This window comes from Pinus tabuliformis, chromosome J (genome assembly GCF_031772625.1).
Source record: "Pinus tabuliformis cultivar Carrire ecotype Pingquan chromosome J, CPIR1, whole genome shotgun sequence".
Classification (NCBI taxonomy): domain Eukaryota; kingdom Viridiplantae; phylum Streptophyta; class Pinopsida; order Pinales; family Pinaceae; genus Pinus; species Pinus tabuliformis.
The window spans coordinates 211739694-211811782 of record NC_142295.1 but is presented as its reverse complement, the minus strand read 5'-3'; the positions used below and the strand labels follow the sequence as shown (position 1 = coordinate 211811782).

General features: G+C 40.1%; 1 protein-coding gene across 1 annotated transcript; it reads right to left on the bottom strand.

The window, feature by feature from the left end:
* Positions 1-21277: 21277 nt before the first annotated feature.
* On the bottom strand, positions 21278-62203 carry LOC149226448 (uncharacterized). The gene is made up of 2 exons (XM_089377491.1): positions 61870-62203; positions 21278-22619 (listed from the first exon to the last, which is right to left on the bottom strand). Exons 1-2 carry the CDS (start codon positions 61946-61948, stop codon positions 21394-21396), a joined length of 1305 nt encoding a protein of 434 aa, XP_089233617.1. The 5' UTR covers positions 61949-62203; the 3' UTR covers positions 21278-21393.
* Between the last annotated feature and the right edge of the window lie 9886 nt (positions 62204-72089).

Sequence of the window (72089 nt, the reverse complement as noted above, 5' to 3'; positions counted from 1 at the left end):
GCACTATGTCAGGACTAGGTGAGACTGCAAGCACTGGAGGAACTCTTGCCTCCGAAGGAGCAGCTCCAGAATTTGTGAGCATGGAGGCTTTGACTCCTATGCCTACAGCGCCGAGGTCACCTAGGCCGAATCCTACACCAGTGCACGAGACCCACAAGCCAAAGAAAGACAGGCAGAAAAGGTCAATTCTAGTGCGTGAGTCACCTAGAAAGCGCTCTACTACCCAGACACAAAAGAAGGACAATCAACCTGAGAAGGTTGTAGATTTGGAGGTCGAAGAGGGTAATGAAGATATAGATGTTGAGGGCGCGGAGCCCATCACTAAGTTGCTAGACTATATCCCTCCATGAAAAGGGAAAACAAAGGTCACTAAGGACCCAGACGCATAGAAATTCGTCATTCACACGCCCCTGTTACCGGAAAATATCACCTTCGAAGGTTCACTCCTGACGTAGGCTCCCCTTTTACAGATGGAGGATTGGGACCTAGTTGACCATGAAAGGTTCCCCCACCTCGTGATGGCAAACTATATGAAGTGAGTATATTACAAATACTTCGGTGTCACTGTGTTGGAGCCAGTTCAGTGGATCCGCGGAGTAGAGAAATCCAGGTAATTGAACCTGTTGTGGGTGCCCCACTACCACCGCTCTAACATAAATACCACCTGTATACAGAAGTTACTGACTCTGGTGCACGATGGGTGCTTATGTCTTGGCGCACATATCCCCATCATAGACATGCTCATCCACAGGATCACACTCCTGCCACATGAACGCTTGAATCCAGCCAAGGAGTTTGGCGAAAAGACAAGAGAGCGGGACTTCATAGAGAAGATGAAGAAGAAATTTGAGCTTCTCAAGAAGCCGCGTGGATACTCCATAACATCCATCAACAACCCCGCTGTCAAAATTTCCACCCAGATATTAGCTGGCAAGGTCATGAGGAAGTGTTGCGTGGACAAGGTTCTGACACCCGTGATCTCATTAGCTACACAATGTGCCGAGGGCGTGCAATTTAACTAGTCGTGCTATTTATGTAGCTAGTTCCTTGAAAATTGTCATGAGGCTCAAGATGAGAGCAAGACCTTCCACTATGCGTGGTTGTTTCTATCCATTGTGTTGGTTGCTTGGCAGCTGCCAGAGGACAGTCAGTTTCCTCCATTAGAGCCAGGTTTGCCGAAGGCAGCACATTTTGCCTCCCTTTGGGCCGCGAAGGACCCCGCGCAGGTCACATAAACGAAGATTTTCTGGGTTTTTTATGGAGGTTAGCATTCGCATCGCCATCAACCAGCACCCACGGTTGTCCCCAGCCATGTATGAACAGTTGTCAGAGTATCCGGAATTCAAGGCAGACTTCTAGCACGTTTATATCCAGGTACAAAAGGATCCATAGCAAAAGTGGTTTGATCTTCCATATCTCGCCACGAATGATACGATTCAGGAAGTAATCAAGCATTGGCCAGCAGATTGGCATAATCCATCTGACTTGGCCACAGGTACCAGTAAAGGTGCGAGGAGCTCAGCAGAGAAAAAGAGAAAGGATGCAACGAAGCAGGCAGCACAAAAGGTGGTCGTGCAACGAAAGAAGGAGGCCGAGGAAAAGGCCCGAATGGAAAAGGAGTGTGCTACAAAGCAGCACGCTGAACAGGAGCAGCGCAACTCCGAGCAAAGTGGTAAATCCCCTTTGCCTGAAACTGAGGAGGAAGAGGATTTGGCGCAGGGTAGTGGAGGTGACGAGGGACAGAGCACTCCATTCTAGGTAAAAAGGTACAGGGAACAGCAGCAAGAGGGGTCCCGGAAGAATACAAAAGTGACTAAGCCACAGCTGGATCCCATTACGCTGATAGAGGGCGATCTCGATGAGGTGAGGGACAAAGTGCGCAACACTACCTCTTAACTGTTGCAGCAATTCGAGCAACAATTCACGTAGTTCTTGGGTAGTTTTCAGAAGGATCTACCCGAACTATAGATCCAGACCAGCAGGATACAGGTGGGCACAAGTTAGAGCGCCGTGCAGACGAGCTTGCCACCAGGGACAAGTCAGGCTGCCGAGATGGTCAGGATAGTGGACCTCAGGACAGTTGCGCTGCCAGAAGGGTCCCTAAGCGCGGAGATGGCTGATGACAAGACCATCATCAGCACCTTGAAGAACATCAGCCTCAATATTGCAACACTCTCGAACGAATATATTCATGCGCTGCAAACAGGAATAACAGCGGAATTGAGAGCACGAGAGTAGTGTGCTCTCAGCTTAATAAGTGAGTATCAGGGGAACAATAAACAAATGTTCGCCGAGAAGATGCAGGCCCTGAAGGAAAGAGATACCATCCAAGAGAGGAGTTCCCAGATTGGCATACTCCATCTGACTTGGCCACGGGTACCAGTAAAGGTGCGAGGAGCTCAGCAGAGAAAAAGAGGAAGGATGCAGCGAAGCAGGCGGCACAAAAGGTGGTCATGCAGCGAAAGAAGGAGGCCGAGGAAAAGGCCCGAATGGAAAAGGAGTGTGCTACAAAGCAGCACGCTGAACAGGAGTAGCGCGACTCCGAGCAAAGTGGTAAATCCCCTTCGCCCGAAACTGAGGAGGAAGAGGATTCGGCGCAGGGTAGTGGAGGTGACAAGGGACAGAGCACTCCATTCTGGGTAAAAATGTACAGGGAACAGTAGCAAGAGGAGTCCCGGAAGAATACAAAAGCAACTAAGCCACAGCTGGATCCCATTACGCTGATAGAGGGCGATCTCGATGAGATCAGGGACAAAGTGCGCGACACTACCTCTTAACTGTTGCAGCAATTCGAGCAACAATTCATGTAGTTCTTGGGTAGTTTTCAGAAGGATCTACCCGAACTATAGATCCAGACCAGCAGGATACAGGTGGGCACAAGTCAGAGCGCCGCGCAGACGAGCTTGCCACCAGGGATAAGTCAGGCTGCCAAGATGGTCAGGATAGTGGACCTCAAGACAGTTGCGCTGCCAGAAGGGTCCCTGAGCGCGGAGATGGCTGATGACAAGACCATCGTCAGCACCTTGAAGAACATCATCCTCAGTATTGCAGCGCTCTCGAACGAATATCTTCATGCGCTGCGAACAAGAATAACAACGGAATTGAGAGCACGGGAGTAGCGTGCTCTCAGCTTAATAAGTGAGTATCAAGTGAACAATGAACAAATGTTCGCCGAGAAGATGCAGGCCCTGAAGGAAAGAAATACCATCCAAGAGCGGAGTTCCCAGTTGGCGGCAGCAATTGCAGAGGCGTGCTGAACAGTGCTAGAATTGCACATCCAACAAATTACAGATATAAACATAAATATAGAGATGCAGCAGAAATAACACTTCCTTTGATTAATATCAAATAATGAAATATGCTTACAAATAGTATGGAAATGAGACTATCTCGGCGATGGTAGCTTATCTCTAAGAAGAGATGTGGTGGCTACATGCCTCTGAACTGCGTTACAATGAGGCTCAAGGGAATTTTTATTATTGAACAATAAGAGCAAACCCTAAACAACCAAAATCGTAACCCGAGGAGATGTAACACCAAGAGTTTATGGGCCCTGTTGAGGTTAGTCGGGCATCCAACTTCCCGGGGTCATGACTTGGTCATATTATCTCTGTTTGACGTGCATGATACCCCGTTGGGAAGATCTCTCCGAGGACTACGACAAAAAAAATGAATTATTATAAGTCATTAGCAATAGATTGCCAAAAAAACGTCGTTTAGGGCCTCAAAACGGCTCCAAAAGTTTAGGACCCGAATAACTGCTAAAAATAGTAAATTGTGCTACAATTAAGGAAACTAAAAAAATGAAAGAAACAATGGTGGTGGTCCAAGTGGAATTGGTGGGTGGCCACCAATATCCACCTGGATCACTTGGGATACTTCTTGGAGCTATGAGCGACCATAAGGTGAGTGGTTCACCTTCCCCTAGTGATGTGTTGGATACAGGGTGAGTGGTTCACCTTCCCTTTTTATACCCAATTATGGTTGACATGTGTGTAGGGTTAGTGGTTCACCTTCCCCTACCCGGACACATGCATGTAGGGTGAATGGTTCACCTTCCCCTACGATTGACATATGCATAGGATGAGAGGTCCACCTTCTCCTATGGCATATGAGCAGGATGAGTGGTTCACATTCTCCTGTTGATGCCCCAGCACATCCTACCCATAGAGTCTGGGACTCATGGGAAGTGCCTCTCATCTTGCCAACGAGTTGGGAAAAGATGGTTAGGGACCATAACACTATTGATGGACGCATCGTGTACTATTGTACTCCCAATGACTAGGATGCATGGTGTTCAACAACTTGATCTGGGATGAGGGACTGACTTTAGTCAGTGGAGAGTGGTATGATCTTATGACTCATTCTCAATCACTTCTTCTTCATTATTAATTCATGATTCAGTAGAGAAGAGCAGGGCAGTGATGATAGGGATGGTACAGGATGACAGGATGGCATGATGACAGTTGGATTGGCAGATGGAATTCTCCCTAGTTGAGAGGGAGTGTTAAAATTAGCAACTAGGGCCAAATTCCACCTTAGGACAGCTCATATGATGGAGATGATTATTACATTGGATTCATCTTCTCGAGAGGTCCAATTTTGATATAAAAATCATCTCATTATGACAAGCAGAAATGGAATTTTTAATTTATTCTCTCTCATGCACAAATTGTCAAGGTCAGCCTCATTCAAATGTAGGCTCATTAGCCCAATGGATGTGTCTCCTCGCCCTCAACAAAGTGTATAAATAGGAGTGACCTCTCTCTCATTTGGACATCACTCATCTCATCACATATCTCTCTCTCTCCTTTCTTAATTGCTTCGTACAGCTTGGAGGCTTCCCTACTTCGCATGTGAAAGGAGGACAGATTTTAGGATTGTTTTAGAGGTTGAAAATTTTAGGAAACAAGACAGTGTTGACCAGCATTGACTTGGGTGACTTTGACTTGGGTTGACTTCATTCTTGTGCGTAGAATTTTTTTTCTGAAGGCCGCATTGATTGGAATGGTTTTCAAGGTTATTGGGAGAGTCTGACTGGTTTGACTTCAGCCTTTGACGGCAAAAATTACAATAGCATTTCACTGGGTTGACCAAGTTGTTTTTGGGCTGCTTTGACCCTCTTGGAAGGCCGAATTATTTTTTTGTTGAGTGAGATGCTTGGAGGACATTTTGGAGATGCTTTGACCACCGTTGACTTTCTAGTTAGGGTTGCAGTTGACTTCTGATTTGACAGGACTGTTTTTTGGCAAGTTAATTTGATATTTGTACTCTCTCTTTGTTGAACTATTGAAGAATAATAAGAAGATTTTATCAAAGGGTTTCCCCACTTTGGGGTCCCTGTCATCTGTCATATTTTGTGTTCTCTTGTCTTGGCTTGTCTGCTAAACATGTTTTTTATGTCCTATTTGCATTTACTACTAATGTGTTTTAAGTTAATGTGATTGATACTAGATATAATTGGAAATTGTCATTGGACTGCTAAAGGAGCATTGAAGTAAAGTGTGCTAAAACATAGAACATACCATTGTTATCTAAAATTAACAATAACCAATAATGTTATTGTCATGGACAGGCAATTAACAAAACTCGAAATTGGGTTGATCTTAATTTCACCACAAACAAAATTATGGATAAATATAATTAAGTATTTTTCTCAAACTTTTACCTAGAGGTCACACTGGATTGAAAACCACTCTAATACCATATGTAAAAACTCAAAATTAAAATATACAACTAGTTTTATCAATTTATGTGATTAATAATCAACACACAGTTGTTCAACTAAATGGCATAGAATTTTAAAAAAACCACAAGCAAAGAAGATTTACCTATAGCAATGATATATCTTACTTGTGATTATGGAGTTATAACACTATTCAAATCCTACTGACCACAACAAAGTTTGGGGGCGAATCTCCACCCAAACGTAGACTCAACTGCACATAATCTTTCTACAGTTGATCACCGCGAGCCCTCAATCAACTACTACTCCTAGAGAATCATTTGTCTCACGACATTATCCTTCCAAAAGAATGAACGAATAATCCTCTCATCTCCCTTTTCATCCATTAAATAGAACAAACGGTTCAAAAATTAGAAAGGGATTGGAAAGGGATCCACATGCACACATTCCATGTGTCAACATCCCAACTTTCATTTCTTTGTTTTAAGTTTTACTTAATTCAACTTTTTTCTTGAATTTAACTTTTTCTTATTTTATTCCTTTTTTCTTTGGTTAACGTACTTATTCCTACTAGTTTTATATATATTTATTTAGAACTTCAGTTTATGATTATTATCATTTTTACTTATTTTATATTGTATTATTTATTTATTATTTATCATTTTATTTATTATTATTATTATTATGGCACATTACAGGCTATGGTGTGATTTTTAAGGTTAGGAATTGTCAAATCAACTCTACATGCACTAGAGAAGTCATAATTGAAGTTGTGAGAACAAATAGCAATGTATATGTCATGAAAGAGAAAATAGAGAGGTGTTGCTTGTCAAATATTTATGAGAATTGGTTGTGGCATAAGAGACTTGGACATCTGAATTTTGATCAGATAGTCAAATTGGGAAAGAAAAATGTTATCAAAAATATGCCAAAGCTTTCAAAGCCTAATAATACTACTTGTAAGTCTTGTTAGTTGGGTAAGCAAGCTCATTCAAGTCCAAGGAGAGCTCATCAACTAAGCCATTACAGTTAGTACATATGGACTTGTGTGGACCATCAAGAATGCAGTCACCCACAAGTAAATTGCATTTCATGCTTATCATTGATGATTTCAGCAGAATGATGTGGGTTACATTTCTCAAAAAAACATTTGAAACCTTTGAGAAGTTTAAAGACTTTAAAGTCATGGCTGAAAACGAGACATATTGTAAAATCAAGAGTATAAGGTTTGAAATAGAGGTGAATTTACTTCAAAAGAGTTGGATGACTTTTGCAAGAATCATGGCATCAAAAGGAAGTTCACCATAGCAGAGACTCCATAGCAGAATGGTGTAGTAGAAAAAGCCAATAAATCAATTCAACAGTTAGTCAGATCCATGAAGGGAGAAAGAAATGTTTAGCAGAGATTTTGGGTTGAAGCTATTCACACAACAATAGTGATTCTCAACAAAGTTCACTTCAGACCAAACGGTGATAAGACTCCCTCTGAGCTTTGGAATGGGAGACCTACAACAGTCAAACATTTCTGAATTTTTGGAATCAAGTGCTATATCAAGAAGAACGATGAAAATCTTGGTAGATTGATGCAAGGGATGATGAAGGTATCTTTCTTGGATATTCTCATAATAACAAGGGCTATAAATGCTACAACAAGAATACAAAGAAGATTTTTTATTGTATTGATGTCAAAGTGGATGAGTATACTGAATCTGAAGACAGCCAACCGGTAAATAACAGCTCCATTGATCCAATAAACAATGATGATAAGAATGATGAGTCACCTTCAGATAAAAACAATGAAGATCCCCCATGTCCTCAAGCCAAAGATCCTTCAAGGTATGTGCAAAAACATTACCCAACAAATCAAATTATTGGTGATTTAAACACAAGTGTACAGACAAGAAAGAAGTTGTTACACCCCCCTACTCAAGTGCTTGTAGCTATGTTATCTATGGAGGATCCAAAGGATGTTACACAAGCAAGCCAGGATGGAAATTGGTTAAAAGCAATGCATGAAGAATTGGACCAGATAAAGAAAAATCAAACTTGGGAGCTTGTTCCTAGACTAGCAAACAAGAATGTCATTTGGCATGAAGTGGATCTTCATAAATAAGCTAAATGAGAATGGTGAAGTGGTAAGGAACAAGGCAAGATTGGTGTGTGAGGTCTAGAGTTTGATGAAACTTTTTCTCCTATTGCTCAATTAGAGACAATTATAATGTTTATGACATTTGCTTGTTTCAAGAAATTCAAGATATATCAGATGGATGTCAAATATGTTTTTCTAAATGGAGATTTACAGGAAGAAGTTTACATAGAGCATCCAAATGGTTTTCAGATGTCAAAACATCAAGATTATGTTTGCAAGCTAAAGAATTCCTTGTATGGTCTTAAGCAAGCACCACGGGCTTGGTATTCTAAGTTGGTCAGTCACTCAAGTGAGGTTTCAAAAGATACGCAATCGATAGTAATTTAATGTTAAATCCAATGATGGAAAATTAATAGCGGTGGTTGTTTATGTTGATGATATTATATTTGTCAGTGATTCAAATCAACTAACATGCCAATTTGCAACTGATATAAAAGCAAAATTTGAGATGTCTATGCTTGGAGAGCTTTCTTATTTTCTGGGATTACAAATTGCACAAACTTCCAAAGGAATTTTTATCTCACAAAGCAAGTATATCAAGGAAGTATTGAAGAAATTTGGAATGGAAGAGTGTTCCTTGGTGAGCACACCAATGGTTATAGGTTGCAAACTTAGCAAAATTGATGAATCACCAGTAGTGGACCAAACTAAAAACAAATATATTATTGGAAGTCTCTTATATTTGAGAGCCGCAATACCAAACATTATGTAGGCAGTTGGTATTGCTGGAAGATTTCAAGCAGCCCCCAGACAAAGACATCATCTTCTAGCAGCCAAGATGATTCTCAGGTATCTCATATCCATGATGGACTATGGACTTTGGTACCCAAGAGGTAAATATTTTTCACTAATTGTTTACACTGATGTTGATTGGGTAGGTGATGTAGATGATCGAAATAGCACTGGTGGTGGTGGTTTCTTTCTTGGCGAATATCTAGTCTCATGGTTGAGCAAGAAGAAAGCTTCAATCTCTCTATCTACCTCTGAAGCAGAATATATAGCAGCAGCTTCTTGTTGCACTCAGCACTTTTGGATGAAGCAGACTTTGCAAAGATGTACAAGTGTTTTATGATCAGCCTATTCCTATTATATGTGACAATGCAAGCGCCATCAACGTGTCAAATAATCATGTTTTTCACTCAAAGACAAAGCATATTACAATCAAGTACCACTTCTTGAGAGAGAAAGTTTCCAATCACACTGTCAAGTTGAAGCATGTATCCACAAAAGAACAAGTAGCTAATATTTTCACAAAACCTCTCCCAAGAGATTAGTTTGAGCATTTAAGGCAGAGATTGGGAGTTTTTCCTCTTGCCTCTCTCCACTAGCTCTTCCTTCAAGAGGAAAAAAGGCAGCCATCAATCCTTCAGCATATCAAAGATTGATTAGTTGTTTGGTCCACAGGATCCACGTGACAAGGGAAAATTGTTGACAGGGGGAACATGTTGGTGTCTTTGTCATTGATGTCAAAGGGGGAGTAGTATTGGGAGTAGTATTGGTGATCAAACAATAGAAGAACTTCAAACAAAGGGGGGGATATATTGGTGATCATATAAGGGAAGCTTTCTATAGAAAGGAGAAATACACCACAGTCGTACTACAGCAGAAGAGTGCATTTCAGGGGGAGTAGCATCCAGAGGAGAAAATAAAAGAGAAGGAAAAATAAGAAGCACACTTTGTTTATGGTGATGATTATGTTTGATCACGGTGTTTTCATCAATACCAAAAGGGTAGAATGTTAGAAATGTCTTTTCACTGATGGAAAAAATGATGAGAATGAAGGCAGAAGAAGATCATATTGCAAGAAGAATGAAGATTAGCTCAAGCTGTGTAAGCGACAAAGGTGTAAATGGTGCAGGATCTTTGAATCCATTTCTAGCTCATAAGATCTCTTCAAACATAGTTGCAACCCACTTATATGGAAAAAAAACTCTAAATGAGCTTTCCAGTGGTATATGGAAGTTTCAAAATGGCCTCCTGGATCACAAATAATTGCCAGTCAAAGTTCAGTAATCCTAAAGTCAATGTTGCAGAGTTAACTTGATGCAAGTTTATTTGGAGCATGTTTTAGTTTGGCATTTTTCCAAACATGGTGAAGCTTTTTAGCGGAGCAGCTAAAGGAGGACTGGGTAAACGTGGAGCAAAGAACATTGCGGTGGAAAGCGTTTTGATTGGCCTGTGGTGGAGCCCCACATAGCACATCATCCTAGCGGGAGTACCTCAGAAGGATTCAAAATGTGTGTGCATAAGGGAAGCCCGGGATGATGTACCTTCGGGTGAGTCAGCAGGTGTTAGGCACGTTTTATTGGCAGATACTCTACAGTGGCGAGCCATATGGACAGTTCATCCCAGAGGGACCTTCCCAAAAGAAATCAAATTTGCACAATAGAGGAGAAGTCGGGATGACACAAGCCCGGGATGATGTAACCTCGAGGGGCAAAGACTACCGCAGTTGATTGGCGGAGTTTTAAACCGGGAGGTCCCCACCAGACAGCTAAGCCTGGGAAGGCTTGCCGAGAAGAATTTTAATGAGTGCAATAGAGAAGGTGCCAAGTTGATTAGGTGTCAAGAATATGTGGCATTGAAAGATAGCCTAGCCTATTCATTGATTGGATCTTGTATGTAGTGGGTGGACCCACCAAGACACATCAGCCCAGTTCCCTGATCCCAAAAGGTTTCAAGCAAGTGCAAAGGAGGAACTGCTAGGTTTACAGTGCTTCAAGACATGGCGATAGTATAGTTGGGCAGCACACGACCAATGAGAACAGAGTGCAATGGCGAACGCTCTGGACACGTGATCCTAGAAGGGAGCTAAAATCTTATGGACAAGGTCAAGGTTTTTGATCCAAAATGGATCTTCGATAAAAATTTGTCTAAAAGACTTCATATAAGAGGTAAAAGGTGCTAAATGGCACAAATCCTTTGTAAATCAAAGGAAAATGAAAGTCAAAGGATGCTCTTGGAAATAGTCCCATTGCATGGATCTCTTCAATCTGAATCTAATGCAATTTGAATGGGCTAAAATGGACTTCGGATGAAGAAGTTATTGTAAAAAGAAGATTGCCCATTATCCTTAGAAAAGGAAACAATTTCTTATAAATTGGACTTAAGGGAAAATGTGTTTTTAAACATAAAATCCCTTAGAGTTCATTGCATCGCATTCCTTCATCGCATCGCAAATATATATATATGGAGCATTGATATCACATATATATATATATATATATATATATATATATATATATATATATATATATATATATATATTATAAAGGGAACATTTCATATCGCATCGCAATACATCCAAAGGGAAGGACTTAGCCAAAGGCATAAAGGTTTTGCGATAAGCGATGAACGATTGCACGTGGACCGCTGGATCAGGTGCGCAGATCAATGGTCAGGATATGATAGCTGATCGGCGATCGAAGGAGATAGCGCTAAGAGCCATGCGACATGCAATACGCCAATGTGATATGCAATGTGCGATATCAACGATCGGGCGATAAGGTGATCGAAGGAGCAGAGATACAGTCCATCGGGCAATAGGGTGATCGAAGGAGCAGAGATACAGTCCATTGGGCCGATGTGATATGCGGATGCTAAGGGCCGATAGCGATAGCGTCGATAGAGCAATCGACGATCGACGAATTCCTGATACAAGGGCCATTGCGACATGCGATTGCGATATGCCGATAAAAGGTGGATCCGATAGAGTTTATAAACGCAATTTCATAACTTTTGAAATCCGGATTTACGGGATTTCTGTGTATTTCCCGTGTATTGGGTTTTTTGGCCATACGCCTATGCGATTGCAATTTGCGATAGAATGGCGGACCCAATGGGTTTATAGATGTGATTGCATATATTTGAAGTCCGATTAAACACTCCATGATGCATTTTCCTGTGTATTTCCGTTATTTGGCTATTTCGGTCAAGAGGAAGGCCAAACGACCAGGGTTCCCGCACCGACGGTTCCTTTCCAATTGTAAACTACTTCTTGTAAAGAAACAGTGGGGCTTCCATGTGTTAGGGTGATTGTAGCTGTTGTGTGTTGAAAACACAGAGAACACAATTGAGAGGGATTCACGCAGAGGCCGAGAGATAACATAGAAAGGCAAAGTTATGCTCAGGAGAAGCCCAGAGATGCTTGAAATCTGAGGAATCCAAAGGGAAAGCTCAGTATATGCCAGGAGGGCAGTCTGCAAAGTCGGGGTGACTCAGAAGTAGAGGATCGCTTGGAGGTCGAGCGAAACCAGAGAGTCAGAGCCAGAGCCAGAGCCAAAGCCAAAGCCAAAGCCGAGAGCCAGAGCCAGAGCTAAAGCCGAGAGCCATAGCAAGAGCCAGAGCCAGAGCCAAGAGCCAGAGAGCCAAATGGCCAGGGATAAAAATGGTATTCTAAATCCATAGGTTCAGTTGTAAACCAATGGATTCGAGTGTGGAACTTGTAAAAGAAGTTTACCATAATCCCAGAGAGCCTAGTCGAGTTGACTAGAGCTCACGGAGACATAGCCCAAGATATCAGGATGAACTCCTAATTAAATTTGCTGTCATATGTGATTGCTTATTGCTACATTGCATTTACTGTTATATGCTACATATCAGTTTAAGCAAATAAACTTAAAACACATAAACAGTCAAAAAACAAACATAGGCATACACCTATTTCAAGTCCTTTAATTCCACAAATAATCAATCATAAGCTAGATCTTGGGAATATATAAGCTTTGGAGTGGGAGAGGTTCTTGTAAGCTTGACAAGAAGCCTTTTAGGTCCCCATTTCAGGTCAGGTGGTATCAGAGCCAAAGGTTGATTAACCCCACCTTCAAGAAGGTTATATCAGAACAATTTATACCAGAGCATGTGGTATCAGAGAAGGATGCTTGATTGACAGAACAATCTATATGCTTGGTTGACTTGAAAAGTGTTCAAACAGTAACAAGGATTTTGTTGTTTGATTGTTTGTAAACTGACTGTTGTTTGAGTTTGCAAAGGTTCAGGGAAAGTTGTTGTTAGCTAAGTCCAGGATAGGACAAGAAGGAAGAAGGGTTGAAGGCATTCTTCTTATCCCAAAGGACCTCAAAGCAATCCTTGAAGCACAAGAGGTTTGTTGCAAAAGGTTGTTTGAATAAGCTCTTCGTTAATCTTGTTTGAAGTTCTTTTGTTCATTTTGATAATGACAACTTCTACAAGTGAGTCCTCAAAATCTCCTTTCTTCACAAGAGTCTTTGATAAAGACATGAAGCAAGAATTGTTCACCATGATGGATATGGTGAGAGAAATGTATGAGGATGGAAGGAAGAGCATCATACTTAGAGAGCAGTTGAATTCCATGAAGGAAGAGAATCAGTGGTTTTCTAACAAATTGCAGGAAATGGAGAGGCAACTTCATATTGCAAATATGAACCTGGAAATGATGCATGAGTTGGAGACACGACTCTTTGTTGCAAAAAAAGCCTTAGTCAAGTATCAGCTTGAAGAAGAGGTAAATAATTCCAGTTTGTCTTCAATTTCCTCTAAGAATGTTTATATTGGTTCTTTTGGAAAACGTACCAGAGGCATAGGTTCCAAGTTAATGTCCAAGATGGGCTATGAAGGAAAAGGCTTGGGCAAACATGCACAGGGTATTGTTGAGCCAATAATGATTGAGGAAAGGCCTAAGTATTTGGGTCTTGGCTATGGACAGTCTTATGGAGAAAGTTCCAAAGTTGCCATGAAAACAATTGAAACAGTTCCAAGAAGGAGTTTCATTTCAAGTCTTCTACCTCAAGAGTGTAAAGATTGTATTCTTAGGGAATGCAATAGAGTGAAGCATACTTTGCAGAAAGAAGGTGTATATCAGCATACACTCGAACCAGAGAGTTGTGAAAACTCTGAAACCATTGAAGAGGTTGATGGTGTTCCAAAAGGAGCTACTTCTTCATTCAATTCACCTCCTCATGAAGGCAATAAAGGTGAAAGAGAAAGGTATAAATCTGGTTCTAATCATATTCCTTTTGATTATGTAAAGCATGATAAATTTCCATATAAGTATGGGAAAAGAATTGAATGTTCCTTTTGTGGTTTGGTTAACCATAATGTTTCTAGATGTTGGAAGAGAATGGTCACATACAGGAAACTTTTGAAGGAAAGGAAGTAAAAAGCCAAAGGTCCATTGGACAAGGCAAATCACGATGTCAAGAGGATGCACATGTGTTGCACTTACTGCCATAAGCAAGGACACATTGCTGAAAAGTGTTGGACTCTGAATCCAACAATGCTTCCACGAAACTTGAAGAAGGTGGAAAGAGAAAATGGCAGGAATGGAAAGAAAGATTCCATAAATGATGTGTTTCAAGATGATTCACATGTTGATGCTGATGTGCAGACAAAGGAAGGACCTTTGAAATGGTAAGAAATGGTTAGAGTTCTTATCTAATTAAGGTTGCATGTCTTTTGAAGATGCATTATATCAAGTCACATCTATTTGCATTTCTTTGTTAATGGAATGCAAGTTGCAATTTTACCAAGAAGGTGAATGGAAACGCTGAGTATGCAGACTCACTTTATTGTTGCAACATTATGTTCATTTCAACTTCGAAAGAATGTGCTTAAGTGAAAGTTGAAAGATGACATGCATACATAAGCATGATATGCATGAACATAGGGATGTTGATGATTTCCTTGTATCTAAATATGTATGTGTGATTAACTTGAAGGGTTGATTGCTTTGTTTTTAAGCATGCATGTAACAATATTGACTTGAGAAAAGTTGATTTGGTCTCCAAGATGGAGATAATGATGAAGTGTTTCACCTTGGAAAAGGAACTTTAGAATTCTTTTTCTACATGCGTGACTTGAAGGGTCAATTGTTTTAAAGGCATGTTTTCTTGGCTTGTTATCTAGTCAATCATTTGTATGCAAATGTACAGACATGGAGGTGTTCACAAGATGTGAAATCTGTTTCTTTTGTTGAAGCAGGAGTTTAGGCCATCCAGTTGTTGTCTATAATCCTGTTGTTGTTAAAAGTTGTTGTTGACAGTATGTCAAATAGGTACAAATGTAAATTTTGTGAAGCAGATGTAACTTCATATTGGTTTGAACCACCTTGGATCAATGATCAAGGCAGAGAAGTTCAAACTACCTTCTGTGACCTTCCCAGCAGGAGTTCTACAGAAAGTCAAGGAGGAAGATAGTTCTTCTCAGGAGGACAAGCACATCCAGAAAGGGAGTGTTCAAAGGATTTGGTTCAGAGGCACTATGCAAGGCAAGTGTATGGAGGTTGAAAGAAGAGGGTGATGTACTCTCATTTACTGTTCAGATCAGTGTATCAATCTTTTGGAGTCCAAAAGTTTTTTAGTGGGAAGGCGTGATCCAAAATGGATCTTGGATAAACCTCTAAGTTTAAAAGACTTCATATAAGAAATAAAAGGTGTTAAATGGCACAAATCCTTTGTAAATCAGAGGAAAATTAAATTCAAAGTATGCTCTTGGAAATAGTCCCATTGCATAGATCTATTCAATCTGAATCTAATGCAATTTGAATGGGCTAAAATGGACTTCGGATGAAAAAGTTATTGTAAAAAGAAGATTGCCCATTATCCTTAGAAAATGAGACAATTTCTTATAAATGGGACTTAAGGGAAAATGTTTTTTTCAACATAAAATACCTTAGAGTTCATCGCATCACATTCCTTCATCGCATCGCAAATATATATATATGGAACATTGATATCACATATATATATTATAAAGGGAACATTTCATATCGCATCACAATACATCCAAAGGGAAGGACTTAGCCAAAGGCATAAAGGTTTTGCGATAAGCGATCAATGATTGCACGTGGACCATTGGATCGGGTGTGCAGATCAACAACCAAGATATGATATCTGATGGGATACTTGACCTTATTATCTCGTCTAGCGCCACCCTCGCTCAATCGCTATGCTTGTCTGGTAACAACTTGGACTCCCTCTCTTCATCTGGGGGGTGGGTGCCTATCCTTCACCCCCATTACAATATTGGGGATCAAGCAACTGCTAACACCCTATAAGCACCTTGTCTTGTCGCCTCACTTGCTAACAACCCTCTAAGCTAGGTGACCTCCCTCCCTCACGAAAATAGAAGGACCGGCAAGGTGCGTAAGCACACTCGACTAATAAGGAGAGGGGCTCGACTGTTAAGGAGATAGCGCTAAGAGCCATGCGACATGCGATACGCCGATGCGATATGCGATGTGCGATATCGGCAATCGGGCGATCTGAGGAGCAGAGACACTGTCCATTGGGTTGATGCGATACGCCGATGTGATGGGCCAATAGCGATAGCGCCGATAGAGCGATCGGTGATCGGCGAATTCCCGATACAAGGGCCGTTGCGACATGCGATTGCGATATGCCGATAAAAGGCGGATCCGATAGAGTTTATAAGCGCAATTTCATAACTTTTGAAATCCGGATTTACAGAATTTTTGTGTATTTCCCATGTATTGGGTTTTTTGGCCATATGCCTACACGATTGCGATTTGTGATAGAATGGCGGACCCGATGGGTTTATAGATGCGATTGCATATATTTCAAGTTCGATTAAACGCCCCATGATGCGTTTTCCTGTGTATTTCTGTTATTTGGCTATTTCAGTCAGGAGGAAGGCCAAACGCCCAGGCTTCCCGCACTGATGGTTCCTTTCCAATTGTAAACTGCTTCTTGTAAAGAAACAGTCGGGCTTCCACGCGTTAGGGCAACTGTAGCTGTTGTGTATTAAAAACACAGAGAACACAATTGAGAGGGATTCGCGCAGAGGCCGAGAGATAACACAGAAAGGCAGAGTTATGCTCAGGAGAAGCCTAGAGATGCTTGAACGCTGAGGAATCCAAAGGGAAAGCTCAGTATATGCCAGGAGGGCAGTCTGCGGAGTCGGGGTGACTCAAAAGCAGAGGATCGCTTGGAGGTCAAGCGAAACCAGAGAGCCAGAGCCAGAGCCAGAGCCGAGAGCCAGAGCTAGAGCCAAGAGCTAGACCCAGACCTAGACTCAGACCCAGAGCCGAGAGCCAAACGGCCAGGGATAAAAATGGTATTCTAAACCCATAGGTTTGGTTGTAAACCAATGGAGTTGAGTTTGGAACTTGTAAAAGAAGTTTACCATAATCCCAGAGAGCCTAGTCGAGTTGACTAGAGCTCACGGAGACGTAGCCCAAGATATCAGGGTGAACTCCTAATTAAATTTGTTGTCATATGTGATTGCTTATTGCTGCATTGCATTTACTGTTATATGCTACATATCAGTTTAAGCAAATAAACTTAAAGCACATAAATAGTCAAAAAACAAACACAAGCATACACCTATTTCAAGTCCTTTAATTCCACAAATTATCAATCATAAGCTAGATCTTGAGAATATATAAGCTTTGGAGTGGGAGAGGTTCTTGTAAGCTTGACAAGAAGCCTTTTAGGTCTCCATTTCAGATCAGTGTTATTGCAATGTAAAAACCATGGGCGTGAAGTTTTGCAGTGTTAAATTAGCCATCGGGGCTTAAAGCGTAATGGGCCCAATGAAGTTGTATTTGGCATTATTTTAATATATAAAGTGGCCTAGCCCAAAGCAAATATATAGTATTGATTATAGGTGTTTTAGGCTATGTTTAAGACCTTCAGACACATGCAACGAGTTGGCAACTAATTTTGGTGTTATACGCCATATTCGCATGGATGTGTCGAAAGCTTTGAATTTTATCGTTTCTTCCATATACAACGAAGCACTAAAAATAATGAAAAAATAAAGGCATGAACGAGTTGGCAGCTCCAATGGCGACATGGATATGTTTGGAGGCAAATTTGGCAAAAAAGTTAAATTTGGGGATGCACCAAATTTAAAAAGTCTCAACTAAATCCTAATAACGATTCTAGAATAGAAAAATTAAGCAGTTCAGCTGAGTTTTTTAGGTAGAAACTGGTAAAGAGAGTTTGAAGGCTTGGAGAGCAGATTAAGATGACTCAACAAAAGCAAGACAAAGGCAAAAATAAAATATTCATGTAGGAACAAAAGTTTCAATTCATAAAATATCAGTCCAAATTTCTTTATAAGCATAATCAAATTTGCAAGGCGAATGTGTGTGCAATAGTGCAATTGTGGTGAGTATGGTGAATTGTCCAACAATCAAAGATTGTTGAAGGTGTTTGTATGGTGGTTTTGGTGAGTAATTGAGGAGTTAAATTTATTTGTGTTGTAAAAGGGAGTGGCTTCATGATTTGAGTATGAAAATTGTATTAAAGATGAATCATTGAGGTCATGCAAGTTGTAGCTTGCAAATCTAGGGTTGTAGCTCATTTCCCGAGGTTGCTAGTAAATGTTTAAGGGTTGAAGCTCATTTCAATAGAAGTTGAAAAGATTAGGGGTTGTAGCTCCTTACAGTTGTAGCTGATAAATCAGCGAGTAGTTGCTTCACGCTAGTTGTAACTAGAGAATTTGTAACTGCAAGTTGTAGCTTACCTTGTGAAAATATTGAAAGAAAGATTTGAAGAATTTGTGTGTTCTCATTGCGATACTTATTTCCTTCCATGTTCATATGAATTAATTACTGGAAAGTTTATCTATCCTAGTATTATTGCAAGTGAAATAAAGTTCTAAAATTCCTACAATACTAATTCACCCCCCTCTTAGTATTGTCCCGATTTCTAACATCCCCTTGCACCCATTTTCATTCAAAGAAAGAGAGACTAAAGCAACCTCACATTCCAACTGGGCTTTCTCTCAAAAAGGTTTCCTAGGTCATATCTTGTGTTATTGTGGTTTGTGAATGGTTGTTATATTTGTTCTTTATTTTTTGCATAATTGTAATTTGTATGCATACACAATAAACAATAATTAATCTTAAAATCTAAGGTGAAATTAACCCTCATAGTGTAGATTTTAGATTTTCAAATATATTTTAGTAGATTTGTGGTGACAAATTGTCTAGTGGAATATCTACAACAGTTTATGAATCATTTCCCTTCGCTTGAAAAGTATCACTTGCTTTCATAAATGGCTATGTAGAGCACCCAAATTCTCGAGGAGTACATTTGAGCTCTTAGGAGAGATGCTCACCATGATGGCCATATTTTTAAACTCAATGGTGTAGTCTTGTACACTCTACCTCTATCTAAAGTAGTGTCATCAAATCCGTTGGTCCTCTACTTACGCAAGAAGGTAAAATTGGGACTTAATGAGGGTTTTTGAAATCCTCCCACTTAATTATTAATAGATCACCCTCCAACCTAGGTGTTTTCGTATGGATTTTCCACCAAGTTAGAGCATGACCCTCTAATTACATCTACTGAATAATATAGTCTAGTCTTCATGCATATGGTGAACGTTAAAATAAACTCCTAATTATTGCTGGAATGATTCAGTTTTCATGCATTGATCTCACCTTCATATGGCCTTCTGTCCATGTTCACTTCCATCTTGAATAGGAACTATGAATGGTTAACAACACTCAAATTTGGTTTTCTTTCTCAAGCTCTTTCCTCATATGCTTTTCTAGGTATTCATGATCTCGGGATGTCCCCTCCAATTTGACCTCTAAGTTAGAACCTCCAACTTCTTTGAGAAATCCGAGCTTGCTTAATAGCGCTACCATGAGGGGGTTCATATTATGATTGATGTCAGCAAAAATTGCAAACAGACTCATCAGCTATGGATAGGGTTCTGCAACTTTCTCCTTAAATTGATCCCTGGATCCCCTTCACCTTTCCACAAAATACCCCAAACAACCTTACTCTGATACCAATATGCTTTATACATTATCATGTATATTCCAATGTTGCAGTTAGTCACAACAACTTGGATAAAAATCACTAAAATATTTACTATGAATGTTTATTCCTTTTAAATCTCATATTCTTTATTTAATGTTTTTTTATGCTTAAATAAATTAGCTGAAATGCAAGAAATATAAAACAGAAAGAAATACACACACCATCCACAATAGACACATGTTTTTCATTGAAAAACCCTTACGGGAGAAAACCTAGCCAAAAGGTGAGGCTGCTCTAACCTCTTTTTTTGTGGTATGCCGATATGCAAGTACAAAGGAAGGGATATTCTCTATGGAGCTACTCAAGACCTGTAGATTGTAAGGTTGCTACATAACTTTAACCCCCTCTATTTTGCTCTCTAATTTATCACTCTCAATTTCTCTACTCAATTATGGAATAAATAAAATATCATAAAATAGAACCCCTACTCCTCTTAAAGACCCGGTAACTAGCATAGCTCAATAACCATCTAGGGTTAAGGTTTGACAGCCTCAACCCTCAAATAGAGTTACAAGTTTGAACCATTTAGAGACTTCTTCAAAGTCTACACACAACTAGCTCCATATGCATAAGTAACAGGGATTGATGTAGCATCCAATCATACCATGGTGGTTAACATGGTAGGTCAACTTGCGAGAGGCATATATTTTGCATACGACTAACACGATTATTGCACTGTTGAAAAGCTTTTGAGTATTGATCAACGTCTCGGAGTTTCACGCTAAAGCGAGAACATTTTGACCCAAAAATATCCATTTGATGCCTCAAAAGGGCTCTAGAAGGTTATAGACCTCAATTCTCCAAATTGGCACCCGTTGTTAAAAATGACCCTGCACATTGATTCCTCCAATTTTTCCACATTGAAAACATTCAAATAGATGAAAAATGATATAATGATCCAATCCAAATCAATATCTCTAAAATTGTGCTAAGATTTTAAAACACCAAATATAAACTAAAACTATCATTTAACATACGCCTCCAATTTTTCCACTTTAAAAACATTCAGATAAATGAAAAATGATATAATTATCCAATCCAAATCAATATCTCTATATTTGTGCTACGATTTAAAAAACCAAATATAAACTAAAACTATCATTTAACACATGCCCAAATCTATGTTGGTTGAAAATGTGAAAAGCTCAAGTTCGATCACATCAACTTATTGCCCGGCAAGCTTCATATGTTAATTTGACATAGTTAGATGGTTTGACTTTGGTCTTTTTTTTCAAAGTAGCATCTACGTTCCTAAAGGATGGCTGTAATATGGCTGTAATATTTCCTTGGACTATATTTGGCTATCACATGTACATGGAGTTCTACTAAAATAAGTACTTTATTCCGTATGAATGCTTGCCATTTTATTAAAAAGGAGGTATTTCATGTTGGTTGATAAAAAAGTCAGTTTTCGTTTTCTTCCCATCCAGAAAGAGAGGTCCACAAGCAATGGTTAACAATTTTGCAAATTTGACCAATGTTGATCATGCATCTAAACCACGACTTTCGTGAAACTTTAAATGTTGTTGACTCCTATTCAAAGGAAATCTGAAAAGATTCCACATAGCTTGACTATCAACATTCGATGGGAAGCCTATGACAAAATACATCGAATTGCAGTTTCATGTAAATATAGCAAACAAAAACAAATTTCAGACACATGAATGAGAATAGAGAATTTCATTAGTGCAGAATAAACCTTATATATAAGCAGCTCTAGATCTTAGATAATGTTCTGTAAGTTGTAACATTTAATAAGCAAAATATTGCATTAATATCAATCAATTTGAGTTTTTCTTTAATAGTTCTAACAGTTCACCCTTCTTAAGTTTCGAATAACCTTTCAACCCACGTGATTTTGCAATTATCCTCATTTCCGGTATTCTTAGAGTGCTTAAATCCATATGCTCAATAAGTGACGAGGCAAGTTCATCTGGCATGCTCTTGCTTGTGTTCATGGAAGTCATACGTGATGTATCTAGCATATGTGGAGTGGTAGATTGCAAACTTGATTCCAATTGTTCTTTGTTTGCTTGTGCCAGATTGACGTAATCATCCACAAGGCCCCCGCTTCCAGGCTGACAACCTGCAGAAACCCGTTGATCGTGTTGCCCTACCACCAAAATCTCCTTGATTGAACTTGGAGAAATCTCCACGGACTCTGTGTGTACTTCCTTGGGCAATGAGTTACTTTTTAATGATTGTATAGTTAAAGTTCGCTGTCTCGTAGGAGCTTCAAAGTGTAAAGCTTTGTTTTCTTGTACATCTTTTTGGGTCAAGTATTTTTTCACTGCTTCCAAAAGAGTAAACCCAACTGTTGCTGTAGGCTTCGCTTCTGACATTTTAACTCCCTGACCTTTATCTTTCACATGACTGTCATCTTTAGGCTGAGTTAAAGTTTGCTGCCCCATAGAAGCTTCAAAGTGTAGAGCTTTGTTTTTTTGTACATCTTCTTGGGGTAAGTACTTTTTCAATACTTTCAAAAAAGTAGATTCAACTGTCCCTGTAGGCTTTGCTTCTGACATTTTAACTCCCTGACCTTTATCTTTCGCATGACTGTCATCTTTAGGATGAGATTTTACTTTCATGAACAAAGCAACAATCTCACTTGCACTAGATGCAACAGTTGAACTAGACTTGACATCATGATCATATGAATCTGCTGAAAATTCGCAGACCAAATCTTGCTTAGGATACTCATCATTATCTTCAAAGTCACTTAATTCATCAGATTTAGCACTCATATTCTCATGATTCCTTTTATCTCGTGGCTTTGCAAGCTTTCTATAATAATTTCCACTCTGTCCTTTTGTAGCTTTTGTTGCAAAAGCTGGAAAAGAGCGTTTCATGTCACAATTGTAGAGTGGTTGTTTGCGCATTAACATAGGACCATTTGGAAGCATGTACACGGCATGCAATGATAATAAGGAAGCTGTTGTTTTTGATAATTCTGAGACTGAAGGGGGTGAAAAGGATGAAACACGGATTCCATCTGATATCCGAAAAGCTGCATGAAAATGATGTCAGTCACAAAAATTAGGATATCAATAGTAATAATCCTTGGTATACAGAGTTTATGAGATTATTAGGCAGCCAAGACATACAACTTAATGATATAGTAAGAGAGTTAAAGTGACATAATTATACGTGATCATCAACAGGACTGCAATTCAATCTTTACGTAGCAATTGCAAACCGAAGCTAGCAAGATTAATAATACCAAACATACTAAAAATGAAGGTGAACTTCCGAAGAAAGAAAATGGAGCTCCACAAAGGAGGTAATACCTTCGTCTCAGAAGCCTATAAAATGCTCCTCTAATGACTCTGCCTTCTTAGGGTGTACCTTCCCAAGAGCTGGCATTGACTTGTCACTTTCAAGGTAAATAAAAACGAGTGCTCTCTTCTGGATGCAACCCTTTCAAACAGGCAAAGTAGACCTCGCAATAACTTGAAAAAACATTTTCATTTCTGAGTTGTGTGTTTTACTTCTGCATATAGCTTCGTCACCTGCCTATGTCTATGTCCTCGCTGAAGGATGTTGTGGATCAACCCTAAGGTTTTTTTTGAGTAAAGTGTTGCATACTCGATCCTTTTTAGTGAAGCATAAACTTTACCATGTCCATTATCAGTGCATATTGAGACCATTCGGAGACATTTAAATTTTACATCATTTAGCTTTTGTATCAAATTGAAGGGTAAACTGGCAACCTTACGGTTGCTAGTTTGTTTACCCAACCCAACCTGCATGAAATTTCTATGGGAAGTCAGATCTATAGTATGCACAGGAACTGTCTAAGTGTGGACATCCAGAAAGATAAAACCAATGTTACTTGGGAGCAGGAGCGAAAGCGGGGAGCGGGAGCGAAAACGGGAGCGGGAGCGACATTTTCAAAAGCTCCTGGTTTGGGAGCGAATCCCGGAGCGATTTTTTAAAAATATATATATTTTTTATATTTTTTAATTTTTGATACATATATGTCAACAAAAACATGTAGAATGATGAATTAGATATAAAAAACATAAAAAAACATAGATTGATCATTGAACCATATCACATCAATCATCTAGAAGTTATAATCTTCATCAACCATGTCCACAAGTTAGTAAAATACATATTACAACTGCAACATATTGAGTCTCGTGAATCCATAGTTTTAAAAACCGGTGGAGAAAACCGGTTACCGGCCTAACCGGCCGGTTGGAAGCCTGGCCGGTCCGAACCAGCCCTCCTAACCCGGTTTAGACCCCCACTTGCCCAAAAATAGGCCCTAACCGGTAAAAACCGGCCGGTTTAGGGCGGAACCGGCCGGTTTATAGCAAACCGGCCGGTTCCGTCCTAAACCGGCCGGTTTATGGACAGGCCGCCGGTAAACCCAAAAAAGCGCAGCGGTTTAGCAAATGAGGGCGGTTTAGGGGTTTTGGGGGTGAGGGAAAGGTATTTTCCCTCCAAAAACACCCTCACACTTGCTATAAGACACCCCTCTCACTCTCATTTGTCTCACACAACTGATTTGGAGTGTTTGTGAGTGTTTGTGAGTTTGTTTGTGAGCTTGGAGAGTGTGGAGTTTTTGCTGAAGTAGTCATCTTGGAGTTGGAGTTGGAGCTATTTTGGAGATAGTGTGTAGCTGTCAGTGGAGTTTCCATCATCAAGAGGAGGCTAAGGGAGCTACTTTGCATTTCCAGGTAAGGATTTGCACTTGATAATTCCTCATTTGAGTCTGCTGTCCATGAATTATTTTTTTTGTGCTATAAACTTCTCACTTCAATGATCTATCATCTATGCTAAGCCTATGAACTCTCTAGCTCTATGCTATCAAATTTTGTAGCTTGCATGTGCATTTTTTTCCTACATTTATCATTGGTTTTCCATGTTCCTTAGCTGCAATTTTTTTTTTTAAATGGCAGATTTATTTGCAAATTGTTATTATTTCAAGCAAACATGGCTCCAAAAGGAAAGGACAGTGCATGGGTTCATTGTGATGTAATTGAGGGAAAAATGATATGCAAATTATGCCATAAATCTATTGGAGGTGGGGGTATTCTTAGGTTGAAACAACACTTGGCTGGGGTAAGAGGCCAAGTAAAGCCATGTGATGCACCAAAAGAACTGTTAGGTCCTATTAGGGCAGAATACATTGCCAAGCTTGAAAAATTTTATGAGGATAAGGCTAGGGAGAAGGCCATCCAAGATGAAATTGCAAGGAAGAGGGAATTAATGGAAACCATGAATCTTATGAAACAGAGTGGGTATGATGATTATGAGATTCAAGACTCCACTTCTATCCCTTCCACCAATGACCCCTTTCACTATGTTCATCCTTCCGTTGGAGTTGGCCAACCATCAAAAGGAACAAAGAGACCAAACATCCAAAGTTATTTCTCATCTTCTGCCACCATTGCCTCTTCTAAATCTAATCCCACTTCCTCCCAGCCAAGTTCTCAACCCACTTTGGATCAGCATTGGAAAAAACAATGCAAAGAAACTTCTCACCAATACATTGCTAGATGGTGGTATGATTCAGATATCCCATTTAATGCTGCTCACTCACCTTATTACCAAGCTATGTGGGACTCTGTTATAGCTGCAGGAAAGGGCTTCAAAGGCCCTAGTATGCATGACTTGAGGGGAGCTCTTTTGCAAAAAGAGATATCTTCCATTGATGAGTATTTGGTTGAGTTTAAAGAGTCATGGGTCAAAACAGGTTGTTCCATTATGTCAGATGGATGGACCGATGGAAAGAACCGCACTATCATTAATTTCCTTGTTTCTTGCCCTCAAGGAACCATGTTTTTGAAATCAGTTGATGCATCTGATAGGGTAAAGGATGCAAGCCTTCTATTTGAGCTTTTGGATAACATTATTCAGGAAGTTGGGGAGCAGCATGTTGTGCAGGTCATCACTGATAATGCCTCAAACTATGTTCTTGCTGGAAAGATGCTTGAGGCCAAATATAAGACCATATTTTGGACTCCATGTGCTGCACATTGCATAGACCTCATGCTTGAGGATATAGGCAAGGTGGAGTGGGTAAAAAACACTGTAGAGCATGCCAAGTGCATTACAAAATACATTTACAACCACTCATGGGTATTGAGCCTAATGAGGAAACACACTGGAGGCAAAGAGCTTGTTAGGCCTGCAATTACGAGATTTGCAACTCACTTCCTCACGTTGCAATGTCTCAATGGTCAACATAGAAACTTGCAGAAAATGTTTTCCTCTGATGAATGGTCTGAATCTCGGTGGGCTCGTAGACCAGATGGAAAAGACACCAAAAAGAAAGTGTTAGACACTTATTTTTGGAAAAGGTCTGTAGAGCTTGTGAAAATTACCGAGCCCCTTGTTAAGGTGCTAAGGTTGGTGGATGGGGAAAGATTGGCCATGGGCTACATTTATGAAGTTATGGATCAGGCAAAGGAGCAGATACGGGCAGCTTACAATGACAGGTTAGCTAAATATGGCCGTATATGGGAGATCATTGATAACAGATGGAACAATCAACTCCATCGTCCTATACATGCAGCCGGGTATTTTTTGAACCCAAGGTATCACTATAAAAATCGGCTAGGAGATCAGCATGATGGGGAGGTCAGAGCTGGATTGATTGATTGCTTGGAGCGCATGGTCCCTAACCATGTAGACCAGTTGGACATACATAGACAGCTTACTATTTTCAATCAAGCAAGTGGTACTTTTGGCAAAAACTTGGCAAAGATGGCAAGAGATGTGGACCAACCAGGTAAGCAATTCCAATTTCCATTTTGTTTTTCATTTCAAGTTAAAATTGTTTACGTTCTTTACAATTCAAATTATAAACTAAGTTACTAATTATTGTCTTTTTCTTTGCAGCACATTGGTGGGAGTCATTTGGTGGCCAGTGTCCTCAATTGCAAAGGTTTGCAATTAGAGTCCTTAGTCAAACTTGCAGTGCTTCAGGTTGTGAGCGCAATTGCTCTGTTTTTGAGCGCATACACACGAAGAAGAGAAACCGTTTGGAACAAAAACGGTTAAATGATCTTGTTTTTGTGCAATACAACCTTCGACTGAGGAGGAACCAAATGATGAGCAAATCACCTGATCTAGATCCCATTGTGTTGGACGATATTGATCCAACATCAGAATGGGTGGAGGAGACTGAAGATCCTGTGTTTGAGGCTGATTTTGATATCGACATGGCTTTAGCGGAGGATGAGGCAGATTATGTGGCGGCATCAGAACCAGGATCAGTAGCGGCATCAAGGAAAGGCAAGGAACCAATGGAAGGCACTAGTCGTGCAGGTCGAAAAACTCGTGCTTCCATTAGGTCCACTTCTATTGCCATTGGTGGCATTGATACTGATGTTGCAGATGAGGCAGAGGCATCCTCAGACTCTGAACCAGATGATGTCTATGTAGCTCCTGATGATGATCCTGTGTCTAGTAGTGGTGATGGACTTGATGATTGATCATGTGTACACTGTAGACTTGTAGTAGGCCAATGGCCTCATAGCTTGCAGCATTGTTTTTGGACTTTATAGGCCATTTAGAGCCTCATTTCTTATGTATTTTGCTATTTTGTCGATGATATGTATTGCACTCGGTGCCATTTTGATATATTCACCTTTGCATGGTATATAAATGGGCAAACTTTGCATATTTTGTCTCTATTGGCTTGGAATCATGGTTTTACATCTTAAAAATAGTTTTGTTTCATTAAAAATTAATTATTTAATGTATTTTTTAAAAACCGGTTCGTTTAGACCAAACCAGTCCCGGTTAGACCGGTTCCGGTCGGTAAACCGGTTCATTAGGTGGACCGGTCCGGTCACCGGTTCCGGTTTTAAAAACACTGTTAGTGACCATAGGGTGAGTGGTTCACCTTCCCCTAGTGGTGCGCTATGTACAAGGTGAGTGGTTCACCTTCCCCTGTGATACCCCATGATGGTTGATATATGCATAGGATGAGTGATTCACCTTCTACTATGGCATATGAGCAAGATGAGTGGTTCACCTTCTCCTGCTGATACATCCTACCCATGCAGTCTGGGACTCATGGGAATTACCTCTCATCTGGTCAATGAGTTGGGAAATGAGGATAGGGACCATAGCACTACCAATGGACGCATCGTGTACTATTGTACTCCCTATGCTAGGATGTTTGATATTAATCTGGGATCACTTGAGACTGACTTCGGGTCAGTGGAGAGTGGCAAGGTCTTGTGAATCACTCTCGATCATTTCTTCTTCATTATTTCTTCATGGTTCAGCAGAGCAGAGATGACAGGGATGGTACAGATTGACAGATGGTTAGGCAGGTGGATTTCTCCCTAGTTGAGAGCGAGTGTTAAAATTGGCAACTAGGGCCAAACTCCACCTTGGACAACTCATATGATGGAGATGATATTTTTATTGGATTCCTCTTTCCAAGAGGTGCACGATTGATCTAAAGATCATCTCATTCTGAGACGCAGAAATGGAATTATGAATTTATTTCTTCTATGGACAAATTGTTAAGGTCGGCTCCAGTCAAATGCAGGCTCATAAAGCCCAACCGTTGTGTCTCTTCACCCTCAACGTTGTGTGTAAATAGAAGAGGCCTTTTCCTCATTTGGACACACCATCAACACATCTTTCTCTCTCATCTTCTCATTGGTTCGTACAACAAACAGTAGCATCTCTCTTGTTCATGCGTTGACTTGGGTTGACTGGAATTAGAGGCAGAAAATCGCAGATCTATTTGGGTCAATTGCAGGGACGTTGACCAGCACTGACCGAGGGTCAAACCTTCTCGTTTGACTGCGCTTTTCAGGCAGAAAATCCGATCTCTTAAGGCCGCATCTCTTGGCACAAAAATCGAAGAAATTGCAACAGTTTGATTTGAGTTGACCAAGTTTGACCGAATAATTTAGGACTGTTTTGGGTTGCTTCTGTTTGTCTTTCGAGGCCGAGTTGATTGGGTTTGACCGAGCTCATTTGGAGGACTTTTTCTGCTGGTTTGACCAACATTGACTTTCTGGTTAGAGCATCATGTTAACTGTCGTTTGACTAGACTGTTTTGACAGTGATTGGGCAAGTAAATTTTGTATGATCTACTCTCTCTCTGCTGAACTTTTGAAGAATAATAAAAAGATTTGATCAAAGGGTTTTCCCCACATTGGGGTTTTTCCCTGGCATCCACCAAATATTATGTCCTCTTGTCTTGGCTTGTATTTTGCTTATTGTTTATGTTCTATCTACATTTACTATCAATGTTTATGTGATTGCTTTATGAAATTGATGTCTAATAAGAAAAATTGAAGTAAATTGCTCTAAAGCATAGAACATACCATTGTTATCTAAAATTAACAAAGTTGTTGTTGCAACCCCACTTCCAATAAAGGGAACACTTGCAAACCTTGATGAAATTAGAACATGAGGGGCATCTCCAATGGGGACATTCTCCCCCTCCCTTTGCCCCTTCCTTGTTGCCCTTGATTGAGCTATGAATGTTATAAAAAAATAAAGAAAAAATGCACAAATTTGTAAAAAAAATGCATATGCAAACTGCTGTAATAAAAAGACAAAAAAAATAGTAACAAAATGCACTTACCTATTGCTTGAATCGCCTCCAAAATGCTCCCACACCCTTTGCTCTTTGCTCTCACACACCCACAACAAGAGAAAATGAGAAATGTGATGTTAGAATAGCCCAAATCCGTCTTTTATGGCCACACGACAATCCAAAAATCGAGACACGTGTCCCAGAATCGGGACACAATCGGACACGATCCATAGGACATGTGTCCCACCAAATCGTGTCCGATTCGCCCGATTCGAGACACAAGGGGGCCTAGGCGCGAATCTAGTTTCTTAGCTCAATAGGGACTAGAAAGAAGAATCCCTGATAATGAATAGACTGAATCCTTGTTCAAGTCATTTGCTTGTACCCCTTAAGATTCTAGCATTTTATTCAAATGCCAGTAGCTAAGTTACAGGATACAGCCCCAAGGGATGCCATGTCCATATCCTGCAAGTCACACATGTGACATGTGCCAAACATATGTCTGACACATGCCCTAGATATGTCTCACCTGTTTGACTCTAAAAAACATTTTTCATTGATTTTTGGTCACTTTCAGCTGTATGAAAAGAGTTCTTATGGTCTTTCATTGTGCAGGTGAAAGGTAAAATCGAGATTGGAAGGAATTCCTAGTGTTTTGTAAATGTTCTATTTTCAAGAAAAAATGGATCTTTATGTCTATATTTTATTTTTGTACTTGCGATTTGCATTTCCTTTAATAGATATAATTCTTTTGAACACACACACATATATAAAACATGTTCTTTGTGTCTTGTTTCCAGGGTTGATGTGTCTTGTGTTGGATACTCATATTTCTGTGTCCTTTGTGTCACATGTCCTCATGTCATGTGACTTATGCCAGTTTTAGTTATTGATATGTCAATATTATGCTGATAAATTGCAGAATCTACACTTCAGGGTATAAGACACTATTTGATCCATTTCTTGTGATAAAGATGGTCAATTCTGTGATTTAAAGAAATTTGGGAGTAGTGGTTGTTACAAATCATGAGGTGTAGTGCTATGAATTCTCCAACAAACCCTATTCCAATAAATAAAATTATAAACAAGCCGAAATATAACAGCACCTTAATGGTGAACAGTTAAAATTTCAAGAGAAGTGTGCAACACAAGCTGAGAAAAATAATTTAGGTGCCCTTCCACAAAAGAATAAGTAAACTAAATTGAATGAGAAGATGTTACAAATGAGGGAGGTCATTATTTATACAATTCCACTTATGGAAAAGGTGCTAGCTTCAGGGAGGATGAGCTGTCTACCATCTTGGAGCCACATGTGCCACGCCTGCCACCTTGGACATCATGTTTGCTTGGCCATTTCACTTTTTGAGGGGACATCCACACTTGAGGGAAGTTTGTTAGACCTCATTCCTTGTTTGGAGGCTAGACATTGAAGCTTTGAGTAAACCTCATCTTCTTTTTATGGAGTACCTCCATGGAGATTGTTGTATATGTGACATAACCATTTCACACTTTTTTATGTATTATGGACCTCATCCTCCTTATATAAATCAGTGTTGCGAAAATCATGATATTATCGCGATAATATCGGAAAATCGCAATTTTTTGAGTTTGGCGATATTATTGCCCAATTTTTACGTTAATTTTTGCGCAAAAAATCGCGAAAAAAAATCACGATAACTTGAAAAATCTTGAAAAAAAAATATAAGATTTTTTTTTTTTTTTGATGAGGAGGAACAACAGAAGGGGGAGATGACACAACCTACCCAGGCTACCCCTGTCACCAGTAGAGGACGTGGTCTACCTCCTGTAGCTCCTAGTTCTTCAGCTTCTAGAGCACAGCAGAGTCCACTGCCAACTCCACTGGCATCTACATCTAGAGGGAAAGGGAAAGCTATTGCATTTTCTCGCAAGAGGGGCAGAGGAAATCAATAGTATCAGACTTTAGTTATTTGGTTCATTTCATTGTATATGACATTATGACTCATGATATGAAATACATTATTATATTTTTTGTTGATATTTTGAAGTTGAGTTGGGACTCAGGAGTCAGGACTTACTATTTAGGACATGATTCACTGTTATGTATGATGTAGCACTAGAAATGATATTACACATCTTATATATTAGTTCTTTTATCATATTTATGTGTCAATGTATTTATTTTATGTTGTAGATGCTTTAGATATTAAAAAAATTGGAAAAAAATGAATATTTTTGTATTTTACGATCTTTTCCTGATTATTTCCCAATTTTTGCGATTTTTTCCGATTTTTTCCCAATTTTTTCCTGATTATTTCCCGATTTTTTTCCTATTTTTTCCCGATTTTTCCCTTGCCGATAATATCCCGATAACGATAACTGCAACATTGATATAAATAGAGGATAATGGTTGTTTATGTTCTCCTATGCTAGTTCTAGGGTTTTAACCAACGATACTATTATTTTATTGAGAGGGTTGTTGAACCTAAAATATACAAGGCTCCCCTCCTTGGTTATTTTGGTTGTTGTCAGAGTACTTGATGGGCATTTCCTGAAAATTCAGGTATTAAGACTTTCTGGGTTTTTCATTGAAGACTCCCTCCCTTTTCATGTATGGCTAATGTTTTGGTGCTTCAAGCTTGGACATGATGTGGATTTCTTCACATGAAAAGGCTAGTGACTTGATCCAATGAAATAGTACACCTACTACTTTGAAGTTTGGAAGGATTTTAGTGTGGTATCACCCTCCACTCTCCTTTTCTATTTTTGTCTTGGGATTAATAATTTGCATGATATATCGTAAGAATACTTGCAAACTTCTTGTTTCCAGTTCTAGGGTAAAATCAAAGAGCACCCTTTACGAACCTGCCATTATGAAATTTCTGTGTTATTTTCCACCAATATTAGGGTGGATCTAGTGAGCTTTATGTCTCATTTCCATCCCTAATTACTCAAGAAGATAGCCCTCTTGATAGTGTTCTTGACTCCATAAGCCCAAGGGTTTATTCGGCACTAGTTTCACCCTTCAACCATCATATAAAAAATTGAAAAATGTTTTATTTTCTTTGTTTATTGAAATCTGTTATAAATATCTGAATATCTTAGTCTAATCATTTTGCATGCATAAAAATCATTTCCTGGACTTGCTTTTATTTAGTCACAATTCTGGAACATATTCAAGGTTCTTTAATCAATCCATAATTGTGATTAGTTCTAAGTTGTGTTTCAATTTCATATCATTTACTTAGGCTGCTATCTCATTAAGCAAACCTGGAATTTTCATTTCTGTATTAAAAAAATTTGCAAAAAAAAAAAATTGAGGTCTATTTCTTATCAATTACATAGGTTCAACAAGAGGTTTTTGTTCAAATCTGGAAATTGCCCTAAAAAGTTAAAACCATATTTGATTCATACATCCACATACTTATAATTAGGTCTATCTGTTAAATCTCCTAATACCAGCCCAGATTTATTTTCTCATGTAAATCATTTATTCCCAGCAATTTATTTAATTAACCAAATAAATTCTGAATTACCGAAACAATAAAATCACTGGCATTTTAACATCTAGAAATATATGTAGTGGAAAATAAAAATTCGGAGAGATCAATCACATTACAATAGATAAATACCCATAACAATTCTCCATCAATTATTAATTTGGAAAATTAGGGTTTTCGACCCACAAAGTACTACAAGGAAAAATATAGTTGCTGGAACCTATGACTTGGCCCCCACTGGATAAATTCAACCTCCTGGAAACCGGCCTCTGAAGGAATTCGGCCTGGAGAAATTCAGCGTAACAATCTATTGACAAATCAACCCTACTGCTTCCATATGAGCTTCCATTGTGCCTCAGGAAATTTAGCCTCCAACAAATCAGCTTCTCCAATTAAATCAACCTCCCTCTCTTCAGCAACTTCACCCTGCAATTTCCAACAACTCAGCCTCTTGGATACGCCCTTGAATCCTCCTGTAGTCTTCCTCTTCTGCGCTTCAGTCTACTAAGCCACTCGCACTAGAGAAAATTGCTTTCTCTTGTTGTGTCTCCTCTCTTGTGTCTTCACCTCTTCCTTAGGTTTCTTTTTATAATCTTCATTAAGCCCAAATCCCTAACCCTAATATCCCTTCTAAAAGATCTTGGAGATCAATGGTTGAGATCATTTCTAAGACACATAATTAAATTTTTGAATGGAGTTCGGATTTTCCACAGTGTTCATGTTTTTCAGTCGACGTTTCGACTGAAAAACATGAACACTGTGGAAAATCCGAACTCCATTCAAAAATCACAACACAGTAATCTGCAAACAAAAACATAATTAAATTGTTTATCCTTAGAAAATGACTTAATAGTCCACAATAATTAATTAACTTTAATTATTGTACTTTTCCTAAGTTAGACTTGTGAAAGAAGACATAAATCACTTACTCCACCAAGCAAACACCTAAAGAGGCAATAAATCATCTTCCACATGTTAAGACACCAAGCCTATGCAGAAGACCTTCCAAAGCTACTATAAGCTTCAACATTCCCTCCTAGCAAGGAAGGGATTCTCTATCACCCCCAGCTTATCTCAGTACTTCACTAACTTCCCTTTCACTAGAGGCTTAGTGAGAATATCTGCCACCTACTCCTCTGTAAAAATGTATTGCAATCTCATAACATCTCTTTGGACCCTGTCTCTAATGAAGTGATATCTAATCTCGATATGCTTGGACCTGTCATGAAACACATTCTCAAAGATCTTAATGCAACTCTGATTGTCACAGTGAATCACTATTGGCCCCATCTTCAGATCAAATAATCTTGCAAGCATCATGTGAAGCCACACTACCTCACAACTCGCCATACTCACTGTCATGTACTCTACCTCTACCGAACTAAGTGCCACTGGTTGTTGCTTCCTTTTGTACCACGAGATCATCGTTGATCCCAAGCTGAAACAACATCCAGATGTGGATTTTCGGTCCACATCACTCCCAGTCCAATCAGAATTTGTATACCCCTATAGCTCCACTTCACCAACTCTGACATATCTCAATCCAAAGTCCATTGTACCTCGCAAGTACCTCAACACATGCTTCGCTGCCACCAAAGGAAACTGTCTTGGCTCCACCATGAACTAGTTGAGTGTGTTCATAGTAAAACATATATTTGGCCTAGTGTTGACCAAATACATCAAGGACCCTATCAACTCCCTATACAGTATGGGATCCACCAACTTGCCTTCAAAAGCACTCAGTTTCTTCAGGTTAGTGATCATCGATGTAGACATAGGCTTGCAATCCTCCATCCTAAACCTCCTCAAGATCTTAATTGCATACTTTCCCTACCCAAGGAAAATCTCTCTTGGCTACTGCCACACCTCCAATCCCAAAATGTAGTGCATCAAGCCAATATCCTTCATTTCGAACACCGAAGCAAGGTCCTCCTTGCATATCCATATGAGATTCTCCAATCCTGTCAAGAAGAGATCGCCCACATAAAGTATCAAGATGAGCAGCTCACCCTCAACAAGTACATAGAACAGGTTAGAGTCTTCCTCACTCTTGGTGAAGCCCAAACCAAGAAGATATCCATCAATCTTGGCATACCATGCACGCAGAGCCTACTTTAGTCCATAAAGGGCCTTCTTCAATCTACATATATGAGACTCCCTTCCATGCACCTCAAAGCCCTAAAGTTGCTCAATATAAAACTCTTCCTCAATCACCCCGTTGAGGAACACAGTCTTCACACCCATCTGATGTATCCTGCACCCCATTTCTGAAGCAATGGACATAACTACTCTAATGGATGCATATCTGGCAACAGGTGTGAATGTCTCCTCATAATCCACTCCCTCGTGCTAGGAGAACCCTCTCGCCAGGAACCTCGTTGTGTACTTCTCGAGTTACCATCAGTTGCATGTTTGATCTTACAAATCCATCTAGAAGTGACCACAGACTTTCCCTCCGATCTCGGCACTATTTCCCATACATCATTCCTTGTGATGGAGCTATACTCCACCATGGCATCCCTCCAGACCTGCTCATCTGCAGCCTCCTCAAAAGTGGAAGGCTCAGACTCACTGATGTTGCTCAACAAGGCCAAATAACTAAAAAATCGCATTGGTGGTCTACTCTATCTGAAAGTGCTACTAGGAGCCTTCACATGCTCCTCAGCGTCCTTCAAAGTATGCTCAGCCCATCTTAACCTCCTCATGTTAGGAGCTCCAAGGAATATCTAGCTCCTCCTCCAAATCTACAAGCTTTGTCCCTGCTACAAGTCCCTACTTAGCCTTAAGAGCCTCTCGCTCCCGATCCTCTAACCCTGCTAGCTCTCTCTCATGAGACCTCCTAAAGGTCCTACCCTCATCAAATCTGACATCCCAACTGACTATCACTTTCCTCTATACTGGAATGTAGACTCAATGGCTTTGAGACCTCACAATAGCCTACAAATACGCTCCTTTCTAACAAGGGCTCCAGCTTAGTCCCCTTCTCCGTGGGAACATGGACATACACTGGACTACCAAAGATACGCAAGTGAGTCACATCCTGTTTCACTCCTGTAAATGTCTCCTTAGGAATCTCGTCCTCCAATATCCTGTGAGGACTCCTGATTTGCACATATACAGTTGTATTGCAAGCCTCTGCCCACAAAAGCATAGGCAATTCCTTATCATAGATCATTGCCCTCACTGCCTCCATTATGGTCATGTTCTTCCTCTTGGCAACCCCATTCTACTGAGGGTTGTAAGATATTGTGAGCTCCTTCTTAATCCCTGTTGCCCTACAAAAATCCTGGAACTCATTGGAAGTATACTCGCCCCCATTATCTGGTCTCACCACCTTAATATTCTTCCCACTCTAGTTCTCCACGAGAGCTTTGAACTCTTGAAACCGACCAAAGACCTCACCCTTGGTCATCAGGAAGTAGATCCAAATCTTCCTAGAAATATCATCTATGAATGTCGTAAAGTACAAAGACCCTGTGATCGACTCCACAGACATGGGACCACAAATTTATGAGTGCACCAAGTCTACCATTCCCTTAGACCTGGTCTTGTTGTGAGGAAACGCGGCCTCGGCCTACTTTCCAAGCACACACCCTTTGCACACTCCATCCTGCTCCACCCTTAGCTCCAAAAAACCTGTGACCATTCTCCATAGCATAGGAAGAGCCCTAGATGTCCCATCCTCCCGTGCCAAATCTCATGCTAGTTGTCACTCTCATGTATGAGAGCGTTCACTGGCTATCCTCTCAAAGATAGAGATTTTTCTCCCTTCTCCCAATTACACACTTCTCGTTGGGATCAGTTCCTTTCAGCCCAATAGCCACATCACCTCCCATGAAGTTGACTTCTAGTCCTCTATCTTCAATGGCCGAAACTGAAAGGAGATTCTTCTCCAAACTGGTACAAACAACACTTCACTCACCTCCATGATGCCACCTGAGTCCATCTAAAACTCAATGTTGCCAATTCCTTCTACTACATACTTGGCATTATCACATAGCTCTACATGTATACCCTTATGCTCCCTGGTCATCCCAGTGAAAATGTATCAAGATCCAGTCATGTGACGAAATGCTCCACTATCCATGAACCAGTCGCCTCTTGTGACAGTTCCAGAAAGGCATGACACCAAGGAAAATTTCTTCTCGAACTTTTCATCCATCTCGTCCATCTGTGCAATGGTTTCCATGGTTCTTTCCCTTGCCCTTCTTCTTGTTTGGACATTGACTGGAAACATGCCCGAACTTGTGAAATGAAAAGCACCTAACTTTGCTCATGTTCTTCTCCTTTCTATTCTGTGAAGATCCAGCTCCACTCTAGATTTGCTTGGCCTTCCCTTTTTCGCTTGCATAGCAAAAGCAAGTTCATATTTCTCCTCACTACTCCTTCGCCATCCTTTAGTCAATGAGTTCTCCTAGATCTCCTTCAGGATGAAGTCATCCCACAACCAGCCCTAATCAAGAAGTTGTTTCCTAGCAAGGATCACATCTACAAAGGTGGTCAAATGCTTAACACAACCCTTCAGAGCTACCTTCACCAGCGCCAAATCAATCACAGTTTTCCCAACAACTGCAAGCTCATCACGAGCTTGTTGGATCCTCGTGAGGTAAGATGTTATGGTCTCTCATATGTTCATCCTGATGCTATTTGGTTCCTCCTGCAGCACCATATTCTTGTTTGTGTTTGTGCTTTGATAAATACTAGTTAGGGCTACCCACATCTGATGTCCCGTGTCCTTCCCTGATATGTGAGGAATTATATGATCCCTCACACCATCCAAAATTATACACCTCGCTTTCATATCCTTGAGATTATACTTGGCTGCAAGGTTTGGATTTGAAGGAACCTGAATGTTTGTGTTCAAAAGATCCCACAGTCCATTCATTTTTAGAATCATAATAATCCTCTCCTTCCAGGGACTGAAGTTAACAACCCCATCCAACCTATCTTCATATCGCAAACTATTCAATGATGACATCTTCACAAAACCCCAATTGCAAAATTAAAAATAGTTTTGTTCTCGTAAAAAGAAAAAACTTGTTATTGCAAACCCTAGTGATATAAGATCTCTCTCTCAGAGTTATCTAGAAATCTTTGATATTATGTTAAATCTCCTAATACTAGCCCAGATTTATTTTCTCACGGGAATTATTTATTCCCAACAATTTATTTAACTAGCCAAATAAATTCTAAATTACTGAAGAAAAAAAATCATTGGTATTTTAAGTTCTAGAAATATATGCAGTGGAAAATAAAAATTCAAAGAGATCAATCACACATTCCAATAGATAAATACCCACAACAATTCTTCATCATTAATTAATCTAGAAAATCAAGGTTTTCAACCCACATAGTATTGTTAATTTTCCATGAAATCTTGCAACTGCTATGAAATGTTCTTTCACCAAGTCGCAAAATTTTCTTATCAATAGATAAGCAATGGAATAATCACAGAAATAAAAATACAATCACACAAATACACAGTTATTTTTCTAGGGAAACCCAACTGGGAAAACCCTCTCCTTTGTTGTAGAATTTATAGATAGGATCTGAGCAATTATATCTCTTATAGGGCAATTTATCACATTGATAACTAGCTCGTTCTCACTGCTACACTAGCTAGAAACACCCTGCTACAACTTTGACCCAGCTCCTCCTTGCTTGCGACCTCCCTGGCCCTCTTTACTTGCGCAAGAGATCTCCTATTTCCTAGTGCATATATGGCTGCAAGAAGGTCTCTCTATCACTGCATATTGGACGCTCCAAAATATGCTCTACCAGCAAGGCTTGTTACCCACCATCTGTGGGTGACACCCATAGGAGAATTTTCTCTCCTAGATTGTCCTCAGTTGACAACCAGCAACCCCTTGTAGCCACCAGATAGCTCAATGTACTCTCCACCACCTGAGCCAGCCATTATGATTCCTTGCCCATCTGTCATGATCGTATGTTTGAAGGTGGGCCTTCCAACCCTGAAAGTATGGTTTTCATTATTAGTTGGGTATTTTTGCTTACTTATCATGGACACATTTGGGCATGGATTAGTGGGCGGATTCGGCAGAAAGAATGGGCTTGGTTTGTACTCTTGTCCCCTTGTCCAATTTGGTGGTTAACCTTGTATCCTACCCACGTGCAATATCCTTTATTGGCTACTAGCTTTAGGAGTGTCACTACATGGAAAATCCTGATTTGGTTGTGTGGTCCTACTTCCCGACACCACATAAATCACTCCTCTCCGTTCATTATAACCCCTTTTCATATATTTCCCATTCAGGTCCACATTTGTCCATTGGGACCACAAGGAGTTAACCTCCCCCTCCCCTTGCCCACACTTGGGTCGGGCCTGGAACAATGTCCCGCAGGTTGATGTAGCTAAAAAGTAAGTAAAAAGCATAATTTGGCCACTCTCAACAGGAAAATGTACCATAAAATGCAAAAGATGGCTGAGACATACAAATTTAGTACGCGGGCAAAAGCCATCATGAGCTCTACCCCTATCATCATGGCCATCACCCTAGTTTCTAAGGCCCTTGATATTGGCCCCCTGCATTATTAAGGAACCCATGATTGTCCTAACCCCTGGTGGGCAATGAACTACCCAACCATAAAGGGGGTATTCGCTGCTACATCATTCACACCATGCTCTCATCCCTTGGAGCCCCAAGCAGTTTTAAAAGAAAAATCAATAAAAGGCACAAGGCATATGAAGAAGGTTGGAAAAACAAAGGTTTGGGGTAACTCATGTACCACAATTGCTCCCTCTTGCATTCATTTACCCAAGTGTGGGCTTCCCTTATCTTAGCTACCCTTGCACTATGGCATGCGGCTTGGAACCTTCCCCTAATGCCCCACTCTGTCCCATCATCATATCACATGACACCTGTCACTCGATGGATGTACCATGGACTTGTCACTCCCTTAGAGGTTGAAACCACCTAATAGGGTCCTTGATTAACCTCCCACTTGAACTTGGAGACACCTGTACACTCTAAATCCCATTATGGAAGGGCATGCCACTATGAAGTGTCCACTTGGTTCCATGGTTTGTAAGCTCATTTACTCAATTACACTTATGACTTGTTATACTAAAGGTGAGGAGACGCATTGGATCTTATACAACATTGCAGGTGGGTCTTCATCTTGGGGTTTGGTCTCCCTATACGAGGTCCAAGCCCTCTAGAGGGTCATATTGGCATTTGTAGGGTGTGCATTGAGAGCCATGGGCCTCCACTATAGTAGAGAGCAGATAGCCACGCCATGGGATCCTTCAATACTATCCATTGCTCGCTCGTGTTCCACCTATCTGATGATGATGATGCATCTAGACCACCTTGCCCAGCTGGTTACACACTTGGCAGTTGATCCAAGGCCCAGATAGGGTTGTGTCTCATCATGGGAGACAAAGGGAGGGCTTGCATCATTGTTCCAACCCTTGTGATGGGATACAAGCTTGATCGATCTACTTGGAAACCCATGAGGATGTTTTTGTGCCCCCGTAGCCACTTGGGAGCACCACAGGTCATTTGCTTGGAGATCAAGGGTCCACCCACTTTATTATTATATTTGGAGCCCTTCCACTCATTTTGGCACATATTGGACTCCACTAAGCCTTTCAATGGCCCTCCTAGTTGTTTATTTATCATTTTGGCCCACTTAAAAGTCTTGTTTTTCATGTTATGGAGCTATCTTGGTGAGATTGTCACCAAAGAATGTTATTTTGCACATTGTTTATTATTAGGGGCATCATTAGGCCTAATTAGGCAAATCGAACCCTTAGAGGATCATATATATTAATGAGAGGATCATTTGATCTCTCATGATCACTTGGATTTGTATCTCTTTCTCTCTTGAGAATTTAGCTATACCTATTTAAGGACGAATTGTAGAGTCATTGATGCATTTTGATGTTTGGATATCTTTCTTGATCTTGGAGCTTCGATTTTGTCTCAATTTGATGATTAGATATACTCGCTATACTTGTAAGTGCTTTTCATGATCTATTTTTCTCTCTTTATTGTATACATGTATAATGTATGGAATTGCCTCTCATGAAAGCTGAAAATTTTCCCTAATTTAATGTGAATCAGTCAAATATTAATCTTGTGAGGAAATTGCATATGTTACATGTTTGGGTATAGTGAATGAATGTTCCTAGGGGTACATTATCTCCATAATTGCCTTGAGAAGTCATCAAATTGATGCAACAAGAAGTATAAATTTTTTTGGTAACCTAGTTGTTGCTTTTAGGGCCATAGAAAGTTGCTAGAAGACTCCTTGATTGGGTAAAAGGAACTCCAAAAGTTGAAAGCACATTGACTCCATTCTACCAATAGGCTAGGCATTTATCCTATCCTTGCTGATCGCTCTAAAGAATACTATTTTCACCTCCTTTCCTCTTTTTCTAAGCCCTAACCCTAAAGGCCTCCTAGGGCATCAAACGATATCCATTGTAGCCATCCATTTCATGAGTGAGTTGGCCTACAACTGCACTGGGGTGTCCTCTAGGCCCTCACAAATTTTGAAAGATTTCTTGTGGCTAGATTTGAAATTATCCCAAGCCCTAGCTCCAACATCGTTCTTACCCCTAGGTTTCCTTGGTTAGTGGTTTCCTTATGGGTCATTGCACTAAAGCTCACGTCAACTCCAATTTCATTGACCCTATTCTTCTCCCTTGTTTGGCCTAGATCTTTTGTTTGAAGTTTCACCCAAAACCATAGGCCTTACTTGGGTCCACTTGGGCTTCTTTGTGGTCCCGCACCTTCATCACTCCTATTTCACAAGATCTCTTTAGAAACCCTCCTTAAGGATTATAGATTTAGGGCATCCCTTATCAAGGAATATCCCTAATCCCTAGGTCTAGGGTTCCTCTTAAGCCTTTCTTGGAGAGCCCTATACCTTGCTTCTTGAGCAAGTAAATCCAATCATCTTAGTCTCTCCTATGAATAGGCTCTTGAAATCACTATCCCTCCATTATTGATATACCATTCATAGTGATTTTCCTTATACCAAGACTCCTCCCATCGGTGAAAGTACGTAAAATGTAGGGGACATTAACTAAAGTGGCAGTGGGTCCTTATCCCATCGTTGCCACTTGGTCTAGTAGTTGCCCCTTTGGAACCCCTCCTAGGACCCCTGCTAGATTGAGTGGTAACAAGGCTCTCACACATAAACTAGTGCAAACTCTCACAATCTAGTGAGTTGTGTCTTGTCACAATCCTTCGTGAGCAAAACAACTAATTACAATTGTGTCTTTCAACCTCCTTATAACCTTTTCGAATAGGCTAAATCTAGCAAGTTATATTTTTGGAACTCAAACTAATGATTGATGAGTTAACTAGGTCTAACTAACTCATGCAACTCGTCCATCCTCAATTTAGAACTTGAGACTCACTCGCTTGTCTTTTTCCAAAGATAACTCGCACTAGAAGACAACAAACTGAGCCTTCCACTTCTACACATCAGTCAAACTGATCATGAACAGTCCTAACTTATAGGAATTTGCCCTAATTTTTAGGGATTCGACCTAAATTTTAGGAACTTGTCATAACTTTTAGGAACTCGGGCATGCTAAGGAAAATTACTTCTTGGTCTCTTTGACTAAGGCACAAGTCAAAGAGGGACCTTTATCGCTACTATTTTCAACCTCGTCCACCAAGGAAGGTGCTTCGGGAATAACCTCGTCCACCAGGATTTGTCTCCAACACTATCACATTCTCCATTGTTGCAGTAGCTCCCTCTAAACTAGAAGACTTCCCTACTTTCTTCTGCACAACCTGATCTAAAGACTTGTTCTTTCCCACCATGCTCTGCGAGTCTATCACTTTAGTCATAAGTGCCATGTACCCTGTGTACCTCTGTGGCTGAAGTTGATACTGGAAGATCCAACACTCTCTTGATCTCCCTTACCTAAATCCTTTGCCCACTTGGCTCAAACTCTCCCTCTACTGGGAGTCTCTGACTGAGTGGTTGTCTCCACTCGCCCTGGGCTATGCTCCTCATCATCCTGTTGGTCAACCCAACTGCCAACTAGCTTAGACTCAAACTGAGATATTGGCTGAGGCTCCATCTTGAGAGCTCTATCCTACTCTCGCTCAACCACCACTTCTCTACTCTGAGTTCTCTCTACCTTGCTGCTCAAGGTTGCACCTGTCTCTACCTACAACTTGTAGAGATTCTCACCCTCACACCTGTCCGCTTCTTACATCCAGAAGCTAAGTGTTGGAGGTAGACCTTACCTCTATTGAAGATGATATCATATCCCTTATCCTCAAGGGTAGCTACCAAAACAAGATTTTGCCTCGATCCTGGAAGATAGAGAACATCTCTGGGATGAAGAGGATTACCTGACTCCCTCTTAAAATTGATAGTACCAACTCCTCTAGCTGCACACTGACCATCATCTCCTAGCTCAATTGAAACTGCATGTCCTCCTTCAGGTGGCTGAAATTCTTCTTGTTCCCAGCCATGTGGAAGGATGCTCCTTGAACACATCAATGATCACAACTCATTTTGTGTCACTGAACTGCTCCACTAGCAGGCCTCTAGCTCCACTAAGAAGTCTACTCATTGAGTCTTTTAGATCTGCCCTCTTATCAGTGGTTTGGTCATCTGCAACCCTCCAAACTAGGGCTCCACAACTTTGCGTCCTAGTAGCTCATTAGTCCTTCAATGGTCACTGTACATGAGGACTTCAAAGACTACCCAGTTGTCAAGATTTTGGCTACTCCAGAATGTTGCTCCTAGGGTGCACAAATATGCCCTATCACTGTGACACATCAACCCTATTGTCACTCTCCTCGGGGCCTCCAAAATTGCCCACACACAGTCAACTCTTTGACTAATCTAGGGCTTACAAATCAACCACTAACAATCCATACACTTATTGTTCTTAGGCTGCTTTAGATCTCTGTCCAAACACCACTAGGACAGTCTTCCACCTAGCAATATCTCTCCATAACCTTCGTTGCCCTTGCATATCTAGGTCTCCTTGTCAAATACTTGACAGAACTCGAACCTCATGCATAGCCACTCCTTGAGAGATCTTTGCACTCGTGGATCTATGAACTGCTGCCCTAAAAACTTTTAGGACAAACCCGTAATATACTACCATCAATGCTCCTTGACATCCATACAACGTCCCCTCCTCTATCCACACTTGCACGTTGCTTTTGGACTGACTTTAGGCTTGACTAGGTTGACTGTCCATGCACTGCAACAGCCCTAGACTAGGGCATCTAAATTTGTCATTCAAACCCTTTGAACAGACTTCATTACCAATGCTTTCCACTTCCTTCTTCACTTCAAGACAACTCCTCCATCTTCTGCCTTACACGCCTTCCAATTCACACTTGGAGACACATTTAGGGACAGAACTTCTGAAGGTTGTTCTTGCTTGAAGAAACCCTCAACTAGGGCTTACAATCTGTTGTCCTAGACCTTAGGACAGCTCTCCATCGCCTAGGTAATCAACCTCTAGGATACTAATCAACTCACTTCTCAAGACGTCCACACTATCCTGAAATATTTGTTGTTCTATGCACTAGAATTAAGGTTCTCGACCCTCCCTTTAGGCTTCTCTCACCACCATAATAGCCCCACCTTCGACCCTAATTCACAGTGTTGCAACTCCCTAAAACTAGGGTAGGATCCACCTGCAGCCTCCTCCATTCATGCTTTGTTTTGCCTGCAGTCACACTACCTAAGCCTTGGCCCTGTGCATAATCCATGCGCTCAAATCTAAGGGTAATCTTCCCTAAAACCAGTCATCAATTGAGGTCTTGAGGCCTCCTTTTAGATGTGGTTTAGAGTTGCGACCCTCTTTGATGTACTACAAGACTTGGCCTAGAGATTTCGCCCACAAAACTTCCACAGAACCAAACACTCGTCCAATAGCTCCTAAACTCGACCTATCCAGATCACAAGAGATAGCATAGAACTCGTCCTCCTCTTCACGTTGGATCAGCTCCTTAGGTCTGTGGCCAGATCAAATTGGTATCCACTTAAGTGAGATGCACTTGGATGGCTAGTGATGGTCTTTATACTGACTCTGCTCTGATACCATGTTAATTTTCCTTGAAATCCTGCAATTGCTATGATGAACAATTTGAAACTAAACGTTCTTTCACCAAGTCACAGAATTTTCTTAACAACAGATAAGCAGAGAAATAATCACAGAGATAAAGACACAGTTATTTTTATAAGGAAATCGAACTGGGAAAACAATCTCCTTTGTTGTAGAATTTACTGATAGAATCTGAGCAATTAGATCTCTTACAAGTCAGTTTATCACATTGATAACTAACTCATTCTCACTGCTACACTAAAAACACCCTGTTACAACTTTGACCCAGTTCCTCCTTGCTTGCGGCCTACCTGGCCCTCTTTCCTTGCACAGGAGATCTCCTATTTCATAGTACAAATATGGCTGCAAGAAGGTCTCACTATCACTGCGTATTGAACCCTCCAAAATACGTTCTACCGACAAGGCTCTCACACACAAACTAGTGCAAACTCTCACAAACTCATGAGTTGTGTCTTGTCACAGTCCTTTGCAAGCAAAACAACTGATTACAATTATGCCTTTAAACCTCCTTATAAGTTTTTGGAATAGGCTAAATCTGGCAAGTTATATTTTTGGAACTCAAACTAGTGATTTATGAGTTACCTGGGTCTAACTGACTCATGCAACTCGCCCATCCTCAATTTAGAACTTGAGACTCGCTTGTCTTTCTCCAAAGATAACTCGCACTAAAAGACAACAAACTGAACCTTCCACTTTTGCATATCAGTCAAATTGCTTCATGAATTGTCCTAACTTATAGGAATTTGCCCGAATTTTTAGGGATTCGACCTAAATTTTAGGAACTCGTGCATGCTAAGGAACACTGCTTCTTGGTCTCTTTAACTAAGGCACAAGTCAAAGAATTTCTCACTACTATTTTCAACAAGTACTACAAGGAAAAATACAATTGCTTGAACCTATGACTCGATTGCCACTGGATGAATTTGACCCAAGGAAATTCGACCTCTTAGAAATCAGCCACTGAAGGAATTCAGCCTAGAGAAATTCGGCCCAACAAACTGCTGACAAATCAACCTTGCGCCTTCCCTCTGAGCTGCAACTACGCCTCAAGAAATTCGACCTCCAGCAAATCAGCTTCTCCAATTAAATTGACCTCCCTCTCTTCAGCTACTCACCCTCCTAAAAACGCCCTCGAATGCTCCTAGAGTCTTCCTCCTCTACACTTCATTCTATTAAGCCACTCGCATTAGAGAAAAACACCTTTACTTGTTGTGTCTCCTCTCTTGTATCTTTACCTTTTCCTTAGCCTTCTTTTTATAATCTTCATTAAGCCCAAATCCTTAACCCTAATCTCCCTTCTAGAAGATCTTGGAGATCAATGGTTGAGATCACTTCTAAGTCACTTAAATAATTAAGCTATTTATCCTTAGAAAATGACTTAATAGTCCACAATAATTAATTAACTTTAATTATTGTACTTTTTCTAAGTTAGACTTAGGAAATAAGACATAAATCACTTACCTCACCAAGCAAGCACCTAAAGAGGCAATAAATCATCTTCCACGTGCTAAGAGCCTAAGACACTAAGCCTATGCAGAAGACCTTCCGAAGCTACTATAAACTTCAACATTATCTAAGTTGGACCTAATGGCTCCATGCCTTGGTTCTTCATTGTTGTAATTTACTTGTATGGCGCATAACATTTAAACATTTTTTAAAGTGTTGAATCCTTTACTCTTCAGAGTCATATCTTGTGTTGAATTTAACTTGTTTATATTTCATAGGTAAATCTTTACATCACACATTTATCATCATTAATATTTAGTTACTAAGTCTAAGGCTCTGAATAGATAAATCTTCTAGACTTAGCTTCATTTGTTCATTCACATCTAGGGATAATCCCCCTTAGCTTTAAAAGAGTTGGCCAAAAGTTAGAGGAGAACTGTACTAATGTGATTAGGGTACTTTCCTAGGCCTACCTCAAGGTCGCATCCATGGATTAGGGCATTTTCCACTTAGATGTGAGTTGAAGACGTAACACATCCTAGCCTTTGCCAAAAATGTTCTCCTCCTAGCTTCTATTCTAGAGGACCTCTAGAAAGAACTAGACACCTTAGACAGGTTTTTTGATCTTCCATAGTTGACGATCAACCTTTGTAAAACCAAGGTTATGATCTTCAATGGCTCGAACAATGTCCTATTGGAGTTCCATTTCTACTTTCAAGGTGAGGAGATTGAGATCACCACTACCTACACTTGGGTGTTTAGTTTTCTAGGCTTGGATTTAATTTAAGATAAGAACTCCACCCTCAGATTAAGGGATATGATTCCATAGCCCTTCTAGGGCAACGATGTCTTCAACATCACTATCAAGACATTCAATCCACGATGGAGCTTTTGAATAGAAGTATTAGGCCCAAGGTTTTGTATGGCTCCGAGGTTTGAGACTAAGTCTACTAGAGAACAATTGAGTTAGGATAGACCAGGCTCAAGTTGTATTATTCTATTGCATCATCTTATACATGAGGACTATCCCCAACACATCATCTGGGTCAAGAATGCTTATGAATCTAGGCCATTTTTACTCCATTTTCACTACTACATCAAATCCAATTTCCAAATCTTCACTAGTTCGAGCACAGGTAGAGGTTGGTAAACCTACCTTGCAACCCACTCTTTGGGAGCCTTGGTTATTGACTTTACTGGGTCCTCCTTACGAGTTGATTATTGGTTTGTTGAGGTTATGTGCGTTATGTGCCTATTCCAGTCAATAAGCATCTTAATGGACAAACTCCCCCCATTTAGATACTCCCTAAACACCTTTATACATCTCCTGCCAAATAAGCAAGAGATGAACAAACTTATTAGAAGGAAAATTACAAATAGTACATTCCGAACTTGGGTAGATCCACCATGTGGGCTCAAGCCCAAGATGGTATTCTATGCAAAGCAATTCATGGAGATGAAAGATGACCTCATTATTAGACCGGCCTATACTATTTTGTGTTGGATGCTGATCTGATATGATCTTATACTAAAACTGATCTAGAATTTATTAGCCATTAGTGAGTTTGAATGAAAACCGAAAGCACGGAAAACGAGGTAAATTGCTGGAGCAGAACACTTTACGACAGTTGATAAACCATAAGAAAGATGCAAAACAGAAGTGTAAACAGCGAAAACACAAATATACCAGACAGCGATATGAGTTCGTCCCTGATGGACTACGTCTCCGAGTCCGCTTTCAAGATGGGCGACCGTTTTATTAGGAATGAGAAGAAGAAGTGGATTACACAGTGAAAAGACCAGACTGAATGTGCACACAGGCACTTCTAGTCACTGTCATCAGATAGCTCTCTGAACCAGCTTTCCAACGCCGCTTACGGTTTCCAAATCCGACTCCCGATGCTCCTGAAACTCAGAAAATAAAATCCGCCTCTAACCTCCAGAACCTGCACATGAAAACTGAAAACACTCCTCTTTTGTCTTCAATGAAGAATTCTCCCTTTATAGGCTTGCAAATGCATAATAACCTCTGTTGTTGGATGTATGATGAATTTGGTTGCAAATTGCTGACTTCTGGGGTTGAATTGGTTGAGTTTGCCACCTTTAGGCCTAGTCATGGTCATTTAATTAATTAAAATCAATTAAACACTGAAAAACCCAAAATAAACCATATAACAAGGCGAAACCCGTTAGCGGTTAGCTAACCGGGCGGAGGCAAGAGACAGCGCATGTGAACGGTTTCCAAAACCCGCGATTATCCCAGCAGCTTGTCCTCTGGCAATTCCGGTTGGCGGTGGCGGTTGTAGTGGCGGTCACATGCGCGGTTCCGACGCAATGGTTACAGCCGTGGTTACCCTGACAGCATACCACGCTCACATGACACGGTTCTGAAACCCGACAGTCACTACTAACTGTTGCGGTCACCTCTAACCTCGGCGGCTTTTCAAACGCTAGTCACATGCCCTTACAGTCCCGCTGCGGTCTACAACCCGCACGGTTTAGGACTATTATGTTTATTTGATTTAATTTGCAATGTATTATGTATTGTTTTAACATTTGAAATAGGCTGAGGGTTAGGTGATAGGGTTTTGAATGTAGCTTGAATGCAATAGGTGATAGGTTAGGGTTTGGTTATGGATTTTTAATACATAGGATGTAGATTAGGCTTTAGAAATGTGGATACATAGGATTTTAGGCATAGAATGCATTGGTTTAGATTTAGGGGAAAATAATGCATTAGGATTCTTTAGGGTAAACAAATGATGAATAGATAGCTAGGAGCTAGGGTTTAGGTCCAGGCTTAGGTAAACAATTTCTTTTAACTGTTTAAGACCCATGTCGACTCTGCACAGCGACATCGGCGAAACTGAAGCCTTTACCAGACGATCGACCCTTTTACAACCTTGTGGTCTCCGTGAGACATTCGTCAACATTGCACGACGACGACCATCACATCTTTGAAACTGACACCGGTGGTGACGAGACGACGACAAGACTACATCGTTGACCAGGTACTTTAACTCGAACCCTTTTACACAATCAACTATATCAACCATAAATTCTGCAAAGTCGAACGACAAAACACATGTCATTGACCAAACCCTGGCAGAACTATCGATGACATAAGTCGACAGCGAGGTACAACATCACATCAACTGAACGCCATGAAACCATAACATTCCCTGAACAACCTGATCATTACCGACATTATCGATCTGTCGAAGATGAACTGAAGCGACGATGACACTGAATAACACTTATGAATACTGATGACAACACTTCAAACACATGTGCAATTGGATCGACAGATCCTCCTGGATCATTCCTCTCCACTTGAAAGCTTTTGGACCACAAAAGTTTGACTAAAAAAATTGTCGATAAGGGTAGAACTCCCTCTCTTTCCATATTGACCTGACAATGTACCAATACATCGATCAATCACATGCATGTGATGACCCTGATGATGCTGACCATGATACATTTTGATTCGGTGACATGTTTCTTCCATCCGCAGTATGAACAATTTGCGACGATGGGCAAACAACCTGTTATCAACATGGCAATTGAATTCTTTCCATGAAGAATCATGAGTTAGTGATTCAAAAACATCTTTGAAAACAGTATTTGTAGAACTTTGTTCAATACATCTGATGGGTATTAACAATCTACTTTCCGGAATAACTGAAATATTCAAAGACTCCTTTGATTTTGATTTTGTATCAATTACTTGACTTGATTTACTTTCTTGTTGACTGATTACTAAGTGAATTTGCTGCCCATAACTCATCCAGCTGTGATGTAAAGACTGCTGCAACTTAGTTTGATTCTGAAAGTATCTAAGTAATTGTTGATTTACTTGAATCACTATGTCTATTAACTGATATTTCCATTGACTTACACTTTCAGTTAATGCATTAGTTTTCAAACCTTGGTAAGGAAACTTTAGATCTGCTTTCGAAAATGCTTTGTCATGAAAACTTAGACTTCTTCTCCACTTGAAGAGAGGCTTCATTACTTCTAAAAGAAATGATGATGCAATACTAAAGAAATGCAACCCTAACTTTTCCCAATACTGACTTGCACCCCTGAAACTGAAATTAAACATACCATCTGAAACAAGTCTCTGATTAGACTCACATGTACCATTCCCTACAATACACTGTTGATGATGATAGCTTCCATAATTCAGTTGAATGAATGAATTGATATTCATTTTGTCTTTAAGAAGATGTTCGTAGGACATTAAATGTATCTCATGTTGCTCATCCTGTTCATGAATAAGACTTCTTGGAAAAAAATTAACCACCTTAACCAATTGATTTATAAACTGAATCTCGCATCTTGAACAATCAAACTGATGTTGTTCCTTAATAACCATGAGCACATATTTACTTGAACTTATAAACTACGTAACTTGATTTGAAACAATTAAATCCAAGTTTGATTTGACTTTATGTGCCCTAACAATAAATTCGACCCCTTCTTTCTTTAGGTGATATTTATGTTCTCTTCTGTAAAAGACTACATCTCTATCATAAAGATAAGGACTCCCTAAGACAACTCCACAAAGGTCTACTGGGACCACATCTAACTCCACTTCATCAATGTACTCAGATGTAATTGCAAATTTTAACCGACACTGCTTTGTGATATGTATCTGAGTTGATTTATTAATCCAACCTAATGTGTATGGTCTTGGATGATTTTGTGTTTCCAATCCCAATTGATTAACTATATGTTCAGATATTAAATTTGCTTGTGATCCACTGTCAAACATTGTGTCAATCTTTGTCTGCTTAGAAGTTATCCTTATGTGGACGAGTTCGACTCATTTATCCTCATGTGAAGGATTTACGTTTGAAGAAGATACATTAGATTTCGAACTTGAATCAGTATCAGAAGTTTTACCTTTCGTAACAATGGCGGTTATCCTCCTTTCATCACCTGAATCTAAACCTAGATCTTGTTGGACTGCTACAATGGCCTTCTTTTCATCCTTCGCCTTAAGGAACTTTTTGGGCTTAAGTTCTCGATGAAGTTTTCAGCACTTCGATTCATCATGACCGATTCTCTGGCAATGAGAACAAGTAGGTCTTTCCTTCTAAACGATCGTTGATTTCTTTCTCTTCGAAATGTTCTTCCCCTTACTGTCTCTGGAATCTCTGGTTTCCATCTCTTTGGATGACTGAGATGACAACTTGAATGGTATGCCACCTAATTCAATATGTATGGCCTGAACACACACCTCATCAAAATCATCAGGATTAAACATCAATAAAGTATGCTGCAAATATGAATGTAAACTGCCGATGTATTTTAACAAAGTTTCACGTGTATCCAATGAAATACCAAGCGCCAATGCTTTCTTTCTGAACTCCTGAGTAAACTCTTGAACACTCTGCCCTTTACCTTGCCTCAAATGCTGCCAATCAATAACAACTTGCTGCATGTATCCTAAAGGATACAACTGTTTCCTAAGAGCTTTCAAAAACTTAGACCATGAAGATATAACTTTTCCTATTTGCTTTACATCTAACCGAGTTTTGCTTTCCTACCAGATTAAAGTTGTTCCCTTCATTCTAAGTGTAGCTAACTGAATTTTAGTTTTATCTTTAGAAATGTTCTGAATATGACAATACACTTCTAACTGCTCTATCCAGTTATCTAACTTTTCAGGATTCATTTCACCATCATAAACAGGTAACTTAAATTTAACATTAAGTTTCAAAAGAGATGTTTTCTTAGGTTTCTTTTCCGTCTCAAATTCTGCACTGGAAGAAGAAGAAGAAGAAGAGGATGATGGAGATGATGGAGGTGAAGGAGGATTATCTGCCTTGCCTTTACCTTTGTCCTTCTTTGATGCCTTCGAAGAAGAAGCTGCATCTCTCACCTTCTTGTCTTCGTACAGTTCTCCCAACATCTGTTGCATAGTTAAGAACGCCTGTTGAAACTGTTCCTCACTCATCTTAGTCTCAGTGTTTTCACTTGCCCCAGTTCCGAACGACTAGCCGCTTTCCAATCTCTGGATCGATTTGCTCAAGGATTCCTTCTCCTTGTTGCAACTTAGACCTGGTTAACATTCAATGGCAACTCTACAAACGAAAACCTGCTCTAATACCAAATTATATGATCTGATATGATCATATACTAAAACTGATGTAGAATTGATTAGCCATTAGTGAGTTTGAATGAAAACCGAAAGCACGGAAAACGAGGTAAATTGTTGGAGCAGAACACTTTACAACATTTTATAAACCATAAGAAAGATGCAAACAGAAGTGTAAATAGCGAAAACACAGATATACCAGACAACGATATTGATTACGAAGTTCATCCCTGATGGACTACCTCTTCGGGTCCTCTTTCAAGATGGGCAACCGTTTTATTAGGAATGAAAAGAAGTGGATTACACAGTGAAAAGACCAGACTGAATGTGCACACAAGCACTTCTGGTCACTGTCATCAGATAGCTCTCTAAACTAGCTTTCCAACGCCACTTACGGTTTCCAAATCCGACTCTCGATGCTCCCGAAACTCAAAAAACAAAATCCGCCTCTAACCTCCAAAACCTGCACATGAAAACTGAAAACACTCCTCTTTTGTCTTCAATGAATAATTCTGCCTTTATAGGCCTGCAAATGCATAATAACCTTTGTTGCTGGATGTATGATGAATTTGGTTGCAAATGGCTGACTTCTGGGTTGAATTGGTTGAGTTTGCCACCTTTAGGCCTAGTCATGGTCATTTAATTAATTAAAATCAATTAAACACTTAAAAACCCAAAATAAACCATATAACAAGGCGGAACCCGTTAGCGGTTAGCTAACCGGGCGGAGGCAAGAGACAGCGCATGTGAACGGTTTCCAAAACCCGCGGTTATCCCGGCGGCTTGTCCTCTGGCGGTTCCGATTGGCGGTGGCGGTTGTAGTGGCGGTCACATGCCGCGGTTCCGATGCAGTGGTTACAGCTGTGGTTACCCTAACAGCTTACCACGTTCACATGACATGGTTCCGAAACCCGACGGTCATTGCTAACTGTTGCTATCACCTCCAACCTCGACGGCTTTTCAGATGCTGGTCACATGCCCTTATAGTCCCACTGCGGTCTACAACCCGTATGTTTATTTGATTTAATTTGCAATGTATAATGTATTGTTTTAACATTTGAAATAGGCTGAGGGTTAGGTGATAGGGTTTTGAATGTAGCTTGAATGCAATAGGTGATAGGTTAGGGTTTGGTTATGGATTTTTAATACATAGGATGTAGATTAGGCTTTAGAAATGTGGATACATAGGATTTTAGGCATAGAATGCATTGGTTTAGATTTAGGGGAAAATAATGCATTCGGATTCTTTAGGGTCAACAAATGATGAATAGATAGCTAGGATTTAGGGTTTAGGTCTAGGCTTAGGTAAACAATTTCTTTTAACTGTTTAAGACCCATGTCGGCTCTGCATAGTGACATCCGCGAAACTGAAGCCTTTACCAAATGATCGACCCTTGTACAACCTTGTGGTCTTCGTGCGACATTCGTCAACATTGCACGACGACGACCATCACATCTTTGAAACTGACACCAGTGGTGACGACGACAAGACTATGTCGTCGACCAGGTACTTTAACTCGAACCCTTTTACGCAATCAACTACATCAACCATAAATCCTGCAAAGTCGAATGACAAAACACATGTCGTCGACCAAACCCTAGCGGAACTGTCGATGACATAAGTCGACAACCAGGTACAACATCACATCAACTGAACGCCATGAAACCATAATAGTACCTGAACAACCTGATCATTACCAAGACTCGATCTGTTGAAGATGAACTGAAGCGACGACGACACTGAATGACACTTATGAACACTGATGACGACACTTTGAACAAATGTGCAATTGGATCGACAGATCCTCCTAGATCAAATGCACACCCTTGAGACCAGTGTTGCAGGAAGCGCCCCCCCCCCCCCCCGGATCCTAGGCCGGAATCGCGTCCCGTACGGAAGCGTTCCGGAAGCGCCAAAGGAAGCGCGATTCCAACTTTTCCGAAGCGCGATTCCGCATTTTTTATGCGCTTCCTGGTTTTTGAGAAGCGCTGGCCCCGAAGCGCGCTTCGGAGGGCGCTTCGGGCCTCCGGAAGCGCCACGCTTCGGGCCCGGAAGCGCACGCTTCACGAGCGCTTCGGAGCGCTTCCGAAAAATCCGCGCGGGCTAAGGAATGACACTTCATTTTTTTTATTTTTTTTTAAAAGTTAACTTAACTTGCAATGAGGGGGTGGGTTAGGGTGAGTTTAGGTGAGGAATGAAAAGCATAAAGCTCCCATTCATTCCTCATTTTCTCACTTTGAGTTTATGAGAGTTGGAGAAGAGAAGAGAGGAGAGGAGAAGAGAAGAGAGGAAAGGAGAGGAGAAGAGAGGAGAGCTTGGAGGAGTGAAGAAGGAGGAGCTAGGAGAAGGAGGAGGAGCTTGGAGCAAGAGCTTGGAGGACTTCATCTACAAGAGCTAAAGAGGTAAGTTCAAACCCCAAACTCCCTTGTTTTTTTGAAAAAAAAATTGTATTTTTCTCCTCCCTCTCCTACTCTTTCCCATTGTTTCTACTTGCTCCTTTATTTACAGGTTGTCCACCACCTATATCCATATTCCAAGATGGTGTTCTTTTGGCTTCTATGTATCATTCCACTCTTGGTTTTAATGATGGCAAGGGTGAGGAATAGAAGGGAAGAGGAAGGGGATGAACTTGGTCCTAATAGTAGTGACCCAATGTATGATGAGGAGGAAGGGTTTGAAGAGGAAGGGGATGAACTTGAAGGGGACACTGAAGCACAAGATGGGAAAGGTACATCAACACCCTTGTGGAACTATGTGACCAAACTTGATGGGGGAAAGGGTGGTGGATCTTACAAATTTGTGTGCCCTCATGGTTGTCATGGAGGAAAACCATATTGTGGTTCATATACCCGTCTGAGGAGGCATCTTTGTGGGGTGCTGGACAGTGATGGAAAAAAGGGTTCTGTGGGGGTACAAATTTGCCCAAACATTTCAACTGAAGAAAGAAGAAAATACATCCAAATAGAGATGGCTGCACAACAAAAAAACAAGAAACAAAAAACTCATTCTGAATCAAGTGCAACCTCTAAATTTGGTAGTTGCCCATCTCCTCATGGTACTTCTGCAACCTCTGGAGGTAGAAGAACAATAGGGGATTTCCTTAATGTTGCTGGGAGGGATGATGTGGATGGAAAGATAGTCCGTTTTCTTTGTGCTTGCGGTGTACCATTCAATGTGCTTCGCTCTCCCTATTGGCATGACATGGTAAAGGCCATCAATGAAGCCCCAAAAGGATACAAGGCCCCCAACTATGAGAAAGCTAGAACAGTGTTATTAGAAAGAGAAAAAGCTAAGGTTCAAAGAGCTTTGACACGTTTTACACATGAGTGGGTGGATTCTGGGGTATCCATTGTATCAGATGGGTGGACAAATATTAGAAACCAACATTTGATAAATGTTCTTGGTGTTTCTTCTAGTGGTGCAGTATTTATTGCATGTCATGACTCCTCCTCCATCAGTGCAACTACACAAAACATTGCAGATCTCCTATTGAAATCAATCAAAGATGTTGGTCCGAATAATGTGGTTCAAGTGATCACAGATAATGCAGCAAATTGTAAGGCAGCAGGAAAAATTATTGAGCGTACTCATCCACACATCTTTTGGTCTGGGTGCCTGGTTCACACATTGAACCTTTTGATGCATGATATTGTGAAACACAAAGATTGTGGGTGGATTGCTGAGGTTTACAGGAAAGGGAAGCAGCTCATTAAATTCATCACAGGGCATACAAGGGTAAACTACTTCTATGGCACTTACTCCAAGTTGCAATTGCTTAAAATTGCAAAGACAAGATTTGCTAGTTATTACCTCACCTTTAGGCGGCTAGTGAGGGTGAGACAAGCTTTAACTAATCTGGTGTGTGCTGAAACATGGGATGAAATTAACACTGACACAGATGGTGCTAATGCAGTCAAGGACACTGTTCTTGACAATTACTTTTGGTCACAGGTTAAATATGTTTTGCAATTCACCAAACCAATTTATTACATGATCAAGTTTGCAGATTCAGATCGACCAGTAATTGGGGAGGTGTATGAGCAAATGGATAGCATGTTGGGGCAGATTAAAGACATTGTTGAGCCTAGAGATACCACCTTGTACAATTATATTCGTGTAGAGGTGCAAAACCGATGGGAAATGCTAAATATTCCATTGCATGCATTAGCATATGTTTTGACACCTAAATACTATCATCCATCATGGCTTTCAACACTAGCACCTGGGGGGGTAAGCAGGAAAAAACCACACCAAGATAGAGAGGTTCACGAAAAATATATGGCTGCATTGAGTAAATTAATCCCTGATGAGGAGGAGGCTGCATTGGTACGGAGACAGGTGAGCAACTATACGCTCAACACTGGTCCATTTGGGAGCATGCATGCAATTCAAGATCGAGAGACTTTTTTTGCTCTTGAGTGGTGGAACATGCATGGAGGGGGTACTCCACTTCTACAGAGTTTGGCATTGCGGGTGCTATCACAGGTGGTAAACACTTCTTCTGCAGAGAGGTGTTGGAGCTCTTATTCTTTCATCCACAGTGTTAAAAGGAACAGGTTGAATTTAGACCGGGCAGAGAGCTTGGTTTATGTTCATTACAACTTGCGATTGTTGTCCCATTACTGTGAAGATGCAAAGTCTAATAAAGACTTGTTGATTTGGGACAAGAATCCAGAGGAGCCCAATTTGGAGGATGGAGTGTTGCGACTAGAGCAATTAGAGGATGCTCTTATCCAGGTATGTCCATTGTGGTATGAATTTTCCAATTTTCCCTTATAAAGCATTTCTCTAATTCATGTTTTTAATTTTTTTGTTAACTAGTGTTTTTTTTTTTTGCATGAATTTTTTGAGCGATTCTAGGATGATGATGACCGTGTTGATATGCCACCACCCCCACCCCCATCTGGTCCCTTGGTTCCTAGGTTCCATGGTTCAACACCAACAGCAGGGGGTTCTTCTTCATCAGTTTCAGTGCCACGACTTACACAGGGACCATCTTCTTCATTGCCACCACGTGGAGGCCCGCCATCACGTTCTATTCGTGGTGGAAGGAGGAGAGATTAGTAGATATATTCACAATCTACTACTTTTTGTCATAGATTACTCATTAGACTTGTAGACTTGTGAATTTGAATTTTGAACCTTTTTGGCTTGGCGGTGACCAAGTGACATATTTTGTAAACATTATTATTTGAATTTTGGACATGACAAATGTTGACAGTTGCTCACTTGCTAGATAAATCATAATATGCTCTATGTTTTATGTTTTATAATATGCTTAAATGTTTTATGTTTTATAATATGCTTAAAAATTTGATGTATGTTTGTAATAGCTAGAATATAGATGATTGTTGTACATACTAGTAACTACAATGGAATCATGGATGCCATATCTATCTTGATTTATGCAAAAATATGCATGTTTTCATGTCTTCTACAATTAATTTGGTATTTGGGATGTTTGTTTTGAGTATAAATGCAAAAAAATATAAATATATATATATATATAGCAGACGCTTCCGCGGACGCTTCGCTTCCTAGATTTTTGGAAAATGACGCTTCCGCGCTCCCGCTTCGTGCAACATTGCTTGAGACCCCTCTTGGGCAACTTTGAGTCAATTCTCATTGGCTTCAAGTGGAAGCCGATCACCATATATCATAAGTGTACAAGACTTGTCAATTCTACTACCTAGATGAGAATTAGATAGAGGAGCACTTCAATTTTTGATGCCCCATCTATTATGAGATCCATGGCCATGGCCAATACCATTGCCTTTCTAGGCAATCCTAGAATTTCCTCTCCATCTTTTGAGTTTCCGAGGAAGCAATGCTTGGCTTTATACATGAGGGAGGCTTCTAGGTTTCAATCATCTATACTTAGACCACCCACACCACCAAACTCTACCAAGTTGATCACCTCTTTCCTCCCACACTCACATACAAACGCATCAAGTGGTAAGTCAAGAGTAATCTCACCACCTTAGTTTCCAGAACTATGAGATTTTGAGGATATCCCTACCCTCTATCTATGAGACCTTTGCAATAGTGTTAGGTCCAAGCCAAAGACAGTTCTTCAATTGAAGGGAAGGCTTCCCTAACAAATCTTAGAGATTAACCCAAGAATTCTAGTAAATAGATACCCCAGGATAATATTCAATAAGATTGGGCTCTGAGTGAGATGAAGTAGCAAGTTCAAAGAACCGAAGTCTAGAGGGCCAAGATAGTCCTAGATATGCTCAAATAGACTGCAAAGACATGTTATCAATAATTCGACGATTGTTGTTATAAATTATGGTTTGTGATAAGAATAATTTGCAGCATGCAAAATTTATGACAGTGATAGGAAAACAGCCTATAATTGATGAATAACAATAAATAAGCAAGGCTACTTAATGAGTAAACAAAGGAAAAGATTACAACAATTGTTCAAAGGTTGAAAACGTTAGGGTTTCTAAGTGAAGAAATTCAATCTTCCGACCTCTTCATCCAAGGCCCTCTATCATTGACCTTGACCTAACCGATTCCATTGCCCAATTAGATAAATACACTAATCTAGTAGGTGTTGATCACTATAAATTTCTCATTCTTTCCATAATTCTTTGGTAACTAGAGTTAGGGTTAGCTTAAAATCTGCATTTCATAGCAGTTTTATGTCCATATGCTATTGCCCTATTTGGAAGGGATTATATTTAGTAAAAAATAAAAGGAAAAGCGTAGCATTAATTGCATACATTAAGCCTAAAAATACGGCTGACAGCTTGGTTTTTATTGTTGTCATATGCATTTTCAGTCATTAAAACCATTGTTTACTTAACCCTTGATTGTCTCCTTCATAGCCTATTGGTCCTTTGTTGATCCTATTCCTTAAAGGTTATTTTTTATAGTTGCCATATGCCATCATGTGCCCTAAATCTGCATATCTTACAAACCTTAACTTATAACAGCTCTTCTAAATTTTAAAGGTCTTGCAGAAGTTCACTTGAACTTTAGGCAACTCTTATCTCGGCCTTTTAAGGCTTTGTCTATACCTTTCCCTCTAATCATTAGACCTTGCATGACCATTGAGCCCTCCTTAATTGAATACCTTGCAGGTAATATTTTATAGGGAAGCCTCCCTTGTGGGAATAATATCCACCACTAAATCGTTGGAGAGAGGCCACTGAGGTAACAGTAGTGGCTAATCTCTTGTAGCCATAAGACCTAGGTTTCCTAGTGGGGCTTTGCACTAAGCTTGCTAGATTTTGCGATAACAGGACCCTACTATGATATACTATGAAAATCAGAGTTGTCTCAAGCTATCATAGTTATTCTATGATCACTCCAATCACATTGACATCGGGTACTATTTTCTTAGGGATAAGGTTTAGAAGGGAGTAGTTGATATAGAGTATATTAAGACAAATAGCCAAGTTGAAAATATCTTACTAAGCCCATAACAAAGGGGAATTTGAGAAGTTTGGGAGAGAGTTCAAGTGGTGGAGAACACTTCCCTCAGTAAGAGGGAGTATAAATCTTGGACAAGAATCGTACTTTCTTCAGCAAAGCTGCAAACTTATGAACAAATCTGTTCTGCAATGTTTTCGGTGCTAACTAGGTCACAGTAGGGCACCTTACCACTCAAATTCTCGATAGATAAAACAATCCTAACCATAAATATGAGAGCCTAGAGGTAAGTACAAAGCAAGCCAATCACTGTCACCTCAGTGACCTTGCTGAACACTTCAGACTAAGGAAAAAATGGAATCCCAGTCTACGGAGGTATCCCTAAGGTAAATCAAGCTAACTCATTGTAATCGTGGGAGAGATATATGTTTTATATTGATTATGTGAGTGTGGTTAGTTAAAAATCAACTTGTTTTGTATGTAAAAATTTAAAAATATGAACAATCATGCAAAATATTGAATGATCAATCGCCAATATAACACCAGTTTATAAGTACCAAATGAAATATGGATTAAGAGCAAACCATCGATTCAAACTTGTGTACACTGTAAAGAGTGCTTAAAGTGATTATGAAAACTCTTTCATGATCAAGTAGAATTTCAGCAATACCCATATGATGGCCGATGGTTGTTAAAGAATGTCATAATTCAATTGATCTATTTCTAGCACTCTGCACACAAGCTCTTGGTTAGTTCATAATTCCAGATTTATTTGTAATTGGAAGCTTGCGTTAAATTGATATTGATCAAACAAGTATTTGCATTACATTTTTCACAATCTAAGTAAGGTGGTTGTTTGGTTAATAACTTTTAAATTAGTCAATCTAAGTTAAAGATCACTCCCACATTTATAATGAATTAGCTTGATTGACTTTAGTGATACCCCTAGACTTTAATTTCCCTTTTTCCTTAGTCTGTAGTGTGGGACAAGACTACGGAGGTGATAGTGGGTGGCTTACCTCTAAGTTGCCTCTAGGTGGGTGGTTTACCTCTAAGTTGCCTCTAGACTCTCCGGTTGTGAGACTTTTCCATCCAATGAGAAATTGAGCAGTAACAGGGTGCACTTACAAGGGCAAACTTCTTATTCAGCAGTTCAACGCATTAAATTATGAGGGAGTAATCAATCTTATAAGAGTGGATTGTTGATCTATCTTCAGCAATCTATTATCAATAGTTTGCATGCCCTTTCTCAATTAAATAAAAAAGGGCACATGTAATTGCATGTGTTGGCTTCAGTTTTATTAAACAGTCTTCTCATTTTTAGCTTAAGTCTAAGTTCAGTTAGGCGCATGCAATCTCAATCTAGTAGGTAAGGTGCAGAATTGCATACCTATGATCATCTTCGTTGAGATGCTGTTGTGCATGTGTCCAGATTCATTGTACCAGCTCTTCTTCTCAGTCTATAAAAGACATAGCAGGGGTAGTGGTTCACTTATTCAGTTTTCATTTCACCAGTTAACAGTTTGATATTGTTCCTGTTGCATATTTTTATTTTCAGAAGTACTAAAAAGGCAATAACCGGTTTTGATAGTCAAAAAAATAAATAAATAACAGACCACTCTCCAAAGAACATTCTCCAATAGGCACTTGATGATAATTTTCTTCTTCTTGCCTTTAAGGATGAGAAGGATTAGCTTCTTTGTCTATTATATTTGGCTGTGGCTGTAGCTAGATTTGTCTCTTCTCTATTGTATCTTCTTGGCACTATTTTCTCCATTAGGTATTCTTTCAAAACCCTTTCTGTACTTTCATTTGTTAAAGAGAATGCACCTTTTAGGAACTTCTGTTGCTGTTATTACTAACCTGTCTCCTCCAGTTCGGTTAACATATATTGGGCATTTATCAACATTAGTATATTTTAAATTTCAATTTTGTTGAACCCGTCTCTCATACTTCTTTTATCTAGTTTATTAGTTCAAACATAAACACTGGAACTCCACAGTTTATCATGCATTTACCCTTTTCAACTCCTGCGCCAGTATTTTCCTACAGAGGCAAATGCAAATCTGCATCGATTGGGAAATGAAACAGCATAGATTGAAGTGTTATAACTTAAATAGGGATAGCTTTGAACGCATGAAGAGCCCCATGTTTTCAAGGGAAGAATAAGAGATAAACAGCGGTAATGGAAATCCTGAAATAAAATTAATGAAGAAAAACAGAGGAGAGCATGAGACCTCGAATGGAATGTGCTGTAATTGATGATGTAGAAGGAGAGTCACTTCCCCATCGCGTTATACCACCTACACATAGCATGCTTATTGCTTGAGACACCTTCCCACCTCCAACTCCAGCAAGATAGCGATTGTTGATCCCCTCCTCTGGTCAGCTCCGGCTTTCAATTAATGTTTTCGAATATCTGTTTTCAAAAGGCAGGCGTTTCCAAGCACTCTCAGTACCACAAGCACCTGTGGCAACCATTAAGCATTTGGGAGACTCGTAATAAACGTTGACTAGAAATGGGTGGAACCGTACTTGAAAAGTTGCACTATGTCCAAGCAACAACATGTTTGCTCTGTCCTCCTTTCTTATGCTACCTACAAATGGGTGGAACCGTACTTGAAAAGTTGCACTATGTCCAAGCAGCATCATGTTTGCTCTGTCCTCCTTTCATTTGCTACCTACATTTTTATGTAATATTCATTAGGAGTTTGCAATGTTCCCTAACATTTATTAGGAGTTAGGACTTTGCATGGTAATTATTGTTTGTTTATATGAATACTTAAATTGTATATTTGATGGTATTTATTAAAAATATATATGATTAATATTTTTTAGTTAAATAATATTATAAATAAATTTAAATCTTTTTTATGTATTTTTTTAATATTGAAAATGGTGTTTAATTTACTAACAATATTGAATTTAGGGAGATTATTATATAAAATTTAAAATATTAAATTACTTAAAATAATTTATTAAATTATTAAATGAATTGATTTTTAATTAAATATCTATAACATTTGTTTTTGGAATCAAAATTCCCTAACACATATTATCACATTAATATGCTAAACAATTGGCTACACATGTAAAAAAAACAGGGTAGATGTTCATGCAACTTTAATAGTCTTACAAATATATTGTTTCTTAATAGATAAGATTGAGTGCAGAATTGAGTGAATTTGATAGAGCACTTCTCAGCTTTTAACTAAAAGTAAAGCTAACCTCCATAACAAAATGATATTTACCTTATACATTAAATGCATTATTACTAGCTTAGACTATCTTAATTTTGTCACGTGGGTGCAGCTCAGGTGGTAGGGATGATTCGCTATTATCCTCCCCACTCGGGTTCCAGTCCCAAAAAGATTGAAATGCTCGCTCTTTGGGAGAAATATCTACATGAAAGATAATTGGTTCACCTAGACACCGGTGGCTTTTCCATGGATGTAGCTAGTGTCAATCTCTGGTGTAGTGAATCATACAAAAAATATCTATCTTAATTCTGAATTTATCACGTGCTAAGAGGGATCAAATCTCTCAAGCTCTTTTTTTAGTACAAAACTTGAGAAAGGGCTTGCACCTCAAGAGATTTAATCTCTCTAAGTGCTTGATAGATCTAGAGTTAAGATAGAGATATGTTGGTTTAATAATTAACAATTATAATTATCAATTTATTTTTTATTTTATTTTATTTTTATGTAATTTGAGTGAGTCAAAATGTTTTAATTAATAATCATAATTATTTATTTTATTTTATTATTTTAGTATATTTTTATTTTTATGTAAATTGACCGAGTCAAAATGTTTACATAGCATAACAAGACAAGATAGGACATTACAATATCTCTTCGATCCTAGGTTGGAGAGTGTCTCTTGACACAATAACCTTGTTTATATTTTTTATTAAGAAATAAATTGTTATTGGGGTATTTTGCTATACTTTGTTTAATTGAATTAAAAATTGCATTACTTTGGGATCAATCAATTACATGTAGAGTTGGAATTTTGGCTTGGTCAATCCCAGGGGAAATCTAACCAAACCCAAAATCTAGAGACAAGCTAACCTGAGAATATAAGAAAACTGAGAAATTTTGATTGGTCACTTTCAGGGGAATCCAACCAAAACCCAACTCAAAAGACAAGATAACCTAAACTTGACAGTACTTTTTGAACCCAAGAAAATCCCTAGGTTTTTTCAAAGGTCCTTTTTTCCTTTTTCATACATACATCAATCCATTCCAAGGAGTTATCAGGAACAGATGAAGAGGAGACAATGTTTGCATTTCTTGGAGCCAATTCCAATTCTAAGTGGTAAGCAAGGTTAGTTGTTCCCTTATCGTTATCTGAGTAATCTTATTCATGGAAATGTTTATGCTCACTCATTTACGAAGCTAATACCATGGTTTTGTCTCTTGCGTCTCCACTCGAGGGGTGGACCCCAACATCTAAGGGATGAGATGGCACTACATGTGGTTGAGCTATGACTAAAGGACTCAATTTAGTTGTAGAGGTTATTGGTGGAGCATGTTATCCGACTTGTGAGCTGAATATTTCTTAGATCCTTTTAGATCTTTCCATCCTCAGATCTTATTCTTGTCATCCAGAGGGAAAGAGAATCTTGAGAAGAGGGGTAAACATTCTGAAGATGGTCATGCTTTTGATAGATGTCGTAGTGGAAAGTCATATTTTCGTAGTCCAACTATTGCAAAATGCAACCACCCTCCTCCCACATTTATCCAAGTTAATCGATATGTTGGGGTAAACATGTAACGAGAGGTTACTATGATCTGATTCAACTCCCCATGTATAGTTATGAAAGTGGAACCGGTAAAAACACAACCAATATGACCTTCTACACATGTTACTGAACCTTAAGGAGTCAACCAACCCTTCTAGGTGACCAACCCCTAAGATAACTTGACATTTTACTGACCTAGAGCCTCAGTTACTCCCATGACATGGGCACGTATGTGACTGGGACCCTCCAGTCACTCCCACAGCAAGGGCATGCCAACAACTGGGGACTTTTTTAGCTAGGACTCAGGTCACTGCCCAGAACTTCTTGAAACTTCCATAAATGAAAAATAACATCAAAATAATGATACTAAAGCAAATACTTGATCACTGACTTGACTAGAACCCTACTAGCCATGACAGACATTTCGTCAAACATGTCACAAATATGCATTCTACAAGTCATATCAACAGATCTGAGCACAAGGGTCTCATACTTATCTGAGAATCACTAAGAAGCATTGGTGCCTTATCACATTAGTTGCATTATCATCTATTAGTTCATATATTCATTGTTTATTCATTGGAAAATCAAAACATGATGAGAGCCATACCTCATCACTATCATAAAACATACTCATAACTAGCATATAAACAACAAAAATAACAAGGATATAATAAGCCATGAAAACCACATATAAACAAGTATATTTACCCATCAAATACAAGAGGAAAGAAGCTCTTGTTAACATATGAAAAATGCAACCAAGTCTGGGACTTCCATGAACCACCCAACCATAGACTAGTCTGAACCAAATCTCTCTTTCAACCAGTCACCCTCGTGTCATTTTCCAAGCATGAATGTGGGATCTCATGGAAAAAAACCAACAAAACCAAATTAGAGCTTCTAGAGGCTAAACCACCTCAACCCTTAACCAGTGATTCCACTTCACGGTCGTACATCACTAACCATCACTGATTGGTCTCTACCCAGGCTGTCCAGGGCTCCAAAGCATTTATTCTAACCAGGGCTTCTAGGACTATTAACTCAACCCACAGCTGTTGTGGGGCTTCCAGAGCATTTGTCCAACAAGGGCTTCCAAGACTAGTAACTCAACCCACCAAGGGCTTCCAGAGCATTTGTCCAACCAAGGCTTCCAGGACTAGTAACTCAAGCCAAGTTATTACAGGGCTTCCAAGACTAGTAACTCAACCCACCAAGGGCTTCCAGAGCATTTGTCCAACCAAGGCTTCCAGGACTAGTAACTCAAGCCAAGTTATTACAAGGCTTCAAGAGAGTTTGTCCAACCAAGGCTTCCAAGAACCAGTAACTCAACCCACAGCCATGAGGAACATGAGAACCAACCAAAAAACAAAAGGAAAGAAACCCACAACACCATGGTTATCCAGGAAATTAAAAGGCTAGGCAAATCCACCGTCAATCCAAGCATTCCTCCATGCCAATGATAGATCATAACCAAGAAACCACATGCATGTTCCATGCATGCCAAAACTTGCAAGGAAATCATACATGCAACCATCGGTACCTGCAAGCAAAATTCGTTGTAGTTTTTTTATCCCGGTGTCCTCTTGCGCTTTCCTACTTTCCTTTTCCTTCTTGCTCCGGTTACACAACATTTTGTCACTATCTTTGTACTCCCCATTCCTTGATCCCGGAGAACCTCTACAGTGAACACTACATGCTTTCCCTTCATGAAGAAACTCCCATTGTGTCCCTCTTCATGAGCAGAACAAATCCCTTTTGCACCATTTCCCCAAAATCTCCTGTTTTTCCCAGTTTACAAGATTGACGCTAATGGCCCATGTCCTCCTCGCACCGATATGCAAGGATTAACACTATTCCTAGCACCGACCGAAGCGACTGACCTTTGTTCCAGTTGTGTCAATCCTCTTATGGAAATTTTTTAAATAACGAGTCCAAGCTTCCAACTCTAGAAGCTTCGTAACAGAAGTCTGGAAAATGGTTTGGCCAGATGGGGTCAAGGATGTCATTTTGGGCTCCTTTCCCCTATAAGGATGGAACTACCCCAAGAGATAATACCTTCTCCCATGAGAATAGGATCCATCTCCCATCCATTCATGCTATATAAACCTCCCTTTTTCCCAAGCACAAGCTAGTGTTGGAGTGTTGAAGTGTTGATGTTGGTGTGCTAGTGCTATTTTAGTTTGGAGTAAACAACAATTTATTCATAGTTGTAGCTATCTAGTTGTGTGAGGGGGAAGTGTGATTTGTTTTGGAGTGAAGCCTAAAGGGAAGAGCCTTAAAACTATTGTTAATTGAGTCCACCATGGAATGCAAGCAGAAGTGTGTGGGAACCTAGTCTTGTTAGAGAAGAACCACAACGTCAAGACAACGGCTGTAATCTCTTCTTGATATCAATATATATGCAACTATCGATTGATTTCCTACATGATTTTTCATCTTACATATTCATGGCTTAATGTTTCTTGACTTGTTAAGTACATTGAATTACAATTTGTCTATTATCACAGTTGTTGTTTGTTGTTGTTTACTTGTTTTAGGTGCTTGAAGAAGGAAGCGAGAGACAGTTGGAGCGAGCAAGCAAGGACATCATCAAACAAGATAAGCATACTAAGAGGTAAGCCCTCTTAATTGGTTCTAATCTAAGGAAATTTTCCATAGAATGTATCTGTTGTGGCTAGACCCATTATCGAGCTAGAGGAATTTGTTTGTGTCCGCACTTATAAATTTACTTCACCACAAATTGGCGACCATACTGGGGACCAATCCTTTTGTTTGTCTCGGATTTCATGATTTCGTGTGAACTTTTCTAGTTCCACTTTTTCCCTTTGTTTCTGTTTCTTTCCTCTTGCTTACTGGCCTGAGTTTGAAATTCATAGTAGCAAATCTGGTCTCTGTTTCAAAAAAACAAAAAAATAAATCTTGGCTCCCTCAATCAACGCGCTTAATCCGCTGACAATCGCGGCGACCAACGCGATTTGCTGGGAAACAGTCGCACTGACCAGCCTTTGGCGCTTGTTGTTAGTTAGGCGGCGCTTGTTGTTAGTTAGGTAGTCGCGCCGATGCCTATAAGTGAAGATTAGGGTTTGTCCCCAATCTTGGTCGGTGTGTTCTGCTCTTATGATTTTGACCCCATAAGCCTTTTAGATCGTTTTCTCCTTGACTAGAAAGCTGCTTTTCATTTGGTTTTGTTTTCTTGTTGGCTTATCATCTTTCTGCTTGATTGCTTGAGTCATTAGGGGGTCAACGACACTAAGGCATCTAGTTTGTCATCCATTCAGATGTTTGTGAACTCAGTGAGTCGAGTTGTAGGTGTACTTACTCCTTGAATTTAGTTTTCGGTCCTTTCACAACTTTGACCTCTATTACACAAGTTTGAAAAGTTTTCATTTGCTTGTCTAAACGTTTCTTTTCCTGCATGGATCATGTTGCTTGTCTTGTTGTTGGTAAAGTCGGTGTTTTATTAGTCCGAATGAACCTCTCCTTTCATGTTTTCCTCTGCTTGAAGATCTTATTGTCTCAAAAACTTTTCATTGAAGAGTTGTATGCGAAAAGTTTGTTTCGTAATTTCATGAAAAAGTATGAAATTATAGTTTGTTTCATCATTGTGCTATGATAGCTTGCATCACTAAAAGACTAGAATTGCATTGGCATTTGGAAAAGGAAAAGAACTCTTTTGCTTTCGAAAGGATTGTTAGATATGTGCTTGTCAAGAAATTAGAATTGGAATGCATTTTTCATTAGTTTATTGTTTTTGAAAAAGTTAAGGTAGTGAAATATCATTTTGCTTTCAGTTGCTTGGTTGTTTGCATTTGATTGAGTAGTTTCTACCCTCTCTAGTGTAGGCATTTGATCGAATTGAAAGGGTCTTGTCTCATTTAGTTGCATTTAAGGTTTTTCAAGTTGCATCGCTAAGACCTGAAAACTGAACTCAAGATAAACTTTAAAATGAATTTAATTAACCTAAGGTGCATTTGACATTTAATGATCATATCTAGAAGCTCTAGGCTAGAGACGTGTTCCAACGTCTTTAAACCTAGTAGTTGTTGTTAGCTTCGGCACTAGACAACGCTAGTACGGATTTGTGCTCCCAGTATCGTCGAGTATATAACGGGAGACCCCTCTAAGCTGCAATCCTTTATCCTTAGGAAGCCGAGTCAACAGCAATGCAAACATGATACACCGAACACAGCATTCGGGGAGATTACTTGCTCGTACTTCTCGGTTCGTCGGGAGGTATTCTGCAGTTCACGGTTGCCTGGTAATCCTGTTTACCTAGATCATCTAGAGTAGTCATTTGATATTTTTGACTCATTAAACTTAAAAGATCATTCAAGCACTTGTCCTTTCGAGCTCGTTTCCAATCGAAAGCAATAGAGTCATCTTTGTTTCTTTCTCGACTCTCAAAAAATGAAAGAGAACTAGTCTTTTATGCGTCTTAATAATTGATTGCCCATGATCTAAAAACACCCTGTTAGTCTTTTCTGAGGCCAAATCGTGAGTTTCCCTTAAAGAAAATTTTAAAGCCTTGAAGTTAATTTTTCTATTGATGAAGACAAGGTCATCGTGGCTGAGCCGTCTGGTTCACCCAGTTCCTCTTCCTCTCCTCCGTCTGAAAGATTGTCTGAGGAGTCGTTTCTTGAGTTACCAGAGTCACTCGAGGACCAAGGTGTTGAACTCGAAATTGTTCTGAGCATTCAACCTTTTTCATCTCATCCTTCGCCTACTTTCAATACTGGGTCATCTGTTAATCTTAGCCCGGAATCTCTGGACAATCCCGTTCAAACTCCTGAGAACTTGTTGACCACTGACGGTCAGCTTGGACTGGTTATCTACCCTCTCAATCCTTTGTTTGACCTTGTTGTGATATCACCGCAGCGTCCTTACAGTTCGTATGACTAGCCAGGTGTTCCTTTGGAACTATCCCCTCATACTTCTTCGGTCATTCGTCATCGTTTGTTTCCAGACATGGAACCCGAAGGTGATGCTCCAGTCACCTCTCCAGAAGAGTCTGAAGTTTCTACTCCACACACTGTTGAGGAGGAAGAGCTTCCTTTTCCTCCTGAGGGTTTCCCCTATTCAGGGGGTATTCTCACCAGTTTGCCACCCAACTATGTGTCTTTGGCACAGTTGGTTTCAGGTACACCAAGTGCCTCATCACTTTACCATAACCCTGTTAGGGCGTCAGGCGCCATGCCTACTTCAGGTCCGTTTGTTGCAAAAACGACTTCCCAACATGTTGTCACCTCAGTCCCGGTGCGACCCACTGTTCTGAATACCCTTGTCTCATCAATCCCAGTTACCCGTCAGGCACAACCGGTAGTTTCGAAGAATGTCTTTGTCAGTTCCTCCATCCCTCTAGTCAATGGCCAAGTTGTGTCACCACTTGGGGGTCAAAACCTGAATGTTTCTATGGTGTTAGGTGCCACGAATGTGAGTGGCTCACAAGCTCACATGCTTGTTATGAACCAGCCTTCTTTTGGTATTATTCATAACCCTGTTGATCCTACTGGATCAAGCAATGTCCAGTACCAACATGTTCAGAATCCCGTTGGTCCATCTAGATCGAGCAATGTTCAGTATCGTCAACCCTATGGGGCTCAGGTCCAATACCAAACTCCTTACGTTCCATATGGTTCTCAAGGAATGGTTAATCAACCTTACACCCTCCAATCTGGGCAGTACATTCAGCCTGGCTATGGCCAGATTCAGTTCGAAAACTTCCTGAGCACTGTTCAAGTACCCTTACAACAGCAAGGGCAACCTCTACAACAACAAGGGCAACCTTTGTTATCGCAAGGGCAACCTTTGTTGTAGCAAGGGCAACCTTTGTTGTAGAAAGGGCTCTCCGCGCAACCACAAGGGCAAATGATCCTGCAGCGAGGTCATCTGTAGCACCGCAAGGTCAATCCTTGTAACAGTTGTAGCAAATTGTGCAGCAACAGATGCAATATGCTCCGCACACTTCCCAGCCTATGTCCTCGTAGAGCCAACCTCTGTAGCCTCAAGGAAAAATTTTGCAACCGCAAGGTCGACCCTTGCAACAACAAAACCAACCAGGGCAGTAGCAACCCTTGTATACATCTCAGCAGGGTCAACCCTTGCAAGGGCAGGGTCAAGGTCAAGTCCTGCAGCAGTAGGCTCAAAATACTAATGTCTTAGGTCAACAAGTCCTAAATCCTGTTGGCCAAGGGCTTGAGGTACAAAACCTTAATGCCCTAGGTCACCAGGTTCAAAATCCTTTTGGTCAAGGGCAACAGGTACAAAATCCCTATGTCCAAGGGCAACAAGTGTATCAACCTTATGCCCAAGGACAACAGGTCCAAAATCCTCTTGTTTAGGGACAATAGGTTCATCACCCGTATGTTCAAGGAAAACAGGTCCAATATCCATATGTCCAAGGTCAACAAGCTCAACAACCTTTTAACCCGTACGTTGCTTATCAGCAACCTATGGCCAGATAGTTCCAAGGTATTCAAGGTCAAAATCCTCCCTGTGGTCAAGGTAATCCACAATGGGGGCAGTCTCAGAGGCCATATGACCAAAATCCTTACCAGCAGGGATGGTCTCATCCGTTCGGACCTGCTTATCGATCTCCCATGCCTTTTAACAGCCAATTTCCATTCTTGGCCATACACGAGTTGCCAAATGTATCTCACCTTACGAATGATCCAATCCTTCATTCACCATATTGGCCTCTCGTGCCATCCAAGATACCAAGCGGTTGTCCAAAATTCGATGGGAAATCAAAAGAAGATCCTCATGCCCATGTGATGACATATCACCTTTGGTGCTCGTCAAACTTGTACATTGACGATTCCATTCATCTCCTACTTTTCCAACGAACCCTCACGGGTGTTGCAACTAAGTGGTACATCGAGATGCCTCGAAGTACTTACCATGACTTTAACTCTTTAGCCATGGCTTTCCTCATGCATTTCCAGCTACCGGTTCGCTATGAAACTGGCACCTATTTGCTCACATCGCTTAAGAAAGATACTGCGACACACATCTCTGATCACATCCATGAATGGAGACGTAGGCGTCGCCTAATCAAATTTGAGATTGCTGATCAGTTTCTCACTGAATGGTTCACCTAATCATTTGTGGCCCTGATTGCTCGCGATATAGCTATGGGTGGATGCGTCACTGAAGAGCAAACCATCGCACATGCCCAGTACTTGATCTAGTTTACTCTCAGTTTGGCACTTTGTATAAGTTATTACCCAATGCTCCGTGGCCATCATCCGATCCTGCAGCATCAAAGTCACAAGTTGTACCTCCCGTTGATGGAGTCATTGGTTAAGTATCCTAGAGCCCTACTAAATCTTCTTCCAAATAGAAGTCGGTCTCAAATGCTATTCCTAATAGTTCATCCCAGAATCCACCTGGCCCTGGTAAAACCTCAAAGGTCCATGTTGTCCAGTCTATCGCAATGGACAAATCCTTGAAAGGAAAGAAGAAAGGCAAAGGCAAGGGTAATGTCGTTGCCCCAAAACAGGGTCCTCCCAAATCGTCTACTGGCGAATCTTCGCAATGGAAACCTAAGTATCCTTGCCTCATTTGCGAGGAAGATCACTATACTAAGGATTGTCCCCAGCGATCCGAAGTTAGTGGCTTGCTCAAAGGGACCCCTGTTGTCCTCAAAGAGCCGTTTCCATCTCAGCAGACCCAAATGGTAGACCAACCTCAATCTGCTTCCTCAAGATCTCA

What these genes read in the sequence shown, in the direction of transcription:
- LOC149226448 (XM_089377491.1), bottom strand. Translation starts at nt 61,948, where the DNA reads ATGCTATGTGTAGGTGGTATAACGCGATGGGGAAGTGACTCTCCTTCT. An exon ending in TACAGCACATTCCATTCGAG is followed by an intron (nt 22,620 to 61,869) that starts GTCTCATGCTCT and finishes ATTTTCATGCAG; the next exon opens with CTTTTCGGATATCAGATGGA.